A 70,395-nucleotide genomic window follows, 5' to 3' on the forward strand; every position below is an offset into this window, starting at 1 on the left:
AAACATCTGCTCATCAGAGTCACCAGGGAAAGACTCGCTGGGTGGATCCTGCACGGTACTGGAATGTAAAGCCAACCAGCTCTAAAAAAAGGCTGTGTAGCTTACAATATTTAGAAAGCAAACATGACTATCCAGACAAAACTATCCATAAAACTGTAAAAAAGAAGAGTCCACAAGGGCTGCCAGGGGAAGCGAGAGACCCCTGTCTGCAGGGTGGAAACCTCACCTCTCTCTCCCCCCCCTCCAATGGTAGTGTGTGCGCAAACTCCGCTCTCTTGCTCCTTCGGAGATTAGACTAGGCTGCCATATTTAGATAAAGGCCGTGTTTGCCCAGCAAGCTCGCCCAGGTCTAATCGAACCATTTGGAGCCGATGACTAGAAGACACACGCTGAGTTTGCACAACATCCTAACTAAGCGAGGCCTCGTTGTTCAGGGTCGGGCGAGGACAGCGCAAAGGGAGGCAGAACCTCATTCCAGGGAATGTTGAGCACGTCCCAAGCCAACATCCAAAAAAAAGGAAAACGTTGTAGGGGAAGATGGGCGAATATTGCCGATCTGGCATCTATTTTAATGTTTTTTAACTTCTAACGACTTGCAGCCGGCAGGCATCAGCGCTCAGCCCTCCCTCCTCCCTCCTCCGGGGCCTCCAGCGAGAGCCGCTTCCTTCCATTGCAAGACACCCGAGATCAACCATCCAGCGCTGGACACGCCCTCCACCCACTCGGCCACGCCCCCTTTCCTTTCCCGGCTGCACGAGCCGCCCAGAGACACCGACGGATACCAAACGCTTCGGCCAACGCCATACGCATGCGCAAACCGCCCTACGGGTCAACGTCCCCGCGCCCCCCTCCAGGGCGAGCGCCTTGCGAGAAGGACAGCCTGCTCGGCGGAGGAGGAGGGCGGTGCCGCGCCGTTTGCGCAGGCGCAGCGGCCGTTGGGTAGCTCCGGCGAGGGCCGCTCCGCGCAGGCGCCGCGCCCGCTCTGTCCCGGCTCGCCTTTCCCTCAGAGGCGGCGCCGCTCAGGGCAGGAGAGCCGCCGCCGCGATGGGTTCGGAGAAGGACTCGGAGTCTCCGCGCCCGGCCTCTCTCCACGCCGCCGCGCCGCCGGCTAAGTGCCCGAAGGGCGGCGGCGGCGGCGGGGGGGCCCCGGGGCCCGGAGGCAGCTGGGGCCGCCGCCGCCGCCGCCTCCTGAGCTTCCAGAGCGTCTTCTCGGCCGCCGCCTCGGCCGCCTCGTCCTCCGGCGCAGGGGTCCGTCGCCGCCGCCGCGCCAAAGCCAAGCCGGAGCCGCCGCCCGAGACGGCGCTGGAGGAGCGCGAGGCGGCGTCGGCGTCCGAGGAAGGCCTCCCGCCGCCAGCCCTGCCGCCGCCGCCGCCCGCCTCGCCCACCGGCCCCGCCGCCGCCGCCTCCGCCGCCGCCCCGTCGTCCCCGGCGGAGAGCGAGGGCGAGCCCGGGGCGGCGGGGGCCGAGGAGGACGGGGGGGCGCCGCCGTCGGAGCTGGAGTGCCCGCTGTGCCTGGTGCGGCAGCCGGCGGGCAACGCGCCCCGCCTGCTCTCCTGCCCGCACCGCTCGTGCCGCTCGTGCCTCCGGCAGTACCTGCGCATCGAGATCACCGAGTCGCGCGTCAACATCAGCTGCCCCGAGTGCAGCGAGCGGCTCAACCCGGCGGACATCCGCCTGCTGCTGCGCGACTCGCCCCAGCTGGTGGCCAAGTACGAGGAGTTCATGCTCCGCCGCTGCCTGGCCGCCGACCCGGACTGCCGCTGGTGCCCGGCCCCGGACTGCGGGTGAGGCTGCCGCCGGGGCTGGGGGGCGGCGGGGGGAGCAGGTGGGTCGCCTGCAGCAGCTGCCTAGTCTCGGTCCGCTTTATCTTCTGCTCTTGAATGCTCTGGTCTGGGGCATCGCCTGCTTTTCCAGCCTACGTAGTTGGACTGAAAATGGGGGGTTTGTAAGAAGTTTTATTACTGTGACTGCGCGTGTTTTCTCTCCGTGCAAAAAAGTGGTAGCTACTCTTTAAAGGGATACACAATTAAACACAGTTATTGTTTCTGTGTAGGATCCCAGGCTTTTCTTTCTAGCTCTTTATGCGTTGATATTGCTGCTGCTTCTTCTGCCTGACAGAATTACTGTTGAGGTGTGTATGCTGTCATTGCGTCCAGCATTGACGTGTCAGTGTGTTTGTTCTCAGTGGCTTTCCCCAGTATCTGTCACTAAGAAAAGAGATTCTCTAGGCTCTTTAATGTGGCCTAGTTAAAATAGTTACAATTTCGAAAGGGTTCTGTTTTCTTGAAAGTTTTATCATTAGATATATGAAATGTAGTGCTTTGCCTAAACCATAAAGCTGGTTTGCCCCTTTGGGTGGTGTTTAATTGGAGGAAAGGTAAGTATATCAAGTGACTTCAGAGTTGCTGAGATCAACCTAGGTTAGCTAGATGATATTTCCTGCTAAGTAAGAGATCTCATTATGGCAGCTTACTTCATCAGTGCCTATGATTTAAGTAGTTGGGACTACATGTAGTACTGAGACTGTGTACATACAGATTTCATTAACCTTTAAGACCTTTCCAACCTTTCTTTAAGAGAAAGGTTGGAGAACTGGTGGTAGTTAGTGGCAGGGGATATTGTCTAATCATTATCCCAAATATTTTTATGATTTAATCTTGGACAGCAAAGCCTATCTTAGAGGAAATGATGGACTAGGTCAGTGATAGCTACCCTTTTTGCCATCACGTGCCAAGAGGGGGGGGGGCCGGGGGAGGGTTGCGCGTGCCCATGCGCATGGGTGCGCAACCCCCTCCCCCCCCACTCCTGGCACATGATGGCCTGGTAGGCCCGTTTTTCTTTCTTACCTGGTTCCAGATCCTCTCTGTGTATCTGGGAAGGGCGAAAATAGCCTTTCCCACTCCCTTGGAGGCCCTACGGAGGCTGAAAGGGCCCATTTCCCAACTCCCGGTGGGACAGGAAGTGACATTTTTTGCTGTCCCCAGCCTCCAGAACCTCTCTAGGAGTCTTTAGGAGCCTCTCTAGGAGTCTCTGGAGGCTGGGGACAGGAAAAAACGTCACTTCCTGTCCCACCAGGAGTTGGGAAATGGGCCGTTTCAGCCTCCATAGGGCCTCCAAGGGAGTGGGAAAGGCTGTTTTCGCCCTTCCCAGATACACAGAGAGGATCTGGAGCCAGGTAAGAAAGAAAAACGGGCCTTCTCCACCCCGCCCCCCAGGCCCTCCAGAGGCAGGAAACAGCCTGTTTCCCTACTTCTGGTGGGCCCAGAAGGCCCGAAAATTAGCTGGCTGGCGCGCGCATGCGCCCCAGAGCTGAGCTGGCATGCCCACTAATATGGCTCCGCGTGCCACCTGTGGCACGCGTGCCATAGGTTCGCCATCACGGGACTAGGTCTTCAAGGGGTATGAATGCTATGTGGGGTGGATAAGAATGGGCAGCCTTTTCAGGGGAGGGGGAGATAAGTGAGAATTTCAGTGGATAGGATAAAGATGCCAAATGGTTGTCAGCATGTCCTGTTTGGGGCAAGTTTTTTCCCTGCTTTGCTTTTAACATTATGCTTAGTTAATTTTAATTTATGGATTTGGTGTGCCCGTCTTCAAAATGACTGTATAGAAGCCATTGATTTGCAGCTATTACTGTAGAAGGAAGGGATCTAGAAGGGGGCGGGCTGTGGACTCTGGTTCCCTCATGTAAAACTTAGTGCTTCCTTGTATAGAAGCAAGCTCTTGCTCAAATTACTGTGTTTCCCCGAAAATAAGACCCTGTCTTATAATTTTTTGAACCCTGAAATAAGTGCTTGGCCTTATTGCCATGTGCTCAAAAGCCCGATCTGGGGATGTCTTATTTTGGGGGAAACAGGGTAGTTTGTCAGTAAAAATAGGTTTTATGAGGATTTTGTTTGAATTCTGGTGAAGAAAGGTATAAAATTGATGATTTAGAAGCGAAGGAGGACATGATGCTCAGTGAAAAAGTGCAATTAAATAAATAGAGCCATAATAGAACAAATGCTGCGAAACTGCTAGCAGACCAGAATGTGAATCATTGTGATTCCGGTCAGTCACACAGCTGGAGAGTGAGAGATGGCCTACTCTTGGCAAATTGTCAGAATGAAATCAACAAGGAGACTTTTGCTTTCGCTTCTGTTTTCTTTTAAATCAGCCTCCTTAGAGTTTCTCTGATGCAGAATTGAGGAAGTTCTTTGAGCTGCGGTTTCTTCAGGGGTTTCCTTTAAACTATGCAACTTAATAGAAAGGATGAGGAGTTATTATTGTAATAAATAATAAATTACATTGCTAAATGTAAATTATTAACTCAGATTCTGTATGTTTCTGTCAAATTTACTCATGTTTTGTGAGCATTATGGTTCATTAGCCAAAACTTACATTGCTTTTGGAAAAGTTTTGATATCTAAATAATTCTAAAGTATTGAAGGTTTTCTTCGTTAAATTCTGTGGAATTTCATAATCACTGTATCCCGGATGTTCCTGAAATTGATGTTGAAATATCCCCAAACACTGTTTCCTTTATAGAAAATTTGAGGGATTTTACTACATTCATACTTAATAGTGGTAATAGGTTTCAAACTATATTACTGTAAAAAAATATTTCTCTTAGTTGCAGAGATGTACTCTGAAGAAATGGCACCTGTTCCTTTATTCAGATGTTTAGCTTGCCTTTATTTTTGGTCAGCTCAAGGTAGCGTACATACATAAGTCTCCTGCCTCCTCTTTCCCCACAGCCATCACCTTGGGAAATAGTTGGGGCTGAAAGAGAATGTCAGGCCCAAAGCATGCCTATACTTATGCAGTCCAAAATACATGGAGACATTACTTTTCATATTTAAGTCAGAGTTTTGGAATAATGTATGGCAGCAATCCTAATACAATAGCATGCCAGTTCCATGAACAGTATATGCTGGTTAGCCCGGTGGTGTGTGTGCATATATTTGTACAGTTTGAAGAGTAACCTATATGTGAAGGTAGCAGTACATTGTCAGGATCTCTGCTCTCTGAACTCTTAAGGTCTGTTTGTGTTCTTGCTGGGTTCCAGAAAATGCATCTGATTCTCTTCTCTGTATATTTTATACAAAATCGTTGTTCCCACGTTTCAGAAACCGGTTTCTCTCTGAATTACAGTGTAAACATATCCCAAGAAATACAGTATGGGGCAAACTGATGGCTTCTGCATTCCATCCTTGCTGTAAGCATCTTCATAAATTGGCAGACTTAGCTATTCTGCCTGGGAAGGTAAATTGCAGATCTAATGGCAAGAGTGTGTTTCCATGGCAATGCTGTCTTCTGCTGCACAGTGAGATCTGCATACAAATCTGGAAGTAGGTTTTTCTTTGTGGTCAGCTTGTGTTACAGCCTAGTATTTATTGGGCTTTCCCTGCCAGAAATATGGACAACATTCAGGACACCAGAATAACATCTGCATTATTGCAGTTAAATGAGAATAGTAGAATGTGATGAGGCATGGATTATTCAGAAAGCTTGAAAAAAACGTAAGACTTTGTGAAGGAACACAAATTCAGAAAACAACCTTCAGTCCCAGTTTATGCAGGGATCCAGAAGGGCAATATGCAGAATTGAGTTTCCTTTATCGATCCGGAATGCTACCTGCTGGGGGGTGGTGGTGGTGGTGATGGGAGAGAATAGAAATTAGATGGGAGAATGGATTTTGGTTACACATCAGTCAGAAAAAGAATTCCCTGTTAACATACAGAGTTGCTCTTATATTGCTTTAAACTAGCAAGCTGGTTGTCTTTCAGTGCTGCTGAGAGCTGAATGATCCGTGCCTCCTCACCCTATTCGTACTCTCTTCTTCTTATTCATTATTTAGCTATTCTTAAACAAGACTGTTCGGTACTACTGTATTTTGTGTCCCAATTGTGCATTCTGTTCTAAAACCTGCAGTTCATAAAAAAGAAAAAAACCATATTGAGGTCTGCAGTATGGATCTTAAACTGATGTGATGAGGCACAACCGAAATGTATAATGTGGGCTACGTATGTGTTTAGCTGTTGAAATCTTATGGTAATATGGGTCACAGGCAAGGTATGAGCAGTTAAAGAATTCCTTTTTTTATTCCTGAAAAACTAGAAAGTATGTTGTTTGTATAATACTCTACCAATGCAGTACACACAGTCCATTGAACTCTGATTCTGAAATGCAAGACTTGTGAGGTAGCCATTGTCCTTCATACCTTAATGGTCTGAGATGACTCGAAGGGGATTAATTCTGTAACAGGGATTCTGGTGATAAGGTTTGGAGTATTTGTGCTGCTGGATAATCAAAATGTCTGTTTGTATCTGTTGGGAGATTAGTGAGACTTGTGAAAAGGCAGTACATAAGCCAGCCTGGATTCCAAACAATTCAGCTTTTTAAAAACATTATTTCATTGAGGAATGGGATAGATATTTTTAAAAATCAGAATCCTGAATTTAAACAAGGTATGTAAAAGATACACTGCCAATAATTTCCCTGTATTCCTAGTGCAGTTTCAAGGATTTCCCCTTTGACTCAGGTAGGAGAAAGGCATTTTATGGTGAAGGCCAAGTAGTATCATTGGCAGTCAGTACTACTTACGCAATTTGGAGAATCTTTTCCAGGACAGGATGTGTTTTTCTGAAATACTTTTACAATGTTTTAGATCTCTCCTAATGGCTTACCTAGGATGTGAACTCCCTTGATGCAATATCCAGACATGAGTTGGGAGTCTTCCTTAAGATCAGAAGGCATTCCATTTAATAACTTGCTTTTTGCCCTCATGCTTTACTAATGCTAAGCTTTTTGGCACATTAGAAATTCTAAGCCGTCCTTCATTTCTGCCTTTCTGCCGATCTGCCAGGCATCTTGACAGGTCAATATCTGGTGCTTAGCTTTAATGATTCTATGGGGCAGGTTTCAGTTGCTTGAACTCCTACAGAATATGAGTCATATGAACCCTTGAAATGTTTGTATTCTTTTGTCTGAGAAACCATAGTATGATCTGAACTACATGAGTGTTAACAATCGGAAGAATGAAGGTGCCACCTGTGAGGTCTTGGATTTTCTCGCATGGATACAGTTATACATGTATTAGCAGTTCTTCAAATAAGGCACAAAGCATTTTAATCAGCTTGATTTAGATTCAGAAGTGTATTAATAACCAGTGGAGGTTTACCAAGTCTGCGTAGTATGCAGAGCTGTGGAGTCGGGAGATAAATGTTCCGACTCCGACTCCGACTCCGACTCCTCAGTTTTTTGTACTTCCGACTCCGACTCCGACTCCGACTCCCCGACTCCGACTCCTCTGTATTAATATGCGAATGTATTTTATACATTCCTTGAAGGAAAGAAAGGCAACATACATGTCATTACCACAGGACTACTGGCTGGGAAGCCAACAGTCTACTGTATTGAACAGTTTAAGCAAAAGACAAACACAATGAAAACAACAAAGTTTTATTAATTTTTTTTTATTAATTTAATTAATCAAGTTGCTGGATAGTAGCAGCAGGCATAAACATCAGGAACAGGAACTTTACCAGTTCAAAAATACAAACCACATTATTTGGTTGTTTTAGAACAAAAACAAAGCTTATCTATATGAACCAAAAACAAAATCTGTAAAACCTAGAAATGGTTTATATTAATCTTGAAATGTAGTTATAGGCTTAGCAAATGCAAATCAATTCAATGTAGAGTTCTAAGGAAGAGGATGGCTTCTTCAACAGTAAGTTTTGATGAGCGATCATACTTTTCAACTTCTTTTAGTGCTTTATAAAACTCCTGTTGGAATTTTTTTATTTGGACATTTACTGGTTCTGTAACGCTTATGCGACGTCGCTTTCCTTTAGCAACTTCCATTTTGTCTAAGAAGGAATCAAAGTCTAATTCTTCGTTTGAAGAAGATGATTCTGAGTTACCACTATTGCTTAAAAGAACTCCATCCTCCTGTGGAGGTATTTCAGGTCGTAATCCCTTCATGCGAACTGCTACATCATAGAGGGCCTTTTTCCCAGTAGCAATCTGTTTACTGTTCAATAAAAGTCGGCTCATTGGGTCGACATAAATAGCCGCTAACAAGATTTCATTTTCCAGCAAAAGACTCTCTCTTTTCATCATTGAAGATGCAATGCCCTCAGCTATTAACCCTCCATTTTTGTTCAGGCGATATAACAGGCTCTTCCATTCCAAGAGGAATTTACCCGGGGTTAGATCATCACATTGCAACCTCTTGGTGACAGTGAAGGGGTGAGAAAGAAGGTTCTCCAGCTCTTTTGTTTGTGTCCACTGGCTTGCAGTTAATGCAAGATTTTCATTGTCCATTTCTTCTATGAAGTCTTTAAGTTCAAGCAAACGCTTCACCATTAAATAAGTGCTTCCCCAGCGAGTTGTTTGATCCAAAATGGCTCCTTTTCCTGCACGTCTTTTCAAAATTGCATCTGTTTTTGGGGCCCTGGCTGCAACAGTTACTTGCCGTAATTTGCCAATTAATGTAGCTGCATGGCGATCTTTTAATCCATCTCTTATGGCAAGTTGCAGTGTATGAACAGCACATCGCATATGATGAATAGTAGCAAGCTTCAATGCTTCTTCAACAAAGTTGTCTAAAAAAATGTCAGCATTCTCTTCAGTTTCTAAACTTTCTCTAATACTTGCAGAGCTGTCTTCCTCTAAGTCTAATATCTGTTTGATACCTTCTTCATCTGCCTTCATCTTCTCAATTGTGCTCAACATGTTAGAAGCGTTATCTGTCACAACACATAAAATCTGTTCCTTTTTAATTTCAAAATCTTCTAGAACACCCTCCACTAACTTCTGAAGGTAATCACTGGTGTGATGTGCCTGAGTGTCCTTTACTCCGAGGGTCCGTGTTATTGTTTTGTTATTTTCATCCACAAATCTAACATTAATAGCGAAATAATTGACTCTGTGACGTGTGCATGCATCCATTTTAAGGAAGACAAAACGTCCTTTCATAACTTTCTGTAGTTCTTCCTTTTTACATTTGGCCTCCTCAATTATAAGTTTCCTTATACTTTCTCTTTCCAGAGAAACACCAAGTTTTTTTGCCATTTCTCCATTTAGGCCTAAAAAGGCTGTCTGTGAAAAGAAGGATAGTGGTACACTATTCTTTACTACCATTTCAATAATGTGGTGTTTGAATTTTTCTGGTGTCATCCTTATGGTAACTTTGTCAGATATAAATAATTTTCTTATTTGTGATTGTTCTCCAGTAGATTTCTGAACGTTTTTTGTCACAGAAGTAGATGCAATGTTTTCATTGCTATCTTTCTCATTCACGGCTTCTAACACTTTGGGATGAAAACGCTGTAAGTGTCTTTTCAAATTTGATGCTCTTGTAGGTGCATTTTTATCAGGCCCACTGAAACTGCTAATTTTTGCATCACATTGTTTTTCACCATCATCATCTTTTCTAATACATTGGCACACGTAATGTTTTCCATCACTTGATAATGCAAAGTGCTCATAAACAGTAGACTTTGTTGTGTTTGTTGTTAGCAGTCTTTTTGCCATTGTTTAGGATGCCTCTTTCCCTAAAATATAAAATATGTTATACTAACTGGCATATAATTAGATTTTTAATATCAACATACACAGTCTTGTAAGTTGTACGTACATGGCTTTATACAAACAAATAAGCTATATATCCCAGCACTAAACCTAGACATGATTTGTCCTATACAATATAAACACTTACAGTTGAATCCAAGAAGCTGTTCCACCAAGTTCTTCTAAGCCAGTGGTTCTCAACCTTCCTAATGCCGCGACCCTTTAATACAGTTCCTCATGTTGTGGTGACCCCCAACCAGGGGTGGGTTCTAAATTTTTTTACTACCGGTTCTGTGGGTGTGGCTTATTTTGTGGGCATGGCTTGGAGGTTATGTGACTGGGTGGGTGTGGCTAGCTGGTCATGTGACCGGGTGGCCATGGCTATGTGTATAGAGGGCTGAAAAAAGTCATTTCTGACAGGTCCTCGCACTTTTGACTGGTCCTCACACTTATGACCATCCTCACATTTATGCCCGTGCAGCATTTTTAACAACCATGTCACTCATTTCACAACTGCTTCTCTTCACCATGGTGACAAGATAGGGCAAAAACGTAAAATGTGAGGACAGTCGTAAGTTCGAGGACTGGTCAAAAGGGAGAGGACCAGTCAGAAATAACTTTTTCAGCCCTCTGAGTAGTCCATATACATAAAAGGATACAGCAATAGAGAGGGATGAAGGAAGGGAAGGGAAATTAGAGTAGGAGTGAGGGTAAGAGAGGGAGGAAGAGAGGAGGAGAAGGAGAAAGGAAGAGGAAGTAGGGAGGAGAAGAAGAGGGTGAGGAAGAGAAAGTAAGAAGGAAAGAAAAGAGAGAGGTGGTAGGTTTGAGGAGAAAGATTGCTGTACAATAAAAAAGATGAAAGGGAAGAAAGCCAACCCCAAACAAATATAAAGATATTAAGATAAAGAATGAATTGTTAAACTTTAAAGAATAAAAGAGAACAAATATGAATAAATAACAATAATTAGAAACACACATACAAACATACAATGTATTTTCTTTGAACAGAGTATTTGGCCGGTTCATTAATTTAAACAGTGTTTAGTCATGTTTAAAGTTTAAGCTAACAATCAGAGTTACAAGTTTTTATAGCCTTAGCTGAATGACAGCAGTTTTTCCAATGGTTTACAGCTTCAGTCTTGAACTATTGACCCTCCATTCCCTTCACTTATGCAAGTGTCTCTAGTCCTGCAAAAAACATATTTACTTAATCCCTTATCAGTGAGAGGCTAGGTTACCCATGGGCGCTGCGTTCCCTGTAACAGCAGAACACAACACTATGGAAAGTATAAGTATTGCCACTCCTAATTGTGCGTTGCGTGCCTTATAGTGAAGCACATGAAAAGCATGCTTCTTCACGGTCACTTAACGTGTTCATTTTGCGGTTACGTGAGGCACTGCATGCATTGGTCTTTATTCTTACAGTAGAGAAGTCATTAATTATAACTTTTTGTGAATTGGGACATTTAAACTTGCTTTTTTTAAAATTCCAATCTAAATTTAGTAGGAGTCGGAGTCGGTGCATTGTTTGCCGACTCCGACTCCGACTCCAGGTACCCAAAATTTCCTCCGACTCCGACTCCTCGACTCCGACTCCGACTCCGACTCCACAGCACTGGTAGTATGTTTCCAGAACTGAGTAAGTGGCTGCATTCTGCATGCGTTTAGATTCTGATTACTTTTCAGTGTTAGTCACATGTAACAGATATTGTGTGATATGGAGAAATTGCTAAGCTGGGATGTGGGGAGGCTGAGTACAATATGTTTTCGCTAGATAGCTGAGCACCTTAAACTGATAAAGGATGGTCTTAGCTGTTTTTTTTTCCTGTGACAAGCAGTCCCATTTAAAGGGTGTCAGTTGAAGATGAATGCCTCAAGAACAGCCAAGGAGGGACTAGTTTCTCATAGAAGACAATTTTCCCATGGACTGGGGGAGGGGATGGTTTTCTGTGCAACTAGATGCAGCGCCCGTGCAGATGAAGCTTCGGTCACTCACCCTCCGCTTGCATGGCCCGGTTCCAAACAGACCACGGACGGGTCTGATGGCTGGGGACCCCTGCTCTAGAAGACTGATTGATTATGTGCGATCAAATCAGTTTTAGTTCTTAGCAATCACATAAGTAGATTTGGCCCTTCAGGTCTTCCAATGGTGCACCATTACCACAATAACTGCATAATAATTCACCTTGTGGCTGGTTATTCTCCCCTTTCCTTCCACTTTCCAATTATTAGAGCCTTCACCAGTGAGCTGGGCCTTGCAAATGTGTCCAGAGTAAGATAAGCCAGGTCATTTGTGCCTTGAGAGAGAACTCTGGGTTATTTGCTTGAAGATCTCTCTGCTTGTTCCCTTGGCTGTCCATGGTATTCTCAGGAGTCTTCTCCAACACCAAAGTTCAGAAATGTCAATAGGTTTTCCTGGCATTTCATGTTTTCTTTGCTTTCATGTTTTCTCTGAGTCTGGACGAATACAGTACTTTTTCTGTCAACTGAATAAGTAGAATTCATGATGCCTACTGCTATCGGAATGCAACATATGTTCACTATTGAAAGATACATTTATTTATTTTTTATTTATTTATTAAATTTTTATACCGCCCCCTCTCCCGAAGGACTCGGGGCGGTGAACAGCCAGAATTAAAAACACACAATACGAATATTAAAATACATTAAAACAAAATTAAATTATCTTAGGCTTCTCCAATTTAAAACCCCGTTACCCATAAAATTCACCCAATTAAAAATTTTTAACCCAGCCCAGCTTGCTGAAATAAAAAAGTCTTCAGGGCCCGGCGGAAGGTCCGGAGGTCCGGGATTAGTCGTATCCCTGGGGGTAGCTCATTCCAGAGGGCGGGTGCCCCCACAGAGAAGGCTCTTCCCCGGGGGGTCGCCAGCCGATTGAAGAAGTAGCAATGTTTAATTAGGATACATTCCTTGATTCTTGAAATGGCTGAGATACTTTTTCTGCCTCATTTTGTTAAAACCAAATTTGGTTTCACTAGCTTTTATAATTTCATAGTACATCTTATTGGAAATAAAGTCCACGGTATTGTAGTCTCATAGCAGCTTCTAAAACTAAGCAGTTTATCAGTGTATCAGCTTCTATAGATCCCTCAGTTGGAAACGCAATACAAGCACAAATGCATCCAACTTATAAATAGTTTGATAGAAATGTAAACAATGAAGTCAAGTCATAAAATACATAAAAAATTTAGCATAAAAATGTGTTAAATTGATATTTCAGAAAACCAGCATCTGTTTGATGAATGTGGTTGAATTAAAGGCAAAATTATATGGCATTCCCTCAAATTAAATTTTAAAAGCTCTGTAGAAGGGCTCTGCTTAATTTACTTCTAAATAGGCAATAACATCAGAGCTAATCTTGTTTCTTAGAGAATGTCATTATTGTTCCATATTATAGAAGCAATTACTGAAAAAATCTAGCCTCAATTTTCCTAACTTCTTGGTAATGGGGAACTACAAATAATTTTGTTAGAGATGCTCTTATTGATTCAAGTCATATAAAACTTTATAGGTTAAAATCAGTATTACTTTAAATGGAATAAAATGTATTGGTAACCAGCATGTGGCCTATAGGACAGGTATAATACAGTATGCTTATGGTGCCTAATTCCAATTAACATATTTACTTGTAGCCTGCCTTTATTAAATGTACAAAATAACTCAAGATAGTGAACCTTCCTCTTCCTATTTTCCATATAATAACAACCTTCTGGCGAGAGTTGGGTTGAGAGAGAGTGACTGGCTCAAAGTCGCCCAGCTGACTTTCATGGCTAAGGCAGGACTAGAACTCACGGTCTCCCACTTTCTAGCTTAGTGCCCTAACTTCTAGACCAGGTGTGTCCAATCCTTGGCCCATGGGCCACATGCAGTCTTGGGCAGCTAGTAATAGGGCCTCACAATAAAATATTTAAATATTTTAAATAGATAGTTTTAAAAGGAAGTTTGTTATTTATATACATTAACTATATTATATATTTTATATATAATATACAATGACAGCAATTTGCCTTAATGATCTTAAAGTGGACATAGAACGAGGTGTATGATAAAGCGATACAATATCACCTATCCTTTTCTCAGCCTGCCTTGAAGAAGTATTTCACAAACTAGACTGAGCAAAAGACTGAATAAAAATCAATGGCACTTATTGCAGATGATCACTTAAGATTTGCAGATGATGTTGTTCTCTTCTCACAAGACCGAGAAGAGCTACAAAGACACAAGAATTGCACAAAGCAGGATAACCATTTGGCTTAAAAATAAACTTGAAAAAAAGCCAGGTTATGTTTAATACATTCACCAAAGAAAGAAAAATGTTTATATCTGGAGAAGAAGTAGTTATAGTGGACCACTACATATACCTTGGTCTGTGGATCTCAATGGAAGGTGATACAATAAAGAAAATTAAACTGCATGTTAAATGTGGTTGGTAGGTATTTGGCAAGCTAAGCGTAATTTTCAAGAATAACCTCCCTCCCACTATGCCTGAAGAGAAAAGTTTTTGATCAGTGTGCGCTACCTGCTCTAACATGCCAATGAAACATGTACACTAACCTCGCAATCGATACAAAAGCTACGAGTGGTGCAAAGAGCCATGGAAAGATACATGCTCAGCATCACAAGACAAGATAGAAAGACCTGCACATGGATTAGAAAACAAACCAAAGTACCGTATTTTTCCGTGTATAAGACACTACTTTTTCTTTAAAATATTTACTTGAAAATGGAGGAGCGCAGTGGTGGGATTCAATCAGTCCTGGCCGGTTTGGGCGAACTGGTAGTAGAAATTCTGGCTGGCCATGCACACCCAACCACGCCATTACTTGCAGAATCTAGCCGCTGCGTACTTCTGCTCACTGCAGCTCGCAAAGGTAAGGCCGAAAGGCACAGGCCAGCGGGTGGGCAGGGGAGGGCGAACTGGCAGAGGGGTAATACCAACAGCGGGGGGTGAACCGATGCGCACAGGGAGGGAGGGAAGCACATGGAAGATCACGGCACCGGAGCCCTTCCCATGTGTTTCCCAAAGCCGGCCTTCCTGCAAAGGGAAGCGTGCTGCAGATCATGGCACCGGAGCCCTTCCGATGTGTTTCCTGAACCAGACTAGTGAGGTGGAGGGTGGATGGCCGAGCAGTCCTCGGGAGAGTGCTGCGCTGGGGTGCTGTGTGCTCTCACCGCCTGGAACTCGCAGGCAGCAAACGAAACCCGTGTCGTGACTGCCGCCTCCTGCCTCCCTGCATTGAGAAGGCTGAGCAGCGGGAAGTGCGCAGACCTCGTGAACCACAGGAAGCAGCTGCCAGCGATGCCCTCAGGTGAAGATGTGAGTGGGGTGGCTTGAACCCCCTCGGGAGCCGTGAAGCGCTCGCCGCTCCTCTGACATCCGCCAAGCCTCCTCCCACCGTGCTTCCTCCTCACCAGAAGCACTCACACGCCCAGCGGGAAAGGGGATGCTGGTGACTGACTGGGCCTGCTTTAATGGAGAGGCGTCCTCGCCAATCCGGCACAGCATGGAGGTCCAGCACCAATTCAGAGTTCTTTCCCCTGCCCCCCCCCCCCCCCGGGACAGGCAGAGAAAGAGACGAAGGGAGGGAAAGAGAGAGACACACACACACACAGAGGCGGAGGGAGGGAAAGAGAGAGACGAGAGACAGGAAGGAGGGAAAGAGACAAGAGACACACAGAGAGAAAGATGGGAGAGAGATGAGTGAACGGAGATGAGAAAGATAGGGAGAAAGAAAGAGGAGAGAGAGATGAGGGAGAGGAGAGAGGGAGAAAAGAGAGAGATCTGTTTAAAAGCAAATAGAAAAATGGCTCTGAGTGTTTAAAGTTGCAGACCCCTGGGTTAGGCAAACACCATGGTCGTTAAATCAACCTTGTGGTCATTAAGTGAACACTGGTTGTTAAACAAGTCCATTTTCCCCAATGGGCATTTTTAACTGGAAACCAGAAGGAATTGTTGAAAACTGGCAAAAACAGAGAAAACCTCAGTCACATGACTGTGTGGGATGTTATAACTGGTCATAAGTGTGTGTGCGCGCGCATGGCTGTCAAAACTCCAAAAACAGGTCAAGTATCTCCGAGGAGGTCAGTTGTAAATTAGAACACTTGTTAAGCTACTGGCCATTAAGCGAGGACCACTTGCATTTGGTTTGCCTTAAGGGTTCAGAGCTGTATGGAATCTGGTTTCCTTTGGGGGATTGCAAAAGGTCTGGATGGGGGAATCTTTGTAGGGGGAACTAGAATTGTGACCGCTTAGCCATGCCCACCCAGTCACGCCCACAGAACTGGTGGTAAAAAAAAATTTGAATCCCACCTCTTGGAGGGGCGTCTTATACACAGGCCCAGAGGAGAAGGCATGGCGTGGCCCATCCCCGTTCCCTTTTGCTGGGTGAGCCTCAATCTTATAAGCAGCTCTATCATTCCCCTCTATTGTAGTTGTTTCCTGTATCACATTGCCACTCTAGGTTTCATCTCTATTGTTCCTGTGATACATTCCCTGTTCTTGTATCACTCACTGTCTAATAAGATGGCTTCTGCACAGTGGTGGCTTGTAGTACGCTTACTTACTTACGCTACATGAAACATGGGGGCATCCTATACAAAGGGGCGTCTTATAGATAGAAAAATACGGTATACAATATCATCAAGAGAGTCAAAGAATTGAAATGGAAATGGGCTGCTCACCTAGCAAGAACGGATGGCAGGTGGACCAAGGCAGTCATAGAATGGATCCCACTTGATCAAAAGCGTCCATGAAAGAGGCCTAAAACAAGATGGATTGACAATATCAGCAAGTATTGAGAGCCCAATTGGCAAAAGAAAGCTCAGGACCACATTGGTTGAAAACAGGCAGACGAGGTCTTCATCCTGCAGTGGATAGACAGTAACTATGATGATGATGATGATGCATATTTTATATGCAGTCCGAGACAATTCCTCTTCACTTGGTGTGGCCCAGGCAAGCCAAAAGGTTAGAGTTAGACACTCATGCACTGGACCGGGGTGGGCAATTAATTTTCCCAAGGGGCTAAATTAGAAATTGGGACTGTTGTGGCATGTTGCCCCACCCTGTCCCTTGATGATGATGTCCCACCCCCCACTATGACATCGTCCGGATTCTTGACATTGATGCCCCACCTCCTGATGCAACTGCTATGGGCCAGATGTGGCCTGTGGGCAGGGGTGAAATCTACTTACCTTCCTTACCGGTTCGGAAGTGCCCGTGCGCGAGCAAATGTCATGTGCGCACGCAAACTTGCGCATATGCAGAAGGTAAACACATTACTTCCTGGTTAAAACCAGGAAGTAATGACATCTGGGCAGGTGGGCGGAGCTTTGCTCTGCCCCAGATCGCCGAACCAATGGCCAGGATCGCTACTAGACCAGGCGATCCGGTCTGATCCAGGAGCATTTCACCCCTGCCGTGGGCCGTTAAAATGCTGCTGATCCAGTTCTACAGAAGAATTATTGAGTCTATCATCTGCACCTCCATAACTGTCTGGTTTGGCTCTGCAACCCAACAAGACAGACAGAGAGTTCAGAGGATAATTAGAACTGAAAAAAAAAAAACCAATTACCACCAACCTCCTTCCACTGAGGACCATGTATACTGCACAAGTCAAAAATAGGGCTGTGAAAATATTTAGAGACCCCTCACATCCTGGACATAAACTGTTTCAACTCCTACCCTCAAAACGACGCTATAGAGCACTGCACACCAGAACAACTAGACACAAGGACAGTATTTTTCCCAAATGCCATCATTCTGCAATATTATTATTATTATTATTATTATTATTATTATTATTATTATTATTATTATTATTATTTATTCAATTTATATACCGCCCTTCTCCCTGAGGACTCAGGGCGGTGCACAGCCAGAATTAAAAACATGAAATACAAATATTAAAAACAATTAAAATCTATATAAATTTGGCCCAAAAATTTAAAAAACCACAAACCAATTAAACATTTAAAAAAATTCTTCCTAAGCCAGCCCGGCTTGTTGGAAAAAGTGGGTTTTAAGGGCACGGCGGGAGGCACTGAGGTCTTGGATTCTCCTTATCTCTGGGGGCAGCTGATTCCAGAGGGTAGGTGCCCCCACAGAGAAGGCCCTCCCCCTGGGGGTCACCAGCCTACATTGTTTGGCTGATGGCACCCCGAGGAGGCCCTCTCTGTGGGAGCGCACAGGTCGGTGGGAGGTCGTCGGTAGCAGCAGGCGGTCTCGAAGATAGCTAGGCCCTATGCCATGGAGCACTTTAAAGGTGATAACCAACACCAATTAATTCCCACAACACTGTCAAATAATTTACTAAGACTGTATTACTATTCTTCTCTTCCTTACTAGTATCTGTCTCTTTCCACTTATTGCAATAACCATGTTTCTTGTATCTTTCAATTTATATTGTTTTTATTTGTTTCCTAGTACAATTTGATAGCTTATTAGTAACCTTGACTATCACTAAGTGTTGTAGCTTTTTATTCTTGATGAATGTATTTTATTCTCCTTATGTACACTGAGAGCATATACACCAAAGACAAATTCCTTGTGCGTCCAATCACACTTGGCCAATAAAGAATTCTATTCTATTCTTTCTAGCATTACTCACTAGGACAAACAAACATATGAAGCACTACTCTTATCAACTGTAGGGTTTTTAAAGGCAGCCTGATGTAGGGTGCCTTGCAGTTGTCTGGTGATGAAAGTGTGAATTATTGTTGCAAGGTCCCCTTAGTCCAGGTAAGTCTGCACCTGGTGTACTAACTGGACAAAGCTGAACAAAAGCCAGGGCCTCCACCTTCCCATCCACAGTAGCTGTGAATCCAGGAACACACCCAAGACATGGCCTAATCTCTCGTGGACAGCATAGAACATAACTGTGATGTGCTATTGGGTGTCCCTCATGATACTTTACCCTGAGCCAATAGATGACCTCTGCAAGGGTTGAAAGTTACTGGGGAGAGAAATGTGATAAATGCACTTTTATGCCCCTTCATTTCCCCCCCTGCTTTTGAAATATTACATTTAGCAACAATAAAAAAAGAAAAACTTTTGAAATGTCTTCTGTCTTTCCCTCCCTCCCTCTCTCTCTCTTTCCCTCCCTCTCTGTTTCTCTCTCTCTCTTACTCCCTCCCTCGCACACACACTCACACACACACCCCGCAACACCTCCGTCGTCCTCATCCTTGCACTGGTCAGCCAAGCCCTTCTGGTGAGGGAAAGTCTCAGCATCTGCGGGGTCCCCACTGCCGCCCTCCCCTCCCCAGGCCAGACCTTTTCTGGGCACCCTGCCGAAGTCTCAGGGCAACCTACCTCCCTTTACCTGCTCCTGCGGTGGTGATTCTCGTGGGAATGCGGCAGGGAAGCGGGGTGAGCGTGAAGGGCAGGAGGGAGCTGGACCAAAGAAGGGTGAAGCTAGAAGTCGTCCTCTCCTTTCTATTGCTGTGAGGGCTGAAAATTTGCAGGGGTTGATTTGAAAGGCCTAATCCTAGTCTCAACCTTGGGGGGCAGGGGCATTGAACGGTGAAGGCACTCTGCATATCATCAGAGACAATCCTGCCACAGGAAAAGGGGAAGGGGACCAAGCATGGGGTGAGGAGGTGGGCAGCGAGAGATCCGCTATTGCTGCAGAGATAGAGGGCAGTGTGCAAGATCCCTCTAGTCTAGTCTTACCTCCTCCCCCATTCTCTGCAATTACCGTACTTTTCGGAGTATAAGACGTACCTTTCCCCCCCTAAAAGGGGGTGAAAATTTAGGTGCGTCTTATCCACTGAATGTAGCCCTGCCTACCCACTGGCCCCCACCCTTTGGCCTGTGCCTCGCAGCAGTTACCTCCTTGCAAGCAAACCGCAAGAAAAAACAGCTCCTTTCAGTTTCAGCATAGGCTAATTAGCACAAGTTGATTAGATTGGCATCCCGACTCTCAGCTGCTTTGCTCTCAGCTGTTTTTTTTTATTGAAAAAGTTTTTCAAATACAAATTTTCCCCCCTTTTTTTCCCTCCCCTCCTCCCTAACCCCCCCCTCACCCTCCCCTCTCCCTGTGGCTTCTTTAGGGTACAACCCAAATACATAACAGATTATATAATACTTTACCATCCCCTTGCTCCATCCCCCATATGCTGACCCTTTCTTTCTAATAATATTATATCCCCCTTATACTATACATTTCAAAATAATATTCTATAACATTATATAATAACTCCTAATTTAGCATAGTAATATTATTATATCCCCCAATTTAACAATTTTTGCTCTCAGCTGTTTTGAGCAGGGCTCTGCTGCTTGCTGCAAAGAGGCTGGAGCAGATTTTTTTCCCTTGTGCTAATTAAGCTATGCTGAAAACGAAACTGAAAGTAAAGCAGGCTGCTGTTTGCTGCAAAGAAAAATTAGGCAGAGGCAGAGGGAGATTTCTTTTTCTTCTTTTTCCTCACTAAAAAAAGTAGGTGCAAACAGTGGGAAATTTAGGGCAAAAGAGGAGAGTTCAAGATTTTAAAACACAAAAGAAAAAAATAAAAAGGCAAAAAGAAAAATGGGAAGGGAGAAAAAGAAAAAGAAATGAAAGAGAAAAATGTTATACATATTTAGAATTGAAATATGAATAGTAAGAAATAAATGGGAAATCACGTTTGTAAAAATGAAATGAATAATAATTAGAATATTTGTCTTTGTATTTTTGAAATCTAGACTGAAGTTTTTATTTTTTTATTTTTTTTAGAAATATGAATAAGTATAAACTAACAATTGAAATATCTTTAATGGTATATGGTGGTGAAAGTAAAAAGGATTAAATTGTAGCTTGGATAACAGAACATTTTTAAATTTAATTTTGGAAATTGTAACGATTGAAATATTTTTAATTATATATTGTGATGAAAGTAGAAATGATTAAGTTGTGATTTCGAGGATTATATGGGCAAAACTATTTGGGTTATTGGGAGAATTTAAGATGTGAAAATGAGTAACATAAGAGGAAAGCTCTATTTAACTAGGGAATTGTAATAATTGAGACTATTAATTGTATAGTGTGTTGAAAGCAGAAATGGTTAAGTTGTGGTTTGGAGGAATATGGGGAAATTATTTGGTTTATTATTGGTAAATATAATTAATTGATTTGTAAGAAATTGGATTGCATGGAAATAATTGGAATATTCATGTTCATATTGATTAATATACAAAAAAGATAATTATATAATTAATTGATTTATATTAAAATGTTGAATTTGTATTAAACAACTGTGATATTACATAATTAACCAATGTGAGGATGGATATAAAAATAGATGACAATGGAAAGGAGTATAATATAAAATAGAAGGGAAAAATTGAATTTGATTAAGTTTAGAGAAGAGGATGAAGAGTAATATTGGTTTTTTAAAAAAATAGATGAGGAATAAATATGGCAAAAAGGAAATATAGAAATTATATATTTAATTGAAATGACTAAACACTGTTTAAATTTGTGAACCGGCCAAATACTCTGTCAAAGAAAATACATTGTATGTTTGTATGTGTGTTTGTCTAAAAAAAAATAAAAAATAAACTTTTTATAAAAAAAAATAAAAAAGGTAGGTGGGTCTTATACTCTGAAAAATATGGTAGGTCTCATCAGCACAAAGGTTATTTGCTTGTGTATCTCTGTAATTTTTGAAAGAAGGAAGGCAAATGACAACTACAGGAGGGAATCGGGGCTGGAAAAAGCAAAAGGTCGGGGAGGGTTTTTTGAAACAGAAGGAAAGGAGGGGGGACCATTTGCAAACAGTTCCCCTGGCTGTCTATCAACTTAAATGGGAGGCGTGAAACAAAACCGCATCCACCAATCAGAGCCCTGTTATGCCCATCGCTTGTTTCGGTGCATGTTTGGCAGCTCTTCGTCTGCTGGGGCGACGGCGTGTGTGCCCACGGAGAGGGCTCTCCGTGTGCCATAGGTTTGCCACCAGGGTCCTACAGGTTCCAAAGCACCTCTTTCAAATGATTAGCATATTTATGGTAAAAATATGTTTTACATTTGAACTTGCAATAAGATTCAGGAACCAAGGCTTTTTTTCTATAAGGTGGGAAGGTGATTAGCAGAATTGTATTCGTTGTGCTCACTGCACATTCTTAGGTGTTTGTATGGGGATTGCTGTCCTGCTAGAGACTACGTTTATTTTTCTCGTGCTTAATTTCCCACAGATGCATCCCACAGTTTCTATGTTGAATTCAGAAATGAACTTTCTTTGTTGTGGGAGAGTATCTTAAATCCTGGGTCAGCTTCCTTTGAGTAATATCTCCAAAATCCAAGTCAAAACCAGCAAAAGTATGGAAAACGAATGATAGCAGCAGATAATTTCATAGGCAAGGCCATTAGGGTCAGTGTTAAGAATGAGGTGTGAAATTCTGAATACCAGAGGAGCTTTCTTTCCCCAATGGGACCAGCCCACCGCCGCAGCGGAAGAAGCCTGTGATGAAGCCTGTGTGCTAAGGAACTCTAACAGGCAGATTGAAGGGGAGAAGCCTTTTGTCCTTTTGCCACCAGAGATGAGAACTGCTGCCAACCTTTTGGCCTTCCGGGAGGGTATTAAAACTGGGCTTTGCTGGTTGTCTTGGGGCCCCGAGGGGAGTGCTGCCCCCTGGAGGTGGTTGATAGGATAAGAAGACCTCATCCCCATCCCGTCTGACTCTCAAATCTGGTTTCAGCATAGTTTTTAAAATCTGTCTAGTTTTGATATTTTAATTATTTTTCTACTTGTTTTATAACTTGTAAGCTGTCCAGAGTCACCTTAGAGGGGCGAGGGACAGCATAAAAATGTAAGAAATAAATAATTAAGGCATTAAGGAAATGAGCTGTACGGCACTTTTGCTTAAATAAAACACGGGGTGGACTAGGCTAGACGATCTTATTGTTGAATTGAGAATGGACTGTATCGTATTTATTTGTTCTATACTACAGTATGACTTCTCCACAAGATTCTGCTCTTTCTTAACTGACCTGTATTCTTCTTCTTAGTTATGCTGTTATTGCCTATGGTTGTGCCAGCTGCCCTAAACTGACTTGTGAGAGAGAAGGCTGCCAGACTGAGTTTTGCTATCATTGCAAGCAGATATGGCACCCCAACCAAACTTGCGACATGGCCCGCCAGCAGAGAGCACAGACTCTGCGAGTAAGGACAAAGCACACCTCAGGCCTCAGTTACGGACAAGAGTCTGGTCCAGGTATGTATTTGAGAGCGCCTTGGTCATTGTGAAGATCATCAGAGAGTTGATCCTGAGATCCTGATGTAGTCAGACATCTCCAGCAACACTAGTGGGCAGGATGTTTATGTGCTGTATAATCTTCCAGGCAAGGTCTTTCATATGCTAGCTGTTCCTGGGCTTTTATTTCCCCACTTGTTCTCCTGGTTGACAGTTACGAGCAGGGACGGAGTCAGATTTCTGAAGGGGATTCCCATGATATAATGAGAGTGGAAACAAAACCTTTTGTGAACCATTAATGCATATATTTTTTCTTGATGAATGGCATCAAACATGCTGTCTTGAATTCCATGGAAGAAAGTTATTTATTAGGTACATTTAAATAAATATTGGATTGAAGCTTCCTTTCGTTTTACTTCTCAGTTCGTTATTGTGCTAAAGTGTGTCTACCTAGAATGCCTCTTACCAGTGCTTTTGAGGAGCACATTAGGATGAATCTGGGCAGTAAGGATGTTCTGAAAATCCAGATCTTTTAGTTATTACTAATTTCTACCTGTTCCATTAAATTGGGCAGGAGGACCTGGTCTTGATCCATCTGTTAGGTGTTTTTAGGTGTTGGACTCAGGAAATGGGCCTTTTCTGCTGTGTCTGCCCTCTGGAAAACTCTACTGTCCAAGGTTTGATTGGCCCCAACTCTGCTCACCTTTTGGAAAGCTTTGAAGACCTGGCTCTTTTCATAGGCATGGGTTCCAGGCAGGGGTGGGTTCTAAAATTGTTTACTACCGGTTCTGTGGGCGTGGCTTATTTTGTGGGCGTGGTTTGGTAGGGGGGGTAATGTGACAGTGGGTATGGCCAATTTTTTTTTTAAACTTTTAAAAGCATTTTTTCTACAACCTTAGGTTGCAGAAAAAAATGCTTTTAGAAGCCTCTGACGATCAGGCAACTCAGCTGGGATCGCCAGAGGCTTTTAAAGGCATTTTTTCCCCTACAACCTCTTCAGCCGAAAAAATGCTTTTAAAAGCCTCTGATGATCCCAGCTGAGCTGTGCGATCATCAGAGGCTTTTTTTTTACTTTTAAAAGCATTTTTTCGGCTGAAGAGGTTGTAGAAAAAATGCTTTTAAAAGTAAAAAAAAAAGCCTCTGATGAGGTGGGCGGGGTAAGCGACCGGCTGGGGACTGATTCGGGGGCGTGGCCAGCCAATGTTATTACCGGTTCTCCAAACTACTACAAATTTTTACTACCGGTTCTTGCGAATCGGTGCGCAACAGGAGCAACCCACCACTGGTTCCAGGAGAATAATCAAGTGCGCGCTATTAGAAAGTGATGTTTGGGAGCCACTTTGTGTTTGTTAGCTGGGAGTAGATATATTTTTAATATACCTTCCGTTTATATTGTATTTTAATTTCTATTAAACTCTCAGGATCATATTGGTGAGATGGATGACCATTTTCATCATTCATCACCATTTTAGCCATTGCCTATCCACTGCAAGATGAAGGCCTCTTCTGCTTGTTTCCAACCTATGCAATCCCAACCTCAATATAAATAAATAGCAGTAATATAATTGTATGGGTGGATGGAGATTTCCTCCATAATATATTATATGTACTTCTCCATAATATATTCGATTCACTGGATGGAGCTACAAAGGAGGGGAAATCCACAACAGCATATTACAGATAGTCCTCGATTTACTATGATAATTGAGCCAAAAATTTCCTAAATGAAACATTTGTTAAGTGAATTTTGCCCCATTTTCTTGCCACAGTTGTTAAGTGAATCACTGCAGTTATTAAGTTAGAAACATTGTTAAGCGAATGTGGCTTCCCCATGGACTTTGCTCATCAGAAGGTCACAAAAGGAAATCCCATGACCCAGGGACGCTGCAACTGTCGCAAATAGGAGTCAGTTGTCAAGCCTGCGAATTTTGATCATGTGACCATGGGGACGCTGCAACGCTTGTAAGTGTGAAAAACGGTCATAAGTCACTTTTTTCAGTGCTGTTGTAACTTTGAACGGTCATTAAATGAACTGTTGTAAGTTGAGGACTACCTGCATTTCCAACTATTCTTGGTCTGAATCTTTAAAAAGATGGAGATTTCCAATAAGAGTTAAAATACTGAATGTGTATGTCAAGTATAGCTTTGTGTTCTCATGCTGTTTAAAATGCAGAATCCGCTTTATAGCAGGCTAAATATATCCCTGTAGCCAAATGCTCTGTTTTCTATGTGGCAACTTTTATGACCATTTTCCCACAGAGGTCGATGTCGCTGATCTTTTCTTAATGAGCACAAGTGGATCGCTGCTGAGCCATTCTCTTTTGCAGTCTTGTCAACTATATAAGAACCATCCTGGAGGAATAATTTGTTAGACACAGGATAGCCTTTGAATGAGTAAGGCTTGATCCTCAGTACGGTTAAGCTCAGTGTTTTGGGCTTTCAGATGCTTCCCTGTTCAGAAAGGGCCCCCCCAGAAAAAGTAAAGGTACAAAGATTCATCATCTTCTTTCTTGTAATAAGACAGCTGAATAAGTTTTGGTTCCTTACTGGCATCTCCTTAATGTGCAGAGTTAAGAAGTTGACTAGTTTTCTTTTCACTTTCACAGCCGATGACATCAAGCCATGTCCCCGCTGCAGTGCCTACATTATCAAAATGAACGATGGCAGCTGTAATCATATGACTTGCGCTGTATGTGGCTGTGAATTCTGTTGGCTGTGTATGAAGGAAATTTCTGATTTGCATTACCTCAGGTAATTTGGCTGGGGGGCCTCTTGTTTTGTTTCGCTAGCTGATAATTTGCTCATGCCTTTTTTGTTTCCCCAAAACCCACAATTGTGAAATCATACCATTGGCATTGTTCTATGTACAGCAAGTGATCCCAATGGTTGTATTCTTTCATCTGGAAGTTAAAACTTTGGGAGACAACAATGTTGGGACGGGGAGCAATTCCAACTGAGGAGCTACTTGGTTCCTCTGAACACTCTTTCAGCCCTTTGGGGAAATAGATTTGATGGAACACATGTAGCAGACGTGTGACTCTGAATACCTGAATTCTCTGTGAAATCTCTTGCAGTCCTTCTGGTTGTACCTTCTGGGGCAAAAAGCCATGGAGCCGTAAGAAGAAGATTCTATGGCAACTGGGAACGTTGATTGGTGCCCCCGTAGGGATTTCTCTGATTGCTGGCATTGCTATTCCAGCCATGGTCATTGGGATCCCTGTTTACGTTGGGAGGAAGGTAAGCATGAGCAGAGTTGCAAGGGGGCATTTTATAAGTCCTAGGGAGGGGATCTAATGAAATGTCAGCTTTTGCCTTGAAGGTATAGAGAAGGCTTGATGTTCAAGAAAAATGTGCCATATGTAAACTCGACGTCTGGGGCAGGAATGAGCTGCCTGTTAATTCCATATACTGTTATTATTCCAATAATAACAGTAACAGAGTTGGAAGGGACCTTGGAGGTCATCTGGTCCAACTAGTCCAGGAGACCTATACTAGGGATTCGAACTGCCGAACTTCCGTCCTTTCTGATCGACATATTTAATTAATGATTACAAAGTGAACATTGCTGCAGGTTTTTGTGATACTATTGTTTGCTACACTGAGCTGCTGTGGACATAGTGACATTTTTATCTCTTTTGGGTACTTCAACCTTTTTTCTTTTTTCAGAGATATAGTGCATGTGTCTTCAGGAGTGTATAACAGAATCTCTGTACTGATAATCTTTTCCAAGTTTAATTCTTATTTATTATTGATTGTTTATGCACCAGATTCACAGCAGATACGAGGGAAAGAAGACTTCCAAACATAAGAGAAATTTAGCTATCACGGGTGGAGTAACCTTGTCTGTGATTGCATCCCCTGTCATTGCTGCGGTCAGTGTTGGTAAGATAAATTTCTCTTCTCAAGGATGTGCTAGGGTGCTTGGGCTTTGCTCTGGCAGTAGTTTTCAGAGAGGCTGATCCCTGAGCCAGCATAGAAGTTCTTGATCTGAATTACAGACAAGCCTATTTAAAATTCAGATGCCGTTCTGCAGAGCAATTGCGGGACTTCATACAACTTAAAGGGATTTTTCATATTCTTCTGGTGGAAGAATTACTCTGTGCCTACACTCCTAGTCAGGGCTTCTGACTGTATTTATGGGGCCATCACTGACAATTCCATTAGTCAAGTCAGAGGAACATTCCTGTTGAGCTTTCCCCATTTTTTGATAATTCAGAAACCTTCTGTTCGGTTTAATTGGCAGAAGTTATAGTGGGATTACACTGGTTGGTAGGGAATATGTTTAAAGTGCTACAAAATAGTTTTAGACTAGAATAGAGCTGGAAGGGACCTCGGAGGTCTTCTAAACTCCAGCCCCCTGCTCAAGCAGGAGATCCTATGCCATTTCAGACAAGTGACTGTCCACTGTGTCCAGTCTCTTCTTAAAAACCTCCAGTGATGAAGCACCCACAAGAAGTTGAAGGCAAGCTGTTCCACTATTAATTGTCCTCACTGTTAGGAAGTTTCTCCTTAATTCCAGGTTAGTTTTTGATTAGTTTCTTTGATTAGTTTCCAACCATTATTTTGTACAGGATGAGTGCAATTGCTATTGTATTTGCTTGAGGAAAGGAACCAGCATGGGCTCAAGAGTCCCCCATTGTCAATTATTTTGGTAAATCATACTCTTTGCCTTGGAGAACACTCACCTTCTCTTTTGTAAGATTTCAGTAGGATTCAACCAGGACCCCTTTGGCCTCTTCCCCCAACTGTACCGTCTCCTGATTCTGCTTCATCCTTTCTTGATACCTTTCTTTGGGCCTGCTGAGAGTTTTTCCTGTTTCCAGTGCTGCTTTTCATGCCTGCCCTTTGGGGCTGGAGGTCAGAACAAAGCGTCTCACTGCTCTGGTGTGCTTTTCCTGAGCATGTTCAGTGTCTAGAACAGAGCAGGCAACCTCTCCACAGCCAGGGAAATACGCTATTAGGGAGAGTGGTTGAGAGCCACAGTGGGCAAAGCAGTGGCCTCTCTGAATGGGCAGAACTTGGTGTTGTAAACTAATGGCTGGGGGAGGCGTATTAAGCCTAAAAAAAGACCTAGGTTATTTGAAAGAACTGCCAAGAAATGGACGTGTGCGTGCGTGTGTGGGTGGGTGTGTTAAGTGGTTTTGCCTGATGATGTAATTTCTTGAACAACAAAAGCGGTTCCGGGACTGCGTGCGCTTCATGGCCTGGGGTTGGCCGCTCCTTATCTAGGCAAACCTGAAGAGCAACCTTGAGAAATGTGACAATGAAATTTTGCAATGTTCATCCTTTGCCTCAATCCGCCTTCCACTCAAAACTCATTGCAGATTTTCTTTATATATATCATTATTTTGTCTTGATTTAATAAATTGTTTTCTGTATGACCAAGGTAGTTTAGAAAGAGGCAATTTATAATTATTTTCTATTGTCATAAGATACAATGTTATATTTTAAAACTCAGTTTCTCTTTCAATTTGATAGCATGGTCATACTTTTTGTGAACAAGGAAGTGGGTAGAATTAAACCAGCCTCACTGATTTAATGTGCTGATTAAAAGGGGAAGGAACTGTAGGAACTGGAAGAGGTGGCAGCTTTTGAACCTAGTTCATTCAGTCTAAAAACATAATACAAAAGTGGAAAAAAATCTTGGCACAGCTATGATCAAAAGAGAAAGTCTAGTTGCCAGAACCAATCAGAAGTCTGAAGTTGGTACCAGTGATAAACAGTTAATACTGTAGGAAGCAGCAGAGTCATTGCTGCTTGGAAGGCAGTTAAGTGGTAGACCCTTTTTATTTTTGCCATGTAACACCCCCCCCCCCTCACCCCACACACCCCACAGGTCTGTCAACCTGTGAAAACTAATTAACAGCTGGTGCCATTTCTCTGTCTGGGAGCTCGAGGCTTCCCCACAACCAATTCCAGATTAGAGAATATCTCTTGGGAAATGTTTGGCTGTCCCCATGCTCTCTTCTTGCAGGAGCCAATGGAGGCTCGTTCTCCTTGGCATTTATGAAGTAGCCAAGGGTTCTGGTTAGTTGGCACATCTGATTTTTAAAGTAAATTTTGTTTTAATTTTTATTTTGGTTATTTTTAGTTATTTTTGTGTTTATTTAAAAATAATATGAGAATAAAAGTTATTTAACCAAATATTCTTTCTAAAAGGTGGGTAACGATAGCATTAATAGTTTCAGAATTAAAACATAGTATTTGTTTTAAAAGTGGCAGATTCTGTCTACCTTAAAATTGTAACTAGATTTCTTCTAGTAATAATTTCATTAAGAATAAATAGAATATATGAAGTCATGGTATTGGCACATGGATGATTCTTGATGGGACCAATGCACACTTCTTGTGTAACTGAGCTAATGGTGGTGGAGCTGCCTGGCTTTGTCCTGACTACATGCCTAGCACATAGCTGTCATTTGTGAGTTGAGTGGTTAGCTTGCTGTCCAAATGCAGGAGGCTTCATAAATAAACCTGTTATAAACGATAGGGTTTTTTTGAGTATAGAGAAAATATGCAGGTCTTATGCTGCAAAAGGGACCCAGTTTTGATCCAGTGTTTGAAACGTATGTCCTGCATTTATTTGTAGACTCTAATTTTTTTTTTCTCATTGGAGTAAGCGAGGCTACACTGCATTGAGACCTTGGTGTTCTTAGACACACAAAGCATTGGTCTTTAGGCTCTGAAATCGGATCAAATCATTCTTTTCATGTGCTTTGGACAGCCAAGATTGTTGATACCACTTAACATACTTTTTTGTTGCTGTTGTTCAAAACTAGCCTATCATAAACAAGGTTATACTTTAAGGTTGTTTCCTGTATTCTCCTTAACCAGGGTTTTAAAAATATATATATTCTCCTGTCATTATCACATAACCGAGTGTGTTTTGTGAAATTCAGTTTTTTATAAATTGAGATTTTACCTTCTGTCTGCAAACAGCCAATGTTCTTCCCCCCCGCGCCCCCCCCCCCCCAAGGATAGTAACATCTATCATGCTTCTTATTTCCAAGGCAATCCGGTCTCCATACGTAAATACTGAGGAATGTCCTATTTGAGGCTTTCTTGTTTCTGTTGGTCTTCTAAGGCAGTGTTCCCCAACCTTTCCAGATTGGCGGCCTGGCTTGGGGGGGGGGGTGGAAATGGGGGAAGAGGGGATGGATTTGTGCGAGGGGCAGGAGGCACATGTACCCACCACTTGCATGAATGGGGCTGCGCATATACCTGTGCCAGCCTGCCACTCTCATGGCCCAGTTGAGAATAGGCCTCGGCCCACAGGTTGAGGACCCCAGCTCTCAGGCTTTGGTGATGCAAAAAGCCTTGTGTTCCAAGGCTATATCACTACTAATCAGCCAGTTGGAGTTCCACATTTAGACAGGAAACAAATGAAAGGAACAGGGGACTGACACATTATTGCTGTTTGTCAAGTAGCCATCTGTGGAGGTATTCCACCCTACCCCTTCCCCACCATTGGTATTCATAGTCCAGTTATGGTCACATCTCTACTGGTAAAAAGCTCAAGGACCTTAAGCCTGTAGGACAGTCTGGCGATTCTCTGTGTGGGAAAGCAGACACGGACACACATTTACCAGCCAAAAATCTCTCTCCCATATAAGATAGCAAGATAGTATGTAAGGTAGTACTTGCACCATCAGGGCAAATCATTTGTAACATTACAGACTGAATTGCAGTCTGCAGTCTGCAGACTGAATACCTTCTATGGACAATTGGTAACAATTGCTGAGATGTACTACTTTGGATTGAAAAGCCTTTTCTTTCCTGTAGGATTCTTGCTGTTTATTGATATGCAGCCTTTGTTCCTAGGTATTGGTGTCCCTATCATGTTGGCCTATGTGTATGGAGTAGTCCCCATTTCTTTGTGCCGAGGAGGAGGTTGTGGTGTCAGCACAGCCAATGGAAAAGGGGTTAAAATTGAGTTTGATGAAGATGATGGGCCAATTACAGGTAAAGAAGTAGCCCACTCTGGTCATAATCTTGGGGGAAGGGCACTTGGGAACAAGGAGGGCAGTACTGGAGAGTTCTGTGGGCAGCTTTGGATGGGCGAGGTCATTCTTACACAATAAATTTGTAAAGGCAAGTAGACAGTTCCTACCATGCAGGTAAAGCATCTTCCACATTTTTGTTTATCACTCCTCCACAAAAATATTTCTAAATTGCCCAATTATAGCTCTCCAGTACTTATTTATTTACTTGATTTATGTATCACTTTTATGTGACACTAGGTGGCTTTACAATAAAACAAAGCAAATAACGCCAAAATAAAAACACACAGCAGCTTGGCCCAATCTAATCCATAAATAATAAATAACTTTATTGTCATAAAGTTAAAATAAAAATAAAAACCCATCATCCACAGAGCCAGGAAACAGACTCTAACCCCCACCCTGGGCCCTAGCCTCAATCACAAAGCCAGCATTTTACTTCTTGGGGCGCAATTCCAGCTGGTTCCTCTTTTACTCTAAGGGGGATTCTGCCTAACCGCCTTCCGTTTTGTGCTGTTTCACCACCTTCTTCTTGCTTAGTGGCAGATGCTTGGAGGGCACTCAAAAACCCCAGCATCGGTGAGAGCAGCATTGAAGGGCTGACGAGTGTTTTGAGCACCAGTGGAAGCCCCACCGATGGGCTCAGCGTCATGCAGGGCAACTACAGTGAAACAGCCAGCTTTGCTGCACTCTCTGGAGGCACTCTAAGTGGCGGAGTCCTTTTAGGAGGGAAAGGAAAATACAGCCGGTAAATATTCATGCTTGCTGAAGTGTGTGGGGGTGGGCATGTATGTGTTGCAGGAACTTGGAATCTGGGACCACATATACCTATGTGGAAAATAATGACTTTGATTCTGTTGTACAGCACCCAACTTAACTAGACCATGATATAATGGCCATGAATAGCACTGAATTGGCCACTTTTCTGAGAACTAGGAGGCTCTTGCAGTTTACCACTAAATTGATTGAGGGATGAGAGAGCTGGTCCTGAGCCAAACGTTTATGACCATTTTTTCTCTGCTCCCCAAGTGAAATGCAGACTCTCCTCCTGTGAAAACTGAGCAGTGGAGAAATTGCCTATAGAGTGTTGAGAAAAGTGTGCTGCTGTGTGCTGGGGAGAGTGGGAGTGGATGGTGCTTCTTAGGATGAAAGAAACAAAGCCAAAGTTCATCCAAATGGATAATGTGAAAAGAAGAATCTTAAAACTGAGCCCTGTGACATTCAGGGCTTGTGGATGTCTCCACTCATGGTTTTCATGTGATCAGAACCACATTCCACCTCAGTTAGGTGGGTTTGGGGAAACATCCTTACACCACTTTCTTTCTCTTGGTCAGGCTTGAAGTCCAGGCTGATGTGCAGAAAGAGATCTTTCCAAAGGATTCGGTCAGCCTCGGAGCCATCAGTGACAATGCGAGCACACGAGCCATGGCAGGCTCCATCATCAGTTCCTACAATCCCCAGGACAGGTGAGCCAATCTAGGGAGGTCAAAATCTGTCGTCCTTAGAGAGAGCTTTTATACAACTTGGTTTTGTCAAAAAGACATTCTTGTTTTTGCTATGTTTGGCTAGAAAACAAATGCAGATTCTAAGGTGTGCGTTTTGAAGATTCCTAAATTCTGCAAGTCAATTAAAATTAGAGAAAGTTCCCTAAAAGTATGTGATGGTTCACATGCAGGTATATATTTCATTATTCTGTCCTTTGTGCAAAATCTTATGAGAAATAGCTTAATCTGAATGAGCCATTCAGCTGCAAGACTTCCTGTAGTAGGAAGAGCTGTGCCTAGAAGAGAAGTGAACTCTGCATGTGGCTGTTCTCCCTCCCCATTGTGTGGTGGCCATGCCTGAAAGTGTGGAATATGCAGAGGAGCCAATAACTCCAGCCTGGTGAGAAAGGGAGGGATTTGGTTTGAAGCCTCAGCCGGTGTTTGTGGATAGCAGATAAAAGGGTGCTTGGGCAGTTCTTGGCAGGGCATCCCTAAGGACCCTTTTGTATTCCTAATTCTTTTCCTTGAAAAATATGCATATATATATATATGTAGGTCTTTGGTTATTCGGGTCTTCTCCCACGTAAAATTGGAAGTGTCTTGGCGACGTTTCGACGAAGTCTCATTCGTCATCTTCAGGCTGGTGTTCTCGGCTTCGTGCTTCCAGGAGCAATTGCTCCTGGAAGCATTGCTCCTGGAAGCACGAAGCCGAGAACACCAGCCTGAAGATGACGAATGAGACTTCGTCGAAACGTCGCCAAGACACTTCCAATTTTACGTGGGAGAAGACCCGAATAACCAAAGACCTACATACAAACACCCGCGAAAACCTGAGAAAACATATATATATATATATATATACACACAACTTGGTTTTGTCAAAAAGGCATATATATATGCATATTTTTCAAGGAAAAGAATTAGGAATACAAAAAGGTCCTTAGGGATGCCCTGCCAAGAACTGCCAATATATATCGCAAACAATATATATCCTAAAGAGAAGATAGAAAGAGTTGCCCTCTCTTTGAAAGCTACAGTGCCAGAGCAAAAGGGAATCCACCATGCGTGTTCCTGCTAAATTAGCTTTCCATGCCCTGGGAGCCTTTGCCGCTCCTCACATTAGCATCTGTATCCCAGGATAAGACAAGTTCATCTTACAATTTATCAACCTTGTTGGTAACATGGAGCTTCACATGGTGCACTTTTCCCACAGAGAGTGCAACAACATGGAAATCCAGGTGGACATAGAGACCAAGCCCAGCCATTATCAGCTTGTTAGTGGAAGCAGCACCGAGGATTCCCTCCATGTCCCGACCCAAATGGCAGAAAACGAGGAGGAGGAAGAGGAAGAGGAGGAGGAGGAGGAGGAGCAAATATGCAACCACCAAAGCTGTGAGCAGAAGGACTGTGTGGCCAGCAAAACCTGGGACATCACTCTGGCACAGCCCGAGAGCATCCGCAGTGACCTGGAGAGCTCAGACAGCCAATCCGACGATGTGCCCGACATCACCCTGGATGAATGTGACTCCCCCTTCCCCCAGACTGCTGCCTGCCTCCACCCCCCCAGTGCCAGAGGGGCTGGGAGCCCAAGTGCCCGCATTGGCCACTGTGCCCAAGCAGACGGACACCGGCCAGAGGAGAGAACACTGGAGTGCCTTGAGGCCCGAGGGTGAAGCCCCCCCCCCCCTCAGCTTTTGCTCCTGGTTCCCCGGGTGACTGCCGTAATCCGGACTCTGGGTACATGGCTTTTCTTACATGAGGATAAAACCTCAGTTTTCTTTTTTTATTTATTGATTTAAGCGCTTGGTGATGCTCAGTGAGTTCTGTAAGAGTGTACATAAATGTGTGCGTGTATATTGTATGTTTGCCAAACACACACCTAAAGAATGCCTTTAATAAATATTCCTGTTCCATTCTCATTGGCTCCTGTTTGCCCAGTGAATCTGTCTGGATTTTCCGATAGGCACTTCTCTGCTCCTGAAACTCATTCCTTGAAACCCACCCCCACCCCACCCCTCAGGCAGGGTGGCCATCTGGCCAGCATTGCTGCTTGGGAGTCTGACTGGGAAGGCAAAGCATGTATATTTGCTGCCCCCTAGAGGACTTTGCTCCCTCTGGTCAGATGCCTTCTTTGGACAAGGATCCAAAAGGATCCTGAAGCTGGGTTGGAGCAGGTGACCGTGGGCCTCCAGAGCAGGGGTGTCAACCTCAATTTTATTGAGGGCTGCATCAGAGTTCTGGGGCCAGGGTGGGCATGGCCAGCTCAATGTCACTCATGTTGGGGGCGTCTGTGGCGGCCCAAGGGCTCTGCCTGCAAAAACGGGCTCCCGAGTTCCATTTTCAGCTGCAACGGCTTCCTGCAACCCTCTGCCAGTGGAAATGAAGCTCAAGAGGGCCACCCACACCCCTCCTGAGCTCTGTTTTTGCTGGCAGAGGCACCATGGGCTGGTCCTTTGCAGTGTCCAGGGCGGCCATGTGGGCCAGATCCAGCCCCCGGGCCTTGAGTTTGACACCCCTGCTCTAGAGGGTTTGGAGGAATTAGAGGGCAACAGATTGCCTATTCCTGTTGCCTGGGATTTCCCGTTTTCAGATTTGGGAACTGGATTTGCCTAACAGGTTAACCCTGAAACTGTTGCTGTATTTGCCCAAACCAGTAACACCTTAGATGGCCTACAAAGGGAGGCACACAACATTCTAAGACAAAAGATGGATTTCACTAAGCTAAACTGCAAATGTTTTAACCTCATTTCACCCTAGTCTATTAAGCTGTATGAATTCAGCTATAACTAATACGAATATTTAAACTACACGTGTTTCTGGTTTTCAGCTGCAGAAAGGAAGAATATTTTGGAATGTTACATGAAATGCAAGAAGGGAGAAGATTTATCTTCTGGAACTATCATATAATGAGTGCATGCTTTTGAGTTTCCACTTCTTTTTAAATACTTTTTAAAAAGTATTTTACTTTCCTGCCCAAAAGAGCAGGAATGTGGAGCAAGGAATAGATCCTTTGCTTTTTAACCCCCGGGTATTGTTAAATAGCATAAAATAAATGTTTGTTAGAAAGAGCAAAGAATGAAGAGATAGTGCATCACTTTAGCAAGCTCTGTTTGAGGTCCCATTCTTTTCTTTTCTTTATCCTGAAATAAGAGGGCATTGTTGCTCGTCCACACTTCTTCATGTAAACCTGTCATTAAATGTGGAGGAGGGCTTCTTAGACCAAGAAGATATATCACTTGGATGTTGTGAAGGGCAAGTGCAGGTGTTGAAGGGAACCAAGTGGTGCAATTCATTCTTTCAGGAGAGGTTTACATATATTACAAAGTTTGAATGTTGAAATGTCCTGTCCATAAAGAAGAATTGTATGCCAGCATCTGTCTACGGGGAGTTCGTGGTGGGTATTCCAAAATACCTAATATTTCCATCTCAATAAAATTTCTAATATTCCCATCTCAATACAGGAGAATATTAGTAGCTCTGGTTTCAACTGTGAGATCCTTTATACTCTCTGAGCTTGGTGGTTTTCTTGCAGATATTTCATTCCCCAAATTAGGTAACATCAGTGCTAATGAAGCTTAAAGAGAGCACCAAGGACCCCTCACTCCCATCACATCCCAAGTGGTACCAAGTCATTGGTTCTGAGCCCGAAGGCCCCAAGGCTATGGACTCCCTGCTCAGAACAGGAATCCAACATTTGGATTCCTCCAGGGAAGGGGAGCTAACAGTCATTCTCCCTGCCAGGCTGCTCTTCCTGCTAGGTAGCTTTTCCTTCAGAATCTCTTCCTTCTAACTTAAATTCATTACTCCGTGATTCTATTCTGGAATGAAGAGACCAGATCCCATTTGAGGCCCTCCTTCGTTAGCTTCTCCTGCCACCAAATCATCGCTGCTCCATGTTCTTGAACCCCAAGGGGAATGTTCGATTGCCCTCGGCTTTACAGTCCCTTCAAATCGAGCCCTCCAATGTCATCCCATTGCTTAATAGCCTGTGCCTTCCCACTGGCTCTGAGAAAGAAAGTGTTCAGGGAGAGAAGCTATGGTTTTTCCCCAAGGAACTGGAAAAAGTTTGTCTCCCAAGAGATGCTGGGATAATTAAATTTCTTTCCCCGTCTTCCTTTCAGGGGAAAGATCTGCCCTTGCCTTTTGGCTCAAAAATAAACCAGTTGCTTCTGGACAAGACGCTATTGTAAAATTAAATTTAAAAAAAAAATGGAGGAAGAGAACAAGCCACTTGCATGCTGTTGATATAAAAAATTACATGAATATGACCCTGAAGCTCAAGGGAGATTTTACTTTTAAAAGTACCCAGAAAGTTTTTGTTCTTTTTAGATTATAAAATATGTTTTATAGATCAAGCAGATAAAATCCATTAAAAAGTGCATACAGTTCTGTAAAAAAAAGGCCTAAACAATGGCATAGGAAACAAAAATCAGGAACAGCAATAAAGTAGAAGTAAGTACAGTATAAAATACCAACAGATGTCCAGAAAACAATCTTAATGGGCTGTTTAGAGCCCACAGACCTGATGCCACTGTGGCTGCCGGGGCATCTGGAAAGGACTTCTGGTGAAGAGCCGGGGCCTCTGGGGCAAAAGCCTGGTTTCTGCATCTGTCTGCAGCCTTTGGCTCCTTAGACGAAATGGCATCAACCAAGCTTGGCTAACTTCTGAAAGCTCTGCCTGGTGAGGCCTTGAAAGAATTTGGTCAGTCCAGGAGCAGGAGCCAGATTCCAGAAAGATGCACCAGAGACCCACAAGTGGCAGGGGAGAATCAGCCAAAAGGAAACTGGCCTTTTTCACACCTCACCTCTAACCCTGTGGCAACTTTAAGATGCGGGGCCTTCAGACCCCAGAATTCCCCCGACAGCCAGGCTGGAATCTGCCCAGCTTAAGGGTTGCCACGGTTGAGAAATCCTGGCTTCGGCCGACTGGGTTCCCACAGCCCATTTAACCACAAACAAAGCCAAAACCACCCAGAGCCAAACCAAGGTGGCACAACCAGGGCTAAGGGGCTGCTTCGCCCAAACGCCCAGCCAAGCTGCTGCTTGCCCCGCCTGGACCCCAAACCCGCTCCCGGCCCGGCCCGGCCCGGCCTCCTCTGCTTCCCGCGGTCGCCTGCCCGCCTGGCCCGGGGCGCGCTCAGCATGGCGGCGGCGGCAGGAGGGAGCGGCTCGGCCGGGTGGGGCCGGCAGGTGAGTCACGTCTCCCGCTCGCGGAGGCCGAAGGTGGAGCCGGGCCTTTTGTTCGGGGCCCGCCGGCCGAAGAGGAAGGGACGAAGGGCGGGAGCGGGAGCGCCGCGGAGCCGGGACAGGTGGCCGGTAGAGGCGCTTCGGCAACGGAGTTGAGCCGGCGCCCGTCCCAGCGGGGATGGGCTGAGTTCCGCACGGCCCCCATGTGTCGCCTGGGTGAGTTGAGTGGAGGCCCCGCGGCGAGGGGGGCGGGTGGCCAGCCGTCCTTGAGGGCCTCGGTCGGCCTTCTAGGGCTCTTTCCTGCGGGGCCCGCCCGGCCCCCGAGCTCTTGGGAAAAGCGGGCGCTCGGCGAGATTGGCCCCGCCGGCCGCAGCCATTCCGGCGGGGGAGAAAAGGGGCTGAACCTTGGGCGGACCCCTCTTTTCTCCCCCTCCCCCCGGGCTTGGGTGCCCCTCACGCTCCGAGCGGCGGGGGCTCTTCCCGTGTTCAGCTTCAGGGGGCTCGGAAGTCCGGGGTGCTGAAATTAGAAATCAGATTCAGGTTTATTCACGCAGCGAAAGGTACATAAATTAGGAGTTTTTCCAGGATACATTTAGCTGGTCTTACATTTTTAATTGGGAGATCATGCAGAGCAGGGGGACAAATGTTAGCGTTGCAATTAATATGAAAAGTAGTTTTCTTATGCGTTAAATCCCAGGAGAAAGTGGTTAGCTAACATTAAATGGAAATGTTTGCTCTTTCAAAATAAAATTATCTTTATTTACTGTTTTGGTTAACGGCGAAAAATGCAAACAGCCTTTTCCAAATATGGTTTTTTTAGTTGTAGTTATCTTGTTTAACACTTACTGGGAGCAATTCTGCTACAAACAACCTCTCCCTTAAAGGAATTTGCAGACGGCTGGATGCTTGATTTATTTAGTATAATTCTTTTCAATCCAATAATGAGAGTTCTGGGGCCAGACTGCAAAACCATTAATGTAAATGAATCTCTGAAGAAATAGGAAGAACATAAATTGAACTAAAAATGGAAGAGTCATGTGCATTATCTAAAAATGATCTAGACAAACTTTCCATAATTAGAAAATTTTAAAGGCTGATGAAATGTAAAATCTTGTACAAAATCTTGTACAAAATATGCCTTAATGAGGCTTTCCAAATGCCTGTCATACAAACACTAAAACAGCACTGCATGGATATTGTCTTGGTGGTCTAAAAGTCCTGATATTTGCCCCGGAGGAATTTAAAGTCAGGTGAACAAAAGAGATGGGAATTCAGCTGCCCAACCGGATTTTGGAGAAGCAGGGTCCACTCATCACGGCCCAAGAGGGCCCGTTGCATTCCAAACAGCCTCTCTTGCTCTCCCCCCACCTTCTCCCCCCCTTCACACTTTGTAACTTGTGTATGGGCTGTTCTGGCCTCATTCATTCTGCTGTTTCAGCAATGATTAAACTTTAAAGGAAGGCCCTGGTTCTTTCCCATAGCAAACTCTATATTATAGACTTCCTTATGGCTCCTGGCTCAACCTGTGGGAGATAAATTGGCTGGGGGAGCAACTGCCCATCCCTGCTGAGCCCATGGCACCACCTCCCCAGTATTGTCATGGAAGAGATCCTGCATGCCTGAGGCACAGCCAGGACTGCATATGGAAGCGCACCACAGAGCCCTCCCTACCCCAACTTCTGTGTTCCTTCTGAAGAAGGAAGAAGATGGTGCATCTTCCTTCTCCAGACAAGAACAGCCAGGTGAAAACTCATAAAAGTTAATTAAAAGCTGTAAACCAAGATAAAGAGATAGGTAGGTTCATGGGAAGGGACTCAATAGAAGGGTTGATCTGGTGTAGGACTGGGAGAACCGGTTGCCTCCGGATGTTCTAAACGTCATCTCTCTCTCCCCATATCTACCTGTTGGCCAACTGACCAGGGTGATGGGAACTGCAGTTCAGCTGCTTCTACAGGGTCAGACCTTACCTACCTGAGCAACGCCTGTCCAAAAGCTCTTGGCCACCCTCTTGAGTCCTGGTTGGGCTTGCAGCTGTTTTTCCATCAGATGCTTGAAGCAGTTTAGATTCCAAGTTTCTAGTGTCAGACCCACTAGGTAGACCAGACCAGAAACTCATCTCCACAGGAAAGCTAGATCAAGACAATGTAAATCATAACAACAGATTTTTGCAAATCTGACTGTGCTTCTCCTCCCGTCCTCCTTATACCCAGTAAATCAGGAAGGCGTTTACCTTTTGACTATTATCTTGCTTCCCAGGACTTCTTTAATTCTTTATTGTTTCTTTGCCTAGCCCTGGATAATGCTTCTTGCATATTTCTGTCAGGGAACAGCTCCTTTTCTCTGCACATCTAGCTGCATCAGAGCATTTACCATAGCTTGCTTTTTAAAGCTTACCCTAAATTGCATTTACAGACATTTTTTGTGTGTGGCTTTAATCAGTCTAAAACATTTGATGTTCCCTGAAATAGGGCCAAATCATTTGTAAATAAGCTGAGAAGAGCAGTCCTAGTATAAATTGTTAGGGGAAAAAACATCTGGACAGACTCCATTATAAGATGTGCCCCAGTATTACTATTCTCGGCACCTTTATTGACTAATCGGAAGCCCCCTCACTTATCCCAGACTGGCTTAATTCATAGAGGAGCCTTTGGGGAGGAATTTTGAAGTCCAAGTAAACTATGTTCATCAGATGATTTCTGAGGTTGCTTCAGAAAAGAGTTAGGGAGGGAGGGAGGGAGGGAGGGGAGAAGAGAGTCAGCAAAGTTTTGAGAACTGTGTGATGAGGAGCACCAGGGGGAGATGCTTCCCAGAGACATAAGATTGGCCCCTGCATTAGGATCAGAGATGCCTCTTGATGCCTTGACTCAGCAGGCCTGCTCTTGCCCAGAGGCAACGTTTGTTACGTAAAACTTCACATCGTGCAGCATGTCTAGTTCTCTCCTCCTTTCCTGTGATGCAAAACTGTGTACTGGAACAAATCTGTTTCTTTCTCAGGTATGATTGACACCAGCAGCTCCCAGAAACTCTTGATGAAAACAGGACTCATCCTGATTGTCATTGGTCACCTGAACTTCATTTCGGGAGCCCTGGTCAATGGGACAGTCTTGCGCCACATTGCCAACCCCCAAGATACCATTTCGTTGCAGTATGCTATTTCTAACATCATTTCAGCCATCTCAGCCATCTTGGTAGGTAGCCTGGTTTATATGATACGGAGGGATCAGTGGAAGAACCAACGAGTCCATCTCCCTGTTCTGCTGCCTTGCGTGGCCCGCAGGGCATGCCAAAGGCAAGCTCATTCTTCTGCCCATATGGTGCAGGGTCCCCTGGATAAGTTAGCCCCCAATCAAAAAAGTCGAATGCAAATAATTATCACTTTAACTGCCATACGCTATTTTAAAGTCAGAAACAGAGCAAAAATCAGTTACTGGTTCTGATGGGTACCCACAAAATAAGTGCCATCTGATTTTCTCTCTCTCTTAATGATAAAGTTGGGAATTGTGCCAAATGTGGTATTAATGTGTTATGACTGAAGTTGGAATGATTCTGCAGTAGCAAAAGGCAAGCATAATTCTAAAGCTATTACCTTGCCAGAGATTTCAAATTCCTTTGAATAATAGAACAATCACTTTAGATCTTGGAATCATCAACATTAATTCCTGCAAAGCCATCAGCTGTTCTCAATTTGCTGGAATTTTATCTTGAAGACAACATCTGGAGGGAGGAATTGCATCAACGTACTGTAATCTGTTGCTGCTGCTGCTGCTGCTCTTTGCATGGGGTAATTTCCTGGTTTTCCCTTTACAGACAATATCCTGTGGAATAGCAGCCATTGTGCTTTCCAGATACCTATCCCAAAAACCATTGGTAAGCAATCTTATCCCTGTGGCAGTTTAGAGCAGAAATACCTCCAGTGAGAAAATGAGCTAGGTTTCTGGATAAGAATTCCATAATAGGCTACACCCCCAACTGTTTGCAGAAGCTCTTGCTAACTCCCTTAGGAAAGATTGGATTAACCTTGAGCCTCATTTTTTCTCCTTCACCACACCCATCATCTGCTTATCTTCAGGGTCATCAGGCTCTTCTACACTCCCTCTCCCATCCAAGAACATGCAGTAACTCCATAAAATGATGCTTTAAGTAAACAGCTTTCCAGGCTACAGAGGGTGTTTTTGTAATTCCCTTATCAATGTGTATTGGGAGGGAACTATAAGCAGGCCTTTGCATGTAGCTTTGCTTGGTTTATTTACTATATTTTGAATTGCCCACTAATTGCCCATTTTAGGCAGACTACAAAACTGTTTAATATAAATGCCCCTACGAATAGAATAAGAAAAACAATGAACTAAAATATAGAGAAGTCATATGGAAGATGTGCAATTATCTAACATCCATCTATGCAAATTATTTCCATAACATTCAAATTCTAAATGCTGCTGTAATGGAAAATTTTGCACAGAATTGTGTCACTTATATAAAAATGTGCTAATTAGACTATCCAAAATGCAGATCAATATCCAGGAAGCATAAAAATCATCCTGAAAGGCTTCTTTCCATTCTGCGATAGTTTCCTTAAGAAACGTTCAGTTTGCCATTATCCATGCTGGAAGAGCGTAAGTGGCATTTCTGGCAGGATGATTGCTTGATTGATTAATTACATGTATTATAGCTGCCTACTCCAAAACTTTAGTTTGCTGGGGAAGAGTTTCTCCACTTTGTGTACATGAAGCCCTTTAGATCAGGGTTTCTCAGCCAACATGGGGGACATCTCAAAATTGGTAAGATTAAAAAAAACACCCTTGCTTTAATTCATAATTTTAAATCCCACGGACCACTAATATGATCTGCCTAATGACCGATTGGGTGAGAGTGGGTAGGTGGTCATGTGACTGAGTGGGCGTGGCCAACTCAATGTCACTCACGTCATGGGGCGCCTTGCCGGCCTCTACTCGCCCCTCCCCTCCCAGCCACTCCTTGCCTGCCTGCCCGGGCTCCTTAGGGCCCCAACAGGAAGCAGTTGTTGGAGCTAAGCAGCCAATACGAGAAAGAGTTGGCAAAACAGCTCAGTTCAAATTGGGTCTGACCGAGGAGGAGGCTCAGCAGAAGCACCTCACTGAGGTCTACGAGCATAGGCTTTCCAGGCAGAGGGAAGACCTGCATGAGTGCAAGGCCAAGTAATGGTGCCTGAAGGCTCAGTGGGCTGAGATGATGAGCCAGTTCCAGGTCATGATGCAGTCCCACTGGAACAAGGCTCTCCAACTCTTTGCCACCAGCGGCGCTTCCCTCCAGCCTTCACCCAAAGCCCTGCCCCAGGAGGCCGAAGCAGACCCCAAGTTGGAATTTCTTCCCCACTCTGACTTGTACAAAAAGACCCCAAAGGGAGAGACTCTCTGCAGCAACACAAACATTCATTACACGTATCCAGCCCAGAGGCCATAGTTTGAGGACCCCTGATTTAGTGCAATATAAAAAATGCAAATAATTTTTCTGTGGACCACCAAAAATTTTCACGGACCACCAGTGGTCCACAGACCACCAATGATCCATGAACCACCAGTTGGTGACCACTGCTTTAAATGGTCTGGATACCAATTTCCAGGTCTCCTTCCCTCCATCTGTGTTGGACTCCAGTTCCTAGTGTTTACAGTCCTAGGACCGTTGGAATCAAAACCCAAGACATTTGGGTGGTATCACATGTAACATCTTTTGAAATTCTCAAATGGCATTCATAATATTGCTTGATTCTAGTTCAGCTGGGTTCACACATGATGTGGACTTGACTTTTCTTCCCCAAACTTCAAGTGACTTCTGAATTATTCTGAGTTTGATCTCTTTCTATAGAAAGCCATTTTACCAGTTTCATCTAGGGATCACTCTATGTTCACTTCACAAATAAACAAGCCACATTTTAACATAATATGTTGTGTGTGTATGAATTTGGAAAGTTGCATTAATTTTGGGAAGTGGCTAAGCTAATTATTGTAACATTGAACCAGAAAGGATTAAGGTTTTTGTATGATGAGTGAACCCATCCATTGTGTTTTGTAAGCTATAGTCTGTGGCTTATCCTCTTTTCTGAACCCTCCTGCTTCCTATATCTTTTGTGGCAGCCCTGCCCTCTGAAAGGTTGGGAGGTTAGATGCCCTATGTGATTGTTATTGTGGAGTGTTTACGCGTTTGCCCTCAGCGTTGGTTATTCTGTTGATATATTTTTCCTGTTGTTTTAATGTGATGATGACTTCCCAGAGTTACATCTGGGAGATGGGGGAGCTTATAAAATCAATGTAAAGAATAAAATAAATAAACGTAATGGTTTAGTGTGTGTTCTTGCTAGCCAAATGAGTATTCGCACCAGAGCTTCCCAGTTCTCTCTCTTTACAGGGATGGGCTGTTTTCTCCCTCAGCATCAGCAGCAGCTTCCTCTCACTCTTCTGCCTGGTGGGGCTGGCGGTGGCCATTGGCCTGACCTTTGCCAACAAGGGCCATGCCCTTCTGTCCCTGTGCACCTTTGCTGACATGGAGGTCATTCAGATCGCCCACGAGTGCCCCTTCGATCCCACACGGATCTATGTAAGTCTGCCAAAAAAGGACCTGAAGCTCCTGCTACCAGAAGGTGGCTGTGGTGGGGAAGGGGTTTCTCTAGAACCCTGAAGTGGCTCCCAGGGGAAAAGGCTCAGCAATACTTTGGGGGTGTCATTTTTGCACTGCACTTGGGTTGCTCAGCACCCTGGACAGGATGGCTCATCCTTGGTGGCTGGAAGTTGGCATGGGTGGGTGGCTCCATCAGTTGAGCCATGGTTTCTACCTCTGAAAGTTGGTGGACGTATTTCTGACCTTCCCTTCCCTCTCCTCAGAGTTCTGCCCTGGTCCTCTGGGGTCTCTCCTTTCTCTTGGACTCCGTGGAGATCATCTTCAGCATCCGTTGCTTTCTTATCACTCTTACGATCCTGAACTTGAAGCTTTGTCGCAAGGGGAAGCGCAAGAAAAAGGTAAATCTTCCTCTCCCCCCGTTCCCTGCAGAGTTGGAGGAGGACAGTTGGGGAAAAAGAAGAGAGGTCTTCATAGGGCCTAGCAGATCTAGCCCAGGTCCTTCTCCGTGCTTTGGAGAAAGGCCTATTATACGCTTCCACCCCCTTCTTCCCCTCCGTAATACGTGGCCAAATTTCCGCATTCTGTTTATGGCTGAAGACTGGGGGCTCCTTCATGTTGTGACCCAGAGCAGTTCCCCAGAAGAAAGGAAGGCCCTGATGCTGGGTTTCTCCTGGACTGTGAATCTGCAGGATCTGATTATGCATTTAACAGGCATTCTGGTTTAGATTTGAGCCTTTGAGGGTTTTGAATCATGTCTTAGTAATCAGGCCAGATTTAAATAATTGGTTGTTTGCAACTTACTCATCAATTTGCATCTCATTAAATCTGGTCTTACCAAAAATACCTGTTGAAAACAGGCCAGCAGCTCCACTGGAGCTGACTTCAGAAGAGCTCAGCCCAGGCAGGTCAGCAGAGGAAGGGCAGGGAAGGTGCTCAGCCTTCTGCCAGTCAGCATTGGAGGGGTCCTTCATGATTAGGAGGGAAAGCAAAGGCTTCTAAAAATACGCATCAGCTGAAAGGGGTACAGGTAGTCCTTGACTTACGACCACAATTGGCACCAGAGTTTCTGTGGCTAAGCAAAGCGGATATTAGGTGGGTCAATCTTTCTGCCATGGCGGTTAAGCAAATCGCTGCGGTTAAGTGAATGGCATTATCTTTAAGTGAGTCCATCCTCCCCATTGGCTTAGCTTGCCAGAAGCTGATCGGGAAGGTCGTGAATGGTGATCACGTGACCCCAGGAAGCTTCCGCCATCGGAATGCCAAGCATTCAAATCCTGACCACATGGCTGTATGGGTGGTATGGGTGCTGCAATAGTTGTTGAGTTGCAAGGGCTGGTTGTAAGTCACTTTTTTCGGTAATGTTTTAACTTCATTCGCTAAGTGAATGGTTGTAAATTGGGGAGTGCTTGTATGTCAACATTTGCAGGGGGGGGTGGCCTGGACCCTCTTGTCATTTCAGCACAATGCAGGGTGTCAGTTGCAGCACCATGGCTGCGTCTGGCAGACTTTGATCCTGGATGCCGTTCGTGTGCCCTGCAAGAGTATTTAACGGGGAGGAGAGGCACAGCTACAGGTCATCTCCAAGTCCTACCTAGTACCTTGGCCGGAGCCAATCCCCAGAGCCCACCCTAGATGCTTGTGCCTACAACAGGGGGAAGGGGGGAGGAGGTTGGCCTCCCTTTGGACTGATGGCACTGCCTTGCTTTAAAGATCTCGCTGACATTCGTCACCACCGAGAGCAGCGACTCCTGCGAGGGACGGGATCTGCTGAGGATGGAGCGCTTGGGTGCTGAGCAGCTGTAGAGGCCAAACGTGTCACTCAGAAGAGCCTGGCAGGCAAAACCCTCACAGACTCTTCTGTGGCACTTTTCTGACTGTCCCTGTTCAGTGTCGCCATCTGATTTCACTGACTGCTGGGTGGGCTGGAGCCTGCCGGGAGAAAGGGCTTTCTCCCAAGCAATGAACAGTCTCGTGTTTGTGCATTTCTCCCGCTCATCCTCTGGATGATGTTTCTAGCTTTGACTTCTCAAACAAGACTGTGAGTTCTTCCTTTTTTATTCTGATGCACACATGCGCATACCCTCATGCGTGCCTCTCCTAGGTGGGCAGGCCGGAGGCTGCAGCATTGACTGGAACATCTGGATGGAACCCTGGTGTTCTCTTCAGGGGGGGGCAATGATGTTATGGGTCGTTCTCAGGAGCAAAGTCACCCAGAGTGATGGGAGCCTGATGGCCAGGGAAGAGGCCCTAGCAGGACCACTCGGGGCCAACTGGGGTTTTCTCTGACATGTTGCTTTCAGAAAGTTTGTATACTGTTATCACAGCTTAAACAGGGACTGAAAACTATAGTTTCCATTGAAAACTATGGAAAATGGCCTTTAGATGATGGGTTTGTTGACAAAACTGCAAATCCACCCTCACTTTGCTTATCTCTGTAAATATGCAAATCTACTGAAATAATGGATTGGGGGGGCAATGGATCAATCCGCTGCAAAGGAAGCAGACTGGGGAAACCTCGTGTGGCGTCCTGGTGAAGGGAGATGCCAGCCCAGTTTCAGCCCGAGGCTCCCTGGGAGGAGGTGGGGGAACCTTGGTCCAGCTGTATACTCTCAGCCAACCTACCTCACAGGGTTGTTGTGGGGAATGCCAGGCGGATGGAGTACTGTTTTCTGTCTTAAATTCCTGGACCAAAGATGGAATAAAAATCTAACTAATTAATTAAAAGAACTGGCAGAGACTTGGCTCTTCCTTCCCTGCTGGCTTGTGAGTTCCTTCTCAGCTTCCCACTTTCTGCAGCTTGCAGGCCATTGCTTCATTTTAGCTTCTGGGGGTTCATTCACAGGAAACAAGACCGTCCACATACACTGCTGCTTGAAGAGCTGGGAGCTCAAATGCAGAGCCGCCTCTGGGACGGCAGCGCCTAGAATTCCAGCATCCTGGAGAAGCTGCTTTAGTCTTCCATAGGTGCCTTTTCTCGTCAAGGGCACCCATTTGGCATAGAGGGACATCGTCTCTAGATGGCTTCATAAATTGCTGTGATCTGTTTCTCTCCACACTGTGGCCCTCCCTATTACAAATCCCGTCCCCTCAGCCACAGCCTGATGCTGGCAGTCCAAAAATTGGGATGGGTGGATAATGCATGGCTGCGGAGGGACTTTGTGAGCAAGAGAGCCTGCCAGCATCCAGAGAGCAGGGCCTCCTCCCACGTCTGCCAGATGGGAGGCCTGGGCTTTGGTCCTGGGTCCTCTGCCTGCCCCCCTTGACTTCAGGGAATGGGGAGGAGCTCAGTGGCTGAGAGGGGAGGGCAGGGCAGGGCAGGGGGGCCTTGGCTGCTGGTGGGAAACTGGGCAGGGTCACTGGCTTTCTGCACCAACCCTACACTCCCCCCCCCCCCCCCGGCTCCATCCCCCACCTGAAGCCAAGAAAATCCCACCTTGCCTTTGGGCCTCTTGCGACTGGAAAGTGCTGTGAGGGGACTGCGGCCTTTTCTCACCAGGAGCAGGACTTCCTGGGTAGCCATCACGGGTACCTGAGCCTGGGCGGGGCAAGGCTTTGACTGGATGGCTGTGGCCGCCATCTTGACTTTTTGACCTCCCTGCCTCATGGATAGTCTCTGCAGGAAGGCTGCTCTCCTCGTCCTGGGTCTGGATGGAACTGTTACTCTCAGCCTTGATTCAAGTCTTGGCCCCGCCTGCAGGGAGGTTGCAACCAAGAGACGAGCTCTGGCCAGGCTAAAACCACCACAGGCAGCTCTCACCTGCACACCCAGCCACTTTCCCTAAGAAATAGGGGAGAGGCGGGCAAAACCATTTAATCATGGGATGGGGGGCAAGAAGTTACCACCCAGTAACGTCCTGGCTTCTTTGGTCACTCCCAAAACGAGCTGCAATAAATCAGAGAATTTGGCTCTGTAATTTGGGAAGAAAGTAACTTTGAGCAGACAAATGAGCACAAAAGAAATCTGCAGGCTGTGATTCTTTTGTGGCTGCGTTGGGATCGTTTTATAATGAAAAGCAGGTAAGACAATCAACAAATAATTCTACACATACATTTTTCACACCAAGCTCTGGTTGGCAGCTCCCACTAAGCAGCTTTTGAACGCTGGCCTCTCTCTCCTCTGCTCCCAAAGCTGCGGGCGGCTGCCTTTTGGGGTGCTGTGTCGCCTGGAGGGGGAGGGGCTGGGCTATCGAAGGAACCCTGGGTGAGATACGACCCCTCCTCCCCGTGCTGCAAACCAGAATCAAAAGGGCTGGCAAGGGGTGTGATGAGGGTGGGCAGAAGGGGGTGGTGTAGCCATGACACGAAGGGGGTCTGCTTTGGGCTGTGGCATATGAGCTAAGGTAGTTTGCATTAAATGGCACTGAATGTAGATCAAAGCTGGGCAGAAACGAAATGCTTTGAACCTCTGGTGCTTCTCTGCTCCTGGGAAGGAAGGAAGGAAGGAAGGAAGGAAGGAAGGAAGGAAGGAAGGAAGGAAAGGCTGCTTTAACGGAGAGCAGAGAGACGCAGAAGCATGGGGTCCCCAAAGCACTTTTGACAGGTGCACAGCCCTAAGGGTGCTTATCAGCATTACACAGACCCTGGTTGGAAATACCAGGGCTACTCCACTGAGGGCATCCTAAACAACGCAAAGCAGAGACTTGTACTTCCGTATACGTAACTGATCTGGCCTAGTGTCATTTTAATAATTTATTATGCTAATCTATTAAATCTATATGCTGCCCGACTGGGAGTTATCCAGGCATATACTGGGGTCCCTCAGTGGCCTTTCAGCTTTGTTGGCATTTGCAGCCGGTGCCTTGGGCTACAGACCTCGCTTTCGCCAGCAAAAGCTGCTCTCGCACTCAGGAGCCCTGCAGTGGGAATACGGCCAGCAGCAGGCGCAGCGGAAGAGGCAGCTGCGGGCGAGCGGCCCCTTTGACTGACCCTAACCTGGAGGGCTGACAGAAGACCGGCTGGTCCTCAGACTCCGGTTTGCCACCCACCCCCTCAGCTGCATCCCAAGTCGTGTCACATTCACACCAAGCTAAAGTGTTCAGGGAGGGGGGAAAGGAAAAATATCTGTGAGTCAGAAAAAAACTTCAGTAGACTGGCTGGTGCTCCTTGCTTTGATGTCCAAGCAGGAACGGGAGGAGGCTGGTGACTTCCTCGGAGACGCCCGGTGAAGTTGGGTGCTGTTTGGGGAGGTGGGCTCATCCAGAGCCTCCTGGGCAGTGGGGAGTGCTCAGAACTGGGAGGCACTGCTGGGATCGCACTGCAGCAGCCTCACGATGGAAGGGTCGCTCTTGGCGCCTTTGATGAACTCCTCCAGGGACAGTTTGCCTGGAAAGGAGAAGAGGGGGTCAAGCACAGCAAAAGAAGGAAGGGGGGATGCCAGTCCCAGATGGAGCAGAATTCCCAGAAGGGACCCCTGGTTGCTTCCTTCTTCCCTGAGCGTTTTCTACTGCCCTCCATCCTCATCTGAAGTTCCCAGGCCTCCTTGTGCCAAGTTCATCTACCTGCACTCCACATTGTTTTCTGACAAAGGATTCCTGCAAAGGTATGTCATGGTTTTAGAAAAACGTCAGCAGAGCTCACATGGATGCCAAAGGATTCCTTTTTTCCCCTTCTCATGTGTCAAGTGAGGTTTTCATGTCAAACTAACTATACTGATGTCTTGTTTTTCAGTTTCCCATCTAATCCTTTAAGACTGGCCTTTTCTTTTCCGGACACAAAGTAAGAGTTTTTGTGTATGTGAGAGACCAGCCTTGGCTTCTGGTGAAGCTGTCCCTTAATTTCAACCAATGGGATGTTTGTCCCCAGCCCCTGGGCTGCAGCCCACTACCAAGCCATGGCCTGTTCGAAACCGGGCTGCGGGAGAGATGGGTAAGCACGCGTGTGAGCGGAGGGCACTTATGCTCGGGCATGAAGCTCCACTGACACGAGCGGCAGGCATTTGTGCTCACGGGCAGAGTTTCCCTCATGCGGAGCTTTGCACATGAGCACAAGCGCCCTCTGCTCACACAAGTAGAGCTTCGCAGACGAGTGCAAGTCCCTGCTGAGTGGAGCTTCGCGCATGAACACAAGCAGCCTCTGCTTGTGCATGAAGCTCTATTTGCACAAGTGAAGGGCATGTTGCCTGCCATTCACACAAATGGAGCTGTGTGTGCGCGCATGTACCTGCCATGCACACGCCCCTGTCCCTGGCTGGGCCGCCAAGCTGGAAAGGTTGGGGACCGCTGCTCCAACGTATTTAGTAGCTACGAGTAGAGTTCAGAGATTTTGCGTTGCTCGAGAACAGCCTCCCCTGGCTGGGGAATTCTGGGAGTTGAAGTCTACCCATTTCAAGCTGCCAAGGTTGAGAAATAGTCCCGGTAGTCGTTGCCTTGCAATCCCAATTGGGACCAGAATTTCCACTGCTAAGCAAGGTCGTCACTAAGTGCATTGTGCCTGGTTTTACAACCTTTCTTCGTATGGTTGTTAAACAAATCACTGCCAGTGTTAAGTGAATCGTGGTTGTTAAGCGAACGTGGCTTCTCCCATTGGCCTTGCTTGTCGGAAGCTGGCTGAGAAGGTGGCGCCTGGCAATCGCAGGATCCTGCAGCCGTCGTAAATGCATGCCCGTTGCCATGTGTCAGTTTCAATCATGTGACCATGGGGATGCTGAGACAGTCATAAGGGTGAGGACCGGTTGTAAGTCACTTTTTTCTAGTGCCACTGTAACCATGGTCACTAAGCCAATGGTTGTAAGGTGAGGAATACCCACAGCATCAGATGCTTTCTTTTACCCATCAGTTATTTTAGGCCTGTTTCTGCTTAGAGGCCGGTCTTTTGACCTGCGAAAGGGGTGAGCTGCTTCTGGTGTAGGTCACACCCATCCTTTAGGTCTCTCTTTAATGGAGCGGGGGCAGAGGGGGAGTAGTCATCTCCCCACAGAAAATATTCAGCTGGCTGAAACGTCCACCCATTTCTCTTGAGCAGCTGCAGCTGCAGCTGCAGAACTGGTGGCCTGCTGGTCCTAGCCACGGAAGGCCATCCACAATGGAGAAGGGGGGACGTGTCAAAAAAATCAAGATGGGTAACAATTGTAGCCCCCTCCCCTTGGTAGTAGCAACTCGAGCTTTTTGATCCTTCTCCCCCGTGGATTTCCTTGCAGGGTCAGGAGGGGTGGGCCAGATTTGCACTGTCCTAAAGCAGGGGTCCCCAATCTTTCTGGCTTGGCAACCCAGTCCAACGCAGTGGGGGTGGGGGAGGCGTGTGAGTGGCAGGCATCCATCCATTTGTGTAAGTGGCAGGTGTGTGTGCCCTCCATTTGTGCGAATGGAGCGCATGCAAGGGCTAGTACCAGAGGTGGGTTTCTGACCAGTTCTGGAGAACTGGTAGTGGAAATTTTGAGTAGTTCAGAGAACCGGTAGTAAAAATTCTGACTGGCCCTGCCCCCATCTATTCTCTGCCCCCCCAAGTCCCAGCTGATCGGGAGGGAATGGGGATTTTGCAGTATCCTTCCCCTGCCATGCCCACCAAGCCATGTCACACCCACCAAGCCACACCCACAGAACCAGTAGTAAAAAAAATTGAAACCCATCACTGGCTAGTACCCTCTGTTCAGGCAAATGCCCGCCACTCGCACAAGTATTTATTTATTTTATTTATTTTATTTTATTTCCAATTTATATACCGCCCTTCTCCCTGAGGACTCAGGGCAATGTACAGCCAGAATTAAGAACATGAAATACAAATATTAAAAAACAATTAAAATGTATATAAATTTGGCCCAAAAATTAAAAATCACAAACCAATTTAAAACTTTTAAACATTTCTTCCTAAGCCAGCCCGGCTTGCTGGAAAAAGTGGGTTTTAAGGGCACGGCGGAAGGCACTGAGGTCTTGGATTCTCCTTATCTCTGGGGGCAGCTGATTCCAGAGGGTAGGTGCCCCCACAGAGAAGGCCCTCCCCCTGGGGGTCACCAGCCTACATTGTTTGGCTGATGGCACCCTGAGGAGGCCCTCTCTGTGGGAGCGCACAGGTCGGTGGGAGGTCGTCGGTAGCAGCAGGCGGTCTCGAAGATAGCTAGGCCCTATGCCATGGATGATGACCAACATCTTGAAGCGCACCCAGAAGACCACCGGCAAGCGTGTGTGAAGTAGAGCTTCACACACGCTTGCCCACCTCTCCTGCGGCCCAGTTTCATATAGGTCATGGCCCAGTAGTGGGCCGCAGCCCTGAGGTTTGGGACTCCTGCCCAAAAGCATCTTTGGCCCTCCTTAAAAAATCCAATCTCCGATATTTTCACCTCTTGCTATTCCCATAAAAACGGGCGGGGCTTGGATCGCATGGTTTGGGGCCCCATCTGGACTTTTGTGACTGCATGCCTGCAGGTTCCCCTGCCTCCTAGGCAAAATGAGTGCCTTGTCAGTGCAACCTTAGGATCCCAACTATAATCCTTGGCCTCTTCCAAAATTGGGAAATCTGACAGAAAACCTTTCAGCCCAGCCAATTTCTTGCTGCTTCACCCCACAGCTCCCAGGAAGGTGCAAAGGACTCCCTGTGTGGAGAAGCCCCCTCGCTGGACTGGGAGGCGAGTTCCTAATGCTGGAATGCCACTGTTGCTTTTAAGCGGGCACAACTTGTTGGGCCCATGGCTGCCTTTTGATCTCTACACAGAATGAGAGAGTGCAGCAAACCAAACTTTTATGCAGGTATTCTCGACTTACAACCACAAAAAAGGACGTAAAATTCATCATTAAGTGGTGTAGTTGTTAAGTAAGGCATCACACCTTATTCTGTGGCCTTTTTTGCAGAGGTTTTTAAGCGAAGCATTGTGTGACTGCAACTTGCAACCTTCCCGGTAGCTTTCCCATCAACTTTGTCTTTTGGAAGCAACAACGCAAGCCCAGGATGCTGCAGCAGCATAAATACATGCGGGTTGCCAGGCACCCAAATTGTGATCATGTGACCATGGGGACACTGAGACAGTCGTGTGAGGACCGGTTGATGTCACTTTTTTCAGCACTGTTGTAACTTTGAATTGTTGCTAAATGAATGGATGTGCGTTGAGGATTGCCTGTCATAGGTGCAGACATGTTGCCTTCTGAAGCATGATGGCAGAGGCAGAGCCCCCAACCAGGAGGGACGGCCATCCCTAAGCCTGGAAGATGGGGTGGAAAAAGAGGCTAGCCTTCCCTGCTTCTGCTTTGGCAGAAAGGAGGAATTTACACTATGAATGCCTGCTGAGCAGCCCGGATCTCCCTCTGGCTTCCTCTAATGGGCAGAGCAGTTCACTGCCCTGAGCACCCGGGCCTCTTCCTAGAAGACGACTAACATACGCTGTGCAGTGATGCAAAAATGACCTGCAAGATCTTTTTTTTAAGGGCAGCATCTGATCACCTTACTTTTCTTATTCTTCATCAAATGTAATATGCTTGTGTTGGAAGGAAGGAAGGAAGGAAGGAAGGAAGGAAGGGAGGGAGGGAGGGAGGGAGGAGGCCTATATTAAGGCAAAATACTAGAAATTACTAGCCAGCAGTGCCTCCCTGGCAGAGCTGTGGGGCAACCTCCTTCCCCCCTACAGCCGCTTGTCACTGTATTTAATCAGCTTTCCTGCCTTCTTGCTTAAAAGCTCTGGATTTACTGATGAGCTTGTGTCTTAATCTCTCTGTCTCCTCATTTACCATCATTATTGGTATCCATCTGTCGGAAGATTTTTTCCGTCCGTTTCTCGGGGGTTGATTCATCATCTGGCATCTTCATCACTGATGAGACCATTTTGTAGATAGCCTGGAGAAAAAGAAGAGGAACAGGAGCAAAGTCTGTAGAGGCTTTGGATTCTGCCAAGGACCCCCCAAGATTCCTATGATGGGAAACAGGGCTTGCACTGAATGAGGCCGGCACAGATGGGCTGGAGGGGGACATCCCTGCTACACCCCTGCAGGTAAGCCTGGCCTATTGAGGTGATCCGCTCGGCAGTTGGCAGCCCCACTTTGGATCTACAACGTCTGCCTCTGCTCTTGACATGGGCAATCGAGACCTCTCTAATCCCACCAACCCAACTCAACATGCTTCTCCTTTCCAACAAATTGGTTTGCAGCTGCCACTGCTTATCCCAGTATGGAAACTGAAAACAAGAGAAAAGTTCAATGTTCCTCAACTTACGAACATAATTGAGCCCAAAATTTATGTTACTAAGCAAGACAGTTGAGTTTTGCCCCATTTTACGACCTTTTTTGTCACAGTTAAGTGAATCACTGCAGTTATTAGGCAAGACAGCTGTTGGGCGAATGGGGCTTCCACATGGACTTTGCTTGTCGGAAGGTTGCAAAAAGTGATCACGGGGCCCCTGGACATTGCGACCGTCATAAATATGAGTTGGTTGTCAAGCATCTGAATGTAAACCATGCGGTCATGGAGATGCTACAACGGTCATGTGAAAAACAGTCATAAGTCACTTTTTTCCGTGCTGTTGTAACTCTGAACAGTCACTAAATGAGAAGTTGAAGACTACCTGTATTAGAAATACATTTGTCTTGCAGTTGTTGCTGTTAAATTGTCTATGTGCAATTTGGAAAATAAAAATGTTCAGTATGAATGTTACAGTCCTATTGTGCCTGGCACATTAACAGATGAACAGAGTTGGAAGGGACCTTGTAGGTCATCTAGTCCAACCTCCCGCCCCAAGCAGGAGACTCTACACCAGGGGTGTCAAACTCAAGGTCCACAGGCTGGATCCGGCCGGCAGGGTGCTTAAATCCAGCCCACGGGGCTGGCCAGGAAATATCAAAGGACAGGCCCGTGGTACCTCATCCAGCCAAAACAGGCTGCGCAACCTGTTTTTGGCTGGCAGAGTGCTGCTGGAGGCTGGGGAGGCCAAAAATGGGGTGCACAGAGTATCCATGTGCCTCGTTTTGGCCAGCAGGGTGCTGTAGGAGGTGTCCGTCCTGTCTCCCACCCCTGCCCCCCCCCCCGCCAGCCCACATAGGCTGATCCGGCCCTCAAAGAAATCTGTTTTGATATCCCTGTCCTACACCATTTCTGACAAATGGCAGTCCAGTCTCTTCTTGAAAGTCTCCAGTGATGAAGCTCCCACAACTTCCGAAGGCAACTTCTGTCCCATTGGTTGATTGCTCTCACTGTCAGAAAATTTCTCCTTATTTCTAGGTTGAATCTCTCTTTGGTCAGTTTCCATCCATTATTCCTTATCTGGCCTTCAGGTATTTTGGAAAATAGCTTGACCCCGTCCTCTCTGTGGCAGCCCCTCAAGTATTGGAAGACTGCTATCATGTCTCCCCTGGCCCTTCTCTTCACTAGACTAGCCAGGCCCAGTTCCTGTAACTGTTCATCGTATGTTTTAGCCTCCAGTCCCCTCATCATCCTGGTTGCTCTTCTCTGCACTCTTTCTAGAGTCTCCACCTCTTTTTTTATAGTGTGGTGCCAAAAACTAGATGCAGTATTCTAGGTGTGGTCTTACTAAGGGTTTACAGAATGGTATTAGAGTGGTACCTCACTTGATCTTGATTGGATCCCTCTGTTAATGCAGTTTAGGATTGCATTGGCTTTTTTGGCTGCCGCTGCACACTGCTGGCTTATCTTTAACTGGTTGTTTACTAAGGCTCCAAGATCTCTCTCACAGTTACTGCTATTAAGCCTGGTTTCACCCAGTTTATATGTGTACTTTTGGTTTTTCTTGTCTAGGTGCAAGACTTTATTTTTCTCTACGCTGAATTTCATTTTGTTAGATAGGGCCCAGGGTTCAAGTCTGTCAAGATCCATGTGGTTCTTCAGCCTATCATCTAGGGTTTTGGCTATTCCTGCTGCAAATGGATGATAATCCTTAAATTATGACTGTAAAGGGAGCCTGCCCATCAAAATTGTAACTCATGATGATCGCAAAGGAGGTTGGTCATGTGATTGACCTGATTTTAGGATTCTTTTTGTAGTAGTAGTTAAGCAAACTGCAGGGTTGTTGTGAACCAATGGTTCGCCTTAGGTGCGATTTTGCCAAAACCCAGAAGTAACTGCCAGTTTTCGTCAAAACCTTTGTAAAACAAGGTCATGTGATTAGGAGGCACTGCAAACGTCTGTAAATGCGATTCTGTTGCTGAGCACCCGATGTCCAGTCATGTAACCACAGGCTGACTGTCTGAGCTTCGAATCCGGGCCGTAAGCACCTCTCAGGCCCATCAAAACTATGAACAGTTGCTACAGCTACTAGTCATAAGTCAAGGCCTACCTGTATGGTCTTTTCTAAACCAGCCTGCCCCAGACTGACTCCTTTGAAGATACTTATGACTAGACTTTCCATCATCCCCGGCCAGCATGGTTGTTGTTCTATGGGGAGAAGATGTGGTCATCCCAGCCCTGGAGGCCAAAGGAGGAAAGGTGCTCTCAGCCTGTTGGCTCTCGTCTCTATCCCTGCCCCGAGAGGGTTTCCCCCCCTCCTTTTCTGTTCCAGGAGCTGAGAAAGATGCATTTAACCTTGGCCAGTCTGGGACTCTGGGACCCCAGGCAGCTCAGGACAGATCTGATGGAGCAGAAGCACTTTTTCCCTGTAATATTCAGCCAGTCTTTTATTCCCCAGCAGACCGTGACAGAATACGTTGACAATTCGCATGCACAACTCGATAGCTGGACTGTTAACAGTAGAATGGCAGCAGACAGCTCAAGCAGGCGGATCCTTTGGGAAAAGCAACAGTCCGCAGAGTAGCCTGAGGACAAGACTGGTCAGCAAAAAATAAACCCTTTGTTTACCCTCAAGTTTCTAGAGGGTAATGGCAAAATTAAGATGGTGACTGTAATTGCAGCTGCACCTATTTTTATATGCAATGCATTTTATGTGCAACCCCTTTTTGGACAGTATTCTGCAATCATCCCTGGTGAGAACCAAAACAGTAACACTGAGGATAGCCTGCGTTATGGGCTTGCAATGTTGATCAACGTCCAGCAGAGGGCACTACAGATACGGGCAGGAGTAAGAAAGTAAGATGGAAATTGAGACCAAGATCTCCACCTACCCATCCCTTCTGGCTGGTCTTCTGGAACTCAACCCAGAACTTCTATGCTGGATGCTGAAAGGAAAGCAGCAAGTTTGTCTGCCAGCTGCTTTTTAATATCCAGAGGCATCTGGGTTGTGAACTGGGCAAATTTATTAACGACACTCACAAATATATTTAGCCAGGCAGAGATGTAGCAGATGCATTCACACAACATGCTAGAGATACCTTCAGGGTGGGATGAATCCAGCATGTTTGATTTGCTTGTTGTTTGATGGATTATGAAAAGTCAGACCAGTTAAATTCAACTCCCAGATTAACGCAGCCACTGAATGATTCTCTTGGTCATTCAGTGTCCTTCCTTGGCTGACCCAAAATTATAATCCAAACTTGTCTGAATTGGAAAGCCATCTGCAAAACAACAAGTGCCCAGTCTTTTCCACGAGACCTCCATGTCCAGGAATGCCCCATAGAGACTCATGACCTTTCTTAGGATGGGCAACCCATGCCTTTAGTTTTCTCTGGAACTGTTCCCATGTGCCCAGATAAAGGGCAAAGGGAAACAGGGATGGTGGCAATCAGGAAGGGCAGACCTATCAAAACCATGCTTTGTAAACAGTTTGGGCAGCCATTATGGGAAGGACAAGCCACCTCCAACTACAGGTTTCAAGGTTCATCAATGCTGCAAACTTCCCCCCACAAAAAAATCTCCCCCTTTTCAACTTCATATGGATGTAAAGAGGTGCCAGTCCCAGGAGGGATTGGAGGACCAAGAGGTCTCCGCACCTCATCTGGGCATGTTTTGCAGTGTCCATTCAAATGCTTTAGACCTCTAAAACAAGAATCTGATTCAGAAGACTCCTTGGTTTCCATCTACCTGCACTAAGAAGGCATCCTCTCAGCAATGTTCTTTTTTTTCTTCCTCAGAGACCGTATCACCATTAAAATTCAGTTATAGCCCACAGTCCAAAAGATTCACAGCCGACTTGCAGCAATCTGAATTTTTTCTGGCATTCCCCAGAAATCTATCAGTAGCTGCCTTAGCTTAGATGTGATAAACATCAACAAACTGTATCTCTACGTGGAATAAAAAAGAATCCACAAATTGAATTTGACTTTTAAAGCATCCCTTCTCATCTTCTGGGCAGGTGGGGGAATATTCACAGAAGATACTGTTTTTAGGAAACAACAAAACATGTTTTTCTTCTGGAAAATATCACCAAGTGAAGGTTCGTTGATGCAACATAGTTCACAGACTGTATTAAGCTGCATTTTTGGCATGTTTACACTGTGATTCTAAAGGTGCTTTATTCAATAAACCAGACCTAAACAAATTATGGCTTAACACAGGGGTGAAATCTAGCAGGTTCTGGAGAACCGGTAGCGGAAATTTTGAGTAGTTTGGAGAACCGGCAAATACCACCTCTGGCTGGCCCCAGAGTGGGGTGGGAATGGAAATTTTGCAGTATCCTTCCCCTGGAGTGGGGTGGGAATGGGGATTTTGCAGTATCCTTCCCCTGGAGTGGGGGGGGGAATGGGGATTTTGCAGTATCCTTCCCCTGCCATGCCCATCAAGCCACGCCCATAGAACTGGTAGTAGAAAAATCTGAAGTTCACCACTGCCTTAACATGATGTTTCTGTCATCCCTGTTCCTACCTGGGAATCAGTTCTGGAAGCTGCCAATACCCAGAAATATAACCTTGGACCTTTTGCAAGTCTAATCCACTCTGCATGTGCATAAAATGAATCTCTAACGTCTGCAAAGACACATTTGAGGGAGCAGAAGAGAACTGTAGGAGAGCCTCTCCCAATTTCCTTACTCTAATCTGCTCTCCTCTGCCCTTAGCTCTACCTCCACCCACCCCACCCAATGCAACCTGCATTTATGGAGCCACCAGAGACAAAGGAGGCGGGGCTTTCGTTCTGAGCCAATGAAGACAGTCTCGGGGGTATCCAAAGACATTTTTTCCAGGGAATTTCTAGATGGCTCTGCTGCCTCCCACACTGAGCATCCTGTTCTCCCACGCAGCTTCTGCTTTTCTTTCATTCCCCAGAAGTCATGAAGGAAGGAAAGGCAGAAGAGCCGCATCCCCCTCAGCCGATAGTGCTGGGACCTCTGCAGTGAAAGCAGCCAGATGCAAAACAGTTGACAGGGAGAACAAAACCAGAGGAAAATTGGTGGAAAACCCTGCTCTCCCTCTGCAGCTCCAAGCCCTGTTCTGACCAGCTCTGGCTCAGTCTGAAAGCTAAAAGCTTTAATCAGTTTAATTGCTAGATTAACAGCACACTTAAGATTAGTTACCCTTTACAGACTGGATTTTCCCACTCAGTAATTAGGGTCCCCTGCTTTAATCACTTCACTCAGCATATTAACCCATGGCTTTAGTTGATTAATTGTGGAGAAGATCTGGGGGGGGGGAGGTTGGGGGGACGACAATTTTAAGAACCAGGATGGCCAACTTCAGCTACTTTGACTTCTTAGTTGAATTAAGAACATTTAGCTATTTAGAATATTGAGGTTCTCAGTCAGGAAGATGCTGTTTTAAAATGACAAGACTCAAAAATTAGGCCAAAAAGGGCTATGAATTCCTCAGTTCTTCTCACCATCCATCCTTCCCCTTCATCTGACTGCAGAAGAGACTGTTGTTGGGGCAGCTGCCCAGAGCTTGGGGGAAGGGAGGGAGGGAATGGGTGAGCCTACAATGTAATTTATGATTTCATGATGCCAGTTCACCAAACCTTCATGCCGTGTTGAGTTCACATAACATGTTAAATTTTACTATGCTTCTTTTAAAAACTATCAATGTTCCTCCCCACCCCGTATTTCAGGCTTGCAATCCTCTGGGGGCTGGCATGCTATGGGTGTTTGCGTCTTGCCACGAGCCTTATGCTAAAAGCTGTCGAAAGACGCCTCCCTGGCCGGCTCATAGGTCCAGGCCTCTGAGTTCAGCTCTAGCAACCCATGAAGACTCCGCTACTATGGGTTGCCCAAAGAGATCAACAAAGGTTTCTCTTGGGAGGCGTCAGGACTTTGCTGGGGGGGGGGCGAGGGAGGGGCGACGGCTCACCTGGACAATCTCCAGCATCTCTTCCCTGCTGATGTAGCCATTGCCATCCAGGTCGTACATGCTGAAAGCCCACATCAGCTTCTGCTCCAGTTTCCCCCGGGAGGTGACGCTCAGCGCGATGATGAACTCTCGGAAGTCGATGGTGCCGTCACCATTGGTGTCAAAAGTGCGGAAGACGTGCTCGGCAAACTTGGAGGCATCTCCATAAGGGAAGAAGTTGGCGTAGATTTTCTTGAACTCCTCCACATTGAGGATGCCCGTGGGGCAGTCTTTCAGGAATCCCTTGTACCACTCCTGGAGCTCCAGGTCAGAGAATTCGGTGTTCTCCCGCAGGTCTTGGAGCATTTCTGGACGCAGCTTGCTGTTCTGCTTTCCCATGACTGAAGCGGGTTGCGAGCTGAAACACAAGGCACAAAGAGAACCTTGGCATCGACTAGGCCCACAAATGTGGCCATTTCTCTGGCCGCCTCTCCAGGGGAACCTCACGCACGTTGTGTGCTTGTTTATACGTGCAACACTGAGTGCTAGAAACTTGCTTCTGGGTTTTAAAATGTAATTTGGATGTTCAACAACTCAGCTCTGTGCTCTATGAAGTCATAGGACACAGAACACAGACAGGCCAGAAAATGTGAGTGTTCCTGTTTCTGTTAGATTATCAAATGGTTCTGTAGTTTGAAGAAAGCAGGAAGGGACATCACGACTTTTTGAAAGGCTAAAACCATTATGTCTCCTCAGTCGATTTTGGTCCTTTGGAGGAAAAACACACAGCATCTTCCTCCAGCAGGAAATGCCTCTACCTCCTCCCCCATTCTTCTGGGGAGAAGAATGGCATCCTCCACGAAATACACCCCGGCTCTCCCTCTTGCAAGGAATTGTGTTTGTTTTATTCACAATTTTCATAGTTGCATTCAAGGCAATTCATGACTTGGGAATGCAAAAGAAATCAGTGTGGATTAATAAAATGCAGTCCAATAGAAACGGCCAGAAGCAAGTTCTCACCACGGCATCAGAAGCAGAAGCAGCAAAATTAATAGAAATATTTTATGCAAGGCACATCTCAGTCTTACAAAAATAAAGCTGTTTTCGCTTCATGCTGAGAGAACCCTTGGCAGGGTTGGCAGCAGCCTGATCTGGCCAAGATTGCTGGGCTCCCACAAATCTGACAATCCTGGCCATTTCCTGCCCCAGCCCCAAACCCTTCAAAGTTGTTGATTCCTGGGGACCCAACCGCAGGTTTTGGGAGGGCCTGGGCTTCCCCACTGCATCCACAGCTATGTGAAATCCATCCTGTTTGGAATTTAGTCTTGATGGCTAAAATGGATTCATTAGATTTTATTTCAAGTTTGCTGGATGATCCAAAGAATTCCTTTACAACCATGTTTCTCAGCCTCAGCAGTTTTACCAAGTTTTAACAAGGCAGGGTTTTAGGTCCAACACTCTTCATACCTTACATAAATGACCTTTGTGATCATATTAATTAATTAATTAATTAATTTGTTTGTTTACATTTATATACCGCCCTTCTCCAATAGGGCCACCAATAGCCAGAGTAAAAAACAGAACATACAAAATTTAAAAGCAATTTAAAATAATTAAATATTTTGGCCGTAAATTAAAACAACCCAATTTAAAATCAATTTAAAATTTAACTCAAGCCAGCCCAGCTAGTGGAAATAAATAGGTTTTCAGGGCCCAATGAAAAATCCGGAGGTCTGATATTGTACGTATCTCTGGGGGGAGGTTGTTCCAGAGGGTGGGTGCTGCCACAGAGAAGGCTCTCCCCCTGGGGGTCGCCAGCCGACATTGTCTGGCGGACGGCATCCTGAGGAGGCCCACTCTGTGCGAGTGTACTGGCCGGTGGGAGGCTATTGGTGGCAGAAGGCGGTCTCGTAAGTACCCTGGCCCTAAGCCATGGAGCGCTTTAAAGGTGGTCACCAACACCTTGAAGCGCACCCGGAAGACCACCGGAAGCCAGTGCAGCTCGCGCAGGAGAGGTGTCACATGGGAGCGCCTCGTCGCCCCCATAATCCCCCACGCGGCCGCGTTCTGGACCAGCTGGAGCCTCCGGGTGCACCCCAGGGGGAGCCCCATGTAGAGAGCGTTGCAGTAGTCCAGGCGGGAAGTGACGAGTGCCTGAGTGACTGTGCGTAGGGAGTCCCGATCTAGAAAGGGGCGTAACTGGCGTATCAGGCGAACCTGATAAAAAGCCCCCCTGGCCACGGCCGTCAAATGATCTTCTAAAGACAGCCGTGCGTCCAGGAGGACGCCCAAGTTACAAGCCCTCTCCGTGGGGGCGAGTAATTTGCCCCCAATAGCCAGCGATGGCGTCAGCTGGCTATATCGGGACGCCGGAAGCCACAAGAACAACTGTGTTCTCTTCGCTGATGATGTTAAACTATTCAACACCACCGACAATGCAACTACCCTTCAAAAAGACCTTGACTATGTGTCAGATTGGTCTAACAAATGGCAACATCAAATCTCAACCAACAAATGCTCTATCTTGCACATTGGCAAAAAAAAAAATCAAAACATAAAATACAAATTAGATGGGCATGACCTTGTAGATGACCCTCACTCTGTCAAGGAACTTGGAGTACTCATTTCTAAAGATCTAAGTGCCAGAGCCCATAGTAACAACATTGCCAAAAAAGCATTAAGAGTTGTTAACCTAATCTTGTGTAGCTTCTTCTCTGGTAATATTGTACTACTAACTAGAGCATACAAAACATTTGCTAGACCAATTCCTGAATGCAGCTCATCTGTCTGGATCCGCACTGCATATTGGACATAAATACAATCAAGAGAGTTCAGAGATATATTACAAGAAGAGTCCTCCATTCCTCTAACTGCAATAAAATACCTTATGCCACCAGACTCCAAATTTTGGGCTTAGACAATTTAGAACTATGCTGACTTCAGTCTGACCTACGCATAGTACATAAAATTATCTGCCACAATGTCCTACCTGTCAATGACTACTTCAGCTTCAACCATAACAATACATGAGCAAATAATAGATACAAACTCAAGGTAAACCGTTCCAAACCCGATTGCAGAAAATATGACTTCAGTAACAGAGTGGTCAATGCCTGGAATGCACTACCTGACTCTGTAGTTTCTTCCCCAAAACTTTAACCTTAGACTGTCTACTGTTGACCTCACCCCTTTCCTAAGAGGTCTGTAAGGGTGCATAAGTGCACCAGCGTGCCTACCATTCCTGTCCTAATATTCCTTTTTACTTACTCTTTTCATGTATTCAAATTATGTTTATACTTTTACCTGTTATCTTATATATGCTTGACAAATAAATAAATAAATAAAATAAAAAATTTGTCAACTTCAGCTCCCAGAAGTCACACATTTTAAAATTGCTGAGGTTGCAAAACACCAATCTGGAAGGACAGATGTCATATCCCCCCCCCCAAAAAACGGGGGGGGGATACAAATACATATATTAATTCAGAAGATTTTAAAATTCAATTGAAACCAGAAACTTTTGGGACTACTGGATAAGTAACTAGAAAAGTCAGAGAACTTTGTTTTTATGTATGTTAACTGCAGTGACACTATTCTTCCCCACAGTGGAGGAATGGTTGGTGAAGATGCAGGGACTTGCAGAGATAGTTAAGTTGACCTTGATCAGAGAAAACACAATGTCTATGTTGATGGCTGACTGGAAACCCCTTATTGTCCTTTTGCATGAAACAGAAAAAATGTATTAATGATTTGTGGTTTTGATTAGAAGAAAACATTGACTAGGAAAAAAAGTGAGCTTTTTTTTAGAATAAGAGAAAATTTTGTAATTGTATCTATATTTGCGGCAAAGGAAACTGGAAGCTTCCATTTCTTTTTTATTCCTTCTTTCTGAACATTTCCTTCCTTCCTTCCTTCCCTCTCTCTCTCTTTATCCATAGGTTTCATGTTCTTTTTAAAACTTAAAATTTATACAAAACAAATGTCAGATTTTTTTTGTTGGTGATGCAAAACATTTGGGGACTCATTGACTCATCTTTTTTGGTCTTATGGGAGTCTGACACCTTTCTGAAATAACACTGTATATACATTTATGGACAAATATTTTAACATTATTTTTTTCAGTCATTAACCCTTCTACAGCTGATCCTTGACTTATCACCAATTGGTTAGCGCCTGTTCAAAGTTATGAGGGACTTCTGGAGGGCTACTCACCACTTAGTTTAAATGATTGCCCCTCCACCCCATGGTCATTTTGGGAGCTCAACAACTGGCCCTCATTTATGGTCACTTGCAGCATCCAGTGGTAACATGACCACAATTTGACGTTTTTGATAAAAACTGAAGTTTACTTTGGGTTCTCAATAAAAATGCAAGCCTGACACCCATAGTGAACAATGGCTTCATATTACGGCTGCTGCATGCACTTAATGACTGTTGCTAAAAAGGCCGTAAAATTGGGTTGGTCATCTGGGTGACCCACATTATGACTATCCTAACTAGCTGTATAACATATGGCATTGCCAAGTTCTGTGCAGCATTGCTCAAAATTGGTTGGGTGGTAACTTGTGTTAGGAACTGGATTTAATGGGCCCCTAGTTCACCACATTAGAATGTGTTGTAACTTGATAGCCTTCCACATAGCAGCCTTTTATACTCCCCTAAATCCAAGGGGGCCGCAATGGCTCAGCAGTTAAAGAAGGTGAGCTTGTCAGTTGAAAAGCGGGCAGCCCAGGGGTGAGCTCCCATTCCTTGCTCCAGCTCCTGCCAACCTAGCAGTTCGAAAGCATGCAAGTATGAGTAGATAAATAGGTACCACTTCGGTGTGAATGTAATAGCGTTCCGTGCATCTCTGGCATACAGTCATGGTGGCCAGATGACCGTAGAAAAGTCTTCGTACAACATTGGCTCCCTTGGCTAGGAAACGGAGATAAGCACCGCCCCTTCCCTCGAGTCAGACACGACAGGGAAGCCTTTCCCTTTTTTACATGATCATCCAACCCCTTCTCACTTTTTATATACTTTCAGTTTTTAATTCATGTCTTCTAGCATTTTATAGGTTTTTAAATATATATTTATTTTTACTGTATCTCACTTTCTTTAAACTGGTCTATAACTATTATAAAGATCTGAAAATTAGAAATGTTAATGTTATGCTAAATTATATCCCCAAACTTTGAAATCTGACTGAATGGAATTACAGTTGTATCAGGCAGAGGTTACTGCTAAGAACATTGCTTTAAGAAACTGGAAAAGTAGTATTATTCCCAGTTTTGGAAAAGAACCAGGTTTCTTAAAGGTGCTTTTTCTAGAGGCAACTGGACTTTCTTGTTTTTCTTTGAAGACATTTTGCTTCTCATCCAAGAAGCTTCTTCAGCTCTTCAAAGAAAAACCAGGAAAGTCCAGTTGCCTCTTGAAAAAGCACCTTTGGGACAACCATGACCTAGATCAGGGGTCACCAACCTTTTGGACCTCAGGAATCACTAAATTCATAATTTTAAATCCTGCGAATACAAATTTTTTAAAAAGATAAATAGTATTTAGTGCAGTATAAAAAATGCAAATACTTTTTCTGGGGACCACCAAAATTTTCTCACGGACCACCAGTTGTCCATGGACCACGAGTTGGTGACCACTGATCTAGATGACAGAGAATCTCCATAGACAGCCAGGTTTCCTGTTATTTTGGAACAACAGTGTTGTTTAATTTCTTTTAACTTCTCTATATGGCTCATTATATTATTTATTTACAGGTAGCCCTTGACTTAAAACCATTCTGTTCATGATTAATCAAAAGTATACTTTACTAAAGCCAAAGTGGTTACAGAAGAAGCAAAGATGGATTTGAGTTTTTCGCACGCAAAGGGTTACAAGGGATAGTCAATTTTCCCTTGTTCCTGGCCAACACACACACACACACACACACACACAAAAACAATTATCACTGACTGTCCAATTAGGTGTTAACAAATTGTTTAAGTAATGGTCCCCTAATTTCTTCCCTCTAAGCTAGGCAGGCAGAGTTCTGATGGGGTGAAGCTAGAATCTGTAACTTTCTCTCTTTTAGGGGCAGAGGCTCTTCCTTCCCAAGGAAGGGGACCGATTTATAGCAGAGGCTGCCTTGAAAAACAATTTGCAATAGCTAATTAAAAGGGTTGGTGGAATGGACATAGAACATAGAATAACAGAATAGGAAGGTGCTTAGGTTATCTAGTCCAACCCTCTGCTCAGGCAAGAGACCCTATACCCATGATGGCGAACCTAAGGCACGTGTGCCACAGGTGGCACGTGGAGCCATATTGGTGGGCACGCAAGCATTGCCCTAGTTCAGCTCATTTTTGGGCCAACTGGAAGTTGGGAAACAGGTTGTTTCCGGCCTCCGGAGAGCCTCTGGAGGCGGCCCATTTTTCGCTCTCCCCAGGCTCCAGAACCTTTCTAGGAGCCTGGGGAGGGCAAAAACGGCCTTCCCCACCAAAAGGTTAGCCATCACTGCCCTATATCATTCCGAACAAATGGCTGTCCAGTCTCTTCTTGAAAGCCTCCAATGATGGAGTACCCACAACTTCTGAAGGCAAAAGTTGGTTTATTGTTTTCACTGTCAGGAAATTTCTCCTTAGTTCTAGATTGGTTCTCTCCTTGATTAGTTTCCATCCATTGCTTTTTGTCCTGCCTTCTGGAGCTGTGGAAAACAGGTTGACCCCTCCCCCTCTTCTTTATGGCAGCCCCTCAAATATTGGAACACTGCTATCCTATTGCCAGTATTCCTTCTTTTCATTAAACTAGACATACCCACTTTCTGCAACCGTTCTTCATGTGTTTTAGCCTTTAGGCTCCTAATCATCTTTATTGCTCTTTTTTGCACTCTTTTTCACAGTCTCAACATCTTTTTTATATTGTGGATTTTTTTCTGCAAAAAAATACCTTAGGCAACCTGTACTTTTTGTCATGGAGTAATTTGCATCGGAACTTTGCAAGTTGGGATCACTAACAAATCTGCTGGGGAAAATCACTCAGGAAACATTCAAATTTCCTAAACATTCTCTCTGCTCTTGGTATCCATGCATTACTATTCAATAATATACATACTTCAGAAACGTGAAGCGCTAAAAAAAATATTCCATCCACCTTATTGGGAGCTGGATTGCATTTTGCAAAACAAAATGTTTGTTTTGAAGAAAAATATATTACTTTTTAGGGACATGGTGGCTCAGTGGCTAAGATGCTGAGCTTGTCGATCGAAAGGTCGGCAGTTTGGCGGTTTGAATCCCTAGTGCCACGTAACAGGGTGAGCTCTGATTACTTGTCCCAGCTTCTGCCAACCTAGCAGTTCGAAAGCCCGTAAAAATGCAAGTAGAAAAATAGGGACCAACTTTAGTGCGAAGGTAACAGTGTTCCATGCGCCTTTGGTGTTTAGTCATGCCGGCCACATGACCACAGAGACGTCTTTGGACAGCGCTGGCTCTTCAGCTTTGAAACGGAGATGAACATCGCCCCCTAGAGTCAGGTACGACTAGCACATATGTGGGAGGGGAACCTTTACCTTTACATTACTTTTTAATATAAGTACTGTAAAGAAAAAGTATAAAACTTGAACAAACATTATATATAATCTATGAATAAGAAACTAGCAAACCATATCTTGAGTGGCCTGTAAATTTTATAAATATGTGAAATAAAATACTGATAAAACTAACCAGAAATATGATGTGGTACTGTAAATAGAATAAAGAAGAAGAAGAAAAACAACAACACTTTTCTATCTCCCCACAATACAAAAGTAGCTATTATGTCTTCCTGCATCTACCATAGTTACACTCAAATTTTTAAGCTATAGGCCGACTCTTGACTACACAAGATCCTATTCTCTGATTTTGCCCTTCTGGTGATAGGGGCCAAGACTTGGCAAATTTGGTTGCCGGTCCTTGAGGGATGTTCCTGCAGGAGCCTCCCACCCCACCTCTTTGCAGAGATTTGAGGGAGAAGAGCCCCACCATAAAAGGTCACTTTTTTTTGGTTAGCCATGGCTCTTTCGTTGCCCTAATCCTTATCACATTCCCGAATGGAGAAGCAGCCATGTCCTCGCAGGTTGTTGTCTCATTTGGACTCATCAGCAAAACCATTGCGTAAGACCAGGGACGGGGGTGGAGAGGGGTGGGGTGGGAGAGAGAGAAGGAAAGCTTTGCTTCTTCTGCACTGACCAGATTTTTGATTCTTTTGGGAAGGGAGAAAACGCGGCCTTTCCCAGCACATTCACTTCCTCTCCATCAATTTCTCTCAGCAGCTGTTGCAGTGTATTTCATAAAAGCTCAGCTGTGCTAGCCCAGCACAAGTAGCTCCACAGGCCGGTCCCCAAATGTTGATCTCAACCAAAGGGCTTTTTAAAAGCAACGTTTGCTTTGATTATGCTAAGGGGTGCGCGTGGGGGGGGGGGGGCTACCCATCCAGATCATAAATGGGAAATGGGCCGCAGTGCCAATCCCAGACAACTGCCCAGCCCCCACTTTCATGGGCCACAGCCTCCCTTTAGAGCACTCGCTAGAGCAGGGGGATTCTGGGAAATATGTATGCAGGAAATATGTGTCCACAATGCTCAACTCCTGTTTGCCTCCAGCGAGGCTCAAAGCAGAACTGACTGGAGGGAACATTTTGCTGCCGGTGGCTCAGCTTTCCGAAAGGAGGTCACGGACTGATTGGAAATCTGCTCTGGATTTGTGGTATTTCAGAAATTAGCCTCCTGTCCGTGGAGATAAGAAGACAGAGGACATTTTGTGCCACTCTGCCAGCTTTTGGCTTCCTGACCACGGGGTGCAAAGCATTTAGAAGCATGATTACAATGTAGCATTAATGTTAGATGTGTACCAGATTATTTATTTATTTACTTTTATCCCATTTTTATTCTTTCTATAGATAGCTCAAGACAGCAAAAATGCTTAACATTATTTAGATTTATTCCTGGTTATTTATTTATTAGATTTTGACTCCAGCTTTATTATTTATACATAACCCAAGGCAGTTACCTAATCCTCCTTCCCCCTTCTATTCTCCTTCCAACAACTCTGTGAGGTGGGTTCGGTTGAGAGACTGGCACAAAGTCACACATTTGACTCTCATGCCTAAGGCAGGATTAGAACTCACCATCTCCTGGTTTCTAGGCCATCATTTTAACCACATAACTAATGAGGGCAAGATCTGTTTAATTTATACATAATTTAATCTTTTATTTTATATTTTAAATTTTATGTCACATGGTATTCCTTATTTTAATTGTGATGCTTCTGACATGTATAAAGAAACAAATCTTACAACTGGGAGCTCTTCCTCCTGAGCCCACAGCCTCCATTCCAAGCCCAGGGCCAGGATATCTACCAGCTCATCTGCTGCCCTTTGAACTCCACCTGTATGTTTATTACCTTCAAACCAGAAGGGAAGAACAAAGGAAAATAAATCTGGAAACAAAGTTGCTGAAAGAATACCAGAAATTTATGTGAAATCCATTTTCTAGCTTTTGTTTCGTTTTAAAAAGTTTGCAGCTTCATAGTTCTAGCAAAACTAAACCCCAGAGGGTTGATGTGGGCAAGAGGAAATCAAAATGGCACCTGCTGCGCTTTGGCAGACCCTAATTGAGCCACCAAAGTGAGGCAAAGCACTCAACAATGGAAATCTTGGACCAAAGGAGGTCTGGGCAACGGTTCCCTGCCCTGGCAGGATTAACTTCATCTCAGCAGGAAAGGCTGGCCTGAAGCCCCATTGATGATCCTAGCCTGGCCTCTCATGCCTTTTCCCCTCCCTCCGTCCTCGGATCATGTCTGTGTAAGGGTGAAAACCACAGCTGAATACTGGAACAATGGAGGACAGCTCTGCCCAGTGGTGGGAGGAAGCAGGGCCTGTTCACATGGCTGGTGAACATTTTCACAAAATGGCTGTCAAAGTCAATTATAGATACCTATTTATGTACATCTATATATCGCGGTGGCTCAGTGGCTAAGACGCTGAGCTTGTCGATCGAAAGGTCGGCTGTTCAGCGGTTCGAATCCCTAGTGCCGCAGAACGGGGTGAGCTCCCGTGACTTGTCCCAGCTTCTGCCAACCTAGCAGTTCGAAAGCACGTAAAAAAAAAATGCAAGTAGAAAAACAGGGACCACCTTTGGTGGGAAGGCAACAGCGTTCCGTGTGCCTTTGGTGTTTAGTCATGCCGGCCACATGACCACAGAGACGTCTTTGGACAGTGCTGGCTCTTCGGCTTTGAAACGGAGATGAGCACTGCCCCCTAGAGTCAGAAAGGACTAGCATATATATGTGAGGGAACCTTTACCTTATTTAACAGTAGGCAAATGATGGTTGTTCCCCCCTCCCTCCCTCTCCCTCTCTCTCACA

General features: G+C 45.2%; 3 protein-coding genes across 4 annotated transcripts; 2 read left to right on the top strand and 1 right to left on the bottom strand.

The window, feature by feature from the left end:
• Positions 1-965: 965 nt before the first annotated feature.
• On the top strand, positions 966-34,149 carry RNF19B (ring finger protein 19B). The gene is made up of 9 exons (XM_070950259.1): positions 966-1,784; positions 22,566-22,771; positions 25,357-25,501; positions 25,825-25,987; positions 26,518-26,632; positions 30,572-30,712; positions 31,291-31,498; positions 32,085-32,216; positions 33,448-34,149. The coding sequence occupies exons 1-9, from the start codon at positions 1,045-1,047 to the stop codon at positions 33,905-33,907; spliced, it is 2,310 nt and encodes a 769-aa protein (XP_070806360.1). The 5' UTR covers positions 966-1,044; the 3' UTR covers positions 33,908-34,149.
• A 3,231-nt stretch (positions 34,150-37,380) lies between these two features.
• Positions 37,381-46,715, top strand: TMEM54 (transmembrane protein 54). Of its 2 annotated transcripts, none has more exons than XM_070949662.1 (6): positions 37,381-37,424; positions 40,416-40,609; positions 41,229-41,288; positions 43,803-43,991; positions 44,276-44,410; positions 45,723-46,715. In XM_070949662.1, exons 2-6 carry the CDS (start codon positions 40,418-40,420, stop codon positions 45,813-45,815), a joined length of 669 nt encoding a protein of 222 aa, XP_070805763.1. In that variant the 5' UTR covers positions 37,381-37,424; positions 40,416-40,417; the 3' UTR covers positions 45,816-46,715. The 2 variants fall into 2 exon arrangements, with proteins under 2 accessions (XP_070805763.1, XP_070805762.1); XM_070949661.1 differs by lacking the exon at positions 37,381-37,424 and adding an exon at positions 37,512-37,637.
• A 2,521-nt stretch (positions 46,716-49,236) lies between these two features.
• Positions 49,237-60,424, bottom strand: HPCA (hippocalcin). The gene is made up of 3 exons (XM_070949326.1): positions 60,047-60,424; positions 53,663-53,768; positions 49,237-49,334 (listed from the first exon to the last, which is right to left on the bottom strand). The coding sequence occupies exons 1-3, from the start codon at positions 60,422-60,424 to the stop codon at positions 49,237-49,239; spliced, it is 582 nt and encodes a 193-aa protein (XP_070805427.1).
• Positions 60,425-70,395: the final 9,971 nt, after the last annotated feature.

Source organism: Pituophis catenifer, unplaced genomic scaffold (assembly GCF_029215685.1).
Source record: "Pituophis catenifer annectens isolate HBS135680 unplaced genomic scaffold, rPitCat1.0.hap2 SCAF_9, whole genome shotgun sequence".
In the NCBI taxonomy this organism is placed as follows: domain Eukaryota; kingdom Metazoa; phylum Chordata; class Lepidosauria; order Squamata; family Colubridae; genus Pituophis; species Pituophis catenifer.

Excerpts from the sequence above, each read along its gene's own strand:
- RNF19B (XM_070950259.1), top strand. The coding sequence starts at position 1,045 with ATGGGTTCGGAGAAGGACTCGGAGTCTCCGCGCCCGGCCTCTCTCCAC. Across the intron at positions 25,988-26,517 it reads CTGTTTACGTTGGGAGGAAG|ATTCACAGCAGATACGAGGG; the intron begins GTAAGCATGAGC and ends TTTATGCACCAG. Across the intron at positions 32,217-33,447 it reads TCCTACAATCCCCAGGACAG|AGAGTGCAACAACATGGAAA; the intron begins GTGAGCCAATCT and ends CTTTTCCCACAG.
- TMEM54 (XM_070949661.1), top strand. Across the intron at positions 43,992-44,275 it reads TCGATCCCACACGGATCTAT|AGTTCTGCCCTGGTCCTCTG; the intron begins GTAAGTCTGCCA and ends CCCTCTCCTCAG. Across the intron at positions 44,411-45,722 it reads AGGGGAAGCGCAAGAAAAAG|ATCTCGCTGACATTCGTCAC; the intron begins GTAAATCTTCCT and ends CTTGCTTTAAAG.
- HPCA (XM_070949326.1), bottom strand. The coding sequence starts at position 60,424 with ATGGGAAAGCAGAACAGCAAGCTGCGTCCAGAAATGCTCCAAGACCTG. Across the intron at positions 53,769-60,046 it reads AGATGCTGGAGATTGTCCAG|GCTATCTACAAAATGGTCTC; the intron begins GTGAGCCGTCGC and ends CTTTTTCTCCAG. Across the intron at positions 49,335-53,662 it reads GATGGATACCAATAATGATG|GCAAACTGTCCCTGGAGGAG; the intron begins GTAAATGAGGAG and ends TCTCCTTTCCAG.